This window comes from Aethalodelphis obliquidens, unplaced genomic scaffold (assembly GCF_003676395.1).
Source record: "Aethalodelphis obliquidens isolate GAN/ISIS:26980383/991018 unplaced genomic scaffold, ASM367639v1 scaffold1, whole genome shotgun sequence".
Taxonomy (NCBI): Eukaryota; Metazoa; Chordata; class Mammalia; order Artiodactyla; family Delphinidae; genus Aethalodelphis; species Aethalodelphis obliquidens.
Genome location: NW_020837945.1, coordinates 37,449,687 through 37,521,775, shown reverse-complemented (window position 1 = coordinate 37,521,775; position 72,089 = coordinate 37,449,687).

Below are 72,089 nucleotides of genomic sequence, written 5' to 3'. Positions count from 1 at the left end.
ATTTTCATATCTTTGTTATTGTTACTTGTGCTATTGTTTTTGCTCTTTGCTTGTTTAGGCACTTTCCTGAACAAATTCTGTACACTCCATTCCTTGTTATGTGTGACCACTGAAGTATTTGTTCTCTTATCTTAGTGGTTAGCTAATGACTGGACAGAGATTCTCTTAAATCCTATGAATAAGTGAGTCTCCAAACTTTGCCAATGAGCTCTGTATATATACTGGGGTATATATTCAATCCTTAGGTAGATAGTTTACAACTTTGCCTTAGCCTTTACCTCTTGTTTGTGTAGACCCTCAAAATCAGATAAAGGCCTTTTCAGGCCTTTCCTAGGCACAGTGTAGGCATGGGCACAACCCTACACATGTGCAAGGCATCTAGATTCCCAGGAATATGTCAGATCAATTTAAAGCTTCCAAAGGCCATCCCATTCCTAGCTTTTCCTTTTTTCTTTTTAATTTTTAAATTTTTATTTTATTTTACTTTATTTAATTATTTGTTTGTTTGTTTAAACATTTATTGGCTGTACTGTGTGGCTTGTGGGATCTTAGTTCCCCCACCAGGGATCGAATCTGTGCCCCCTGCAATGGAAGCACAGAGTCTTAACCACTGAACAGCCAGGGAATTCCCCCTAGCTTTTCCTTTTAAGTGTTTTTGGGCTGCTTGTTTGCCCCAATTATTATTGTTGCCTCTGGCATCTGTGATTTAAATAGTTGCTGCTGATTATTTTTGACAAACTCTCCTCAGAAATATTATTATAAAGAATGTTGCTGTGGATGTTTATGTTCATGTCTTTTTTATTGGGGTATAGTTGCTTTACAATGTTGTGCTTCTGCTGTACAATGAAGTATACATATATCCCTTCCCTCTTGGACCTCCACCCTGCCACTCCAGCCATCTAGGTCACCACAGAACACCGAGCTGAGCTCCCTGCGCTATACAGCAGGCTCCCACTGGCTATCTGTTTTACACACGGTAGTGTATACATGTCAATCCCAATCTCCCAATTCACCCCACCCCCCTTTCCCTGCCCCTGTGTCCACACCTCCAATCTCTATGTCTGTGTCTCTATTCCTATCCTGCAAATAGGTTCACCTGTACCATTTTTCTAGACTCCACATATATGCGTTAATATACAATATTTGTTTTTCTCTTTCTGACTTACTTCACTCTGTATGATAGACTATGTACAAACGTCCATGCTTTTCTTAAGGTCACAATGGTAGATTTCTAATGTTCATCAATTTCTATTTTTCTTTTCTTTCAGTCACAAGAGTGTTACAGGAGAATGTTACATTTCCCTGAGTCTTTGAAAATAAGTTGGGCCATATGACACTTCTGGCCAAGGGGCTATAAGCATAATCAATATGACTTTCAGACTGAAGCATATAATCATAGGCAAATGATCTCTTCTCTCCTGTCACTGCTATGGGAAAGCATTCCTGTTTTGAAGTCAGTGTCAAAAGATCATTGCTTCCTGGATTACTTGAGTTACTGAATAAAGAATATGGGCTCAAGAGGTCCTTTGTATTTCCATATAAATTTTAAAATCACTTTGTCAATTTCCTCATACAAGCTTGAAGAAAGGTTGAGTAGGATACATTGAATCATTTTAAAGAGAACTGAGCTCTTGGCAATACTGAATCTTCTAATCCATGAACATTTAATATCTATTGATTTAGTTCTTTAATTTATACTAAAATTATTTTATAGTCTTTAGTATATAGTTGACACATCATTTTAAAATTGATTCCTAAGAATTTTTGTACTATTCTAAATGATACCTTTTACAACTTTATTTTCCAGTTTTTGGTTGTTATTGTATAGAAATATAATTATTTTTTCTATTTTTTTTATCTTACAATATTGCACTTATTAGTTCTAGTAGGTGCTTGAGGACTACTTTGGGTTTTTTTATTCACAATCTTTTCACCTCTTGATAAATTTAGTTTACTTCTTCTACAATATTTATGATTCTTGTTTCCTTTCCTTCCTCGTGCTCCAGCTAGAATCTCCAATACACTGTCAAATACAAATACTTTGATAGGACACCTTTATGATATTCCCTATCTTAGTGGGAAGTGTTCAACATTTTATCATTAATTTTGGTGTTAGCCATGAATTTTTTTTCATAGATGCCCTTTATCAGATTGAGGAAAGAGGAAGTTCCCTTCTATTCATAGTTTGCTGGGAGTTTTTAATCATATATATATGCTAAATGTTGTCAAATGCTTTCTCAGCATCTATTAAGATGATATATTATTTTACTTTTTTATATTGACCTATATCATTGGTAAATTTTTAAGTGCATTCTTGTGATGTACTCAATTGGTCATGATACATTTTTCTTGTCATACATTTCTGACCTCACTTTGCTGATACTCATTAAGGAAGTCCTGCATACTGTATATGAGTGATATTGACTTGTGTGTTTCTTTTGCTGTATGATAGTTGCCAGGTTTTAGTATCAGGTCCATGCAAGCCCTCAAAGCCAAGTTGAGAATTACTCCCTCTTCCTGTATTTTCTGAAAGAGTTTATATAAGACTAGTACTATTGATATTATTCCTTAAGTATTGGATATAATTCACCAGTGAAGTCATCTGCATCTGGGAATTTCTTTGTGGAAAGGCTTGATTTTTTTTTTTTTTTTGGCATGTATGTAAACATTCTGTATATCTAAAATTGTTGTATACCTTAAACTTCTTCAATGCATTAGTTGTGTATATAAACCTATGTCAGTAGTAATTTTCTCTCAGTGTATTGAAAAATAGGCCCACTAACTCTTCACTTTTATTATTTATATTTATAAGTCAAGTATCAGCATAAAAGTTACTAATTTGAGGGTAATAAGAATTTTTTCTGGCTCCTTTAAGCAAAAAATTGTTCTCTACACTTTGGTATTCTGCATATGATAAGATGATAATTTCTATTTATTTACCCTGCTTGAGATTCCTAGAGCTTTTTGTGGATTAGTGGTTTTCATCATTTTGGACAAATTTCAAGCCGTTGTATCCTCACATATGTTTTGTTTTATATTCTTTCTCCTTTTTATGGAATTCTGGTTATGTTGAACTTCTAATTCTATATTTGTTGTATGTTGCAAGAAATAGAATAATGGTCATTCAAATATGTCCATATCTCAATCCTGAGAACCTGTGAATATGTTATCACTCATAACAAAAGAGACTTGGCAAATGTAATTAAGTTAAGGTCTTGAGATGGGAAGACTATCCTGGATTAACAGAATAATTTAATTACAGGGCTTAATTTAATTGCATGAGTCCTTGAAATTGGAAGACAACAAAATAAAATGTCGGAGAAATACAACTTGAGAAGGCTTCCCCATAGTTGCTGGGTTTGAAGATGTAGGGAGGGGCTTACAAACCAAGGAATATGGCAGCATTCAGCAGATGTAAAAAACCCTCAGTTTACAACCAGCAAGAAAACAGGAACCTTAGTCCCATAACAACAAGGAACTGAATTTTACCAAGAAAAACCCAAATGAGCAGAAAATAGATTCTCCTTATCAACTTCCAGAAATAAATGCAGCCTGCCTATACCTTGATTTTAATCCAATAGCATTGGATTAAATAGCATTGGATTAATAACATTGGATTTTTACTTGACTTTCAACCTACAGAACTGAAAGGTAAAACCTGTGTTTTGTAAGCTGCTTAATTGTGGTAATTTGCTATGGCAGCAACAGAAAACCAATATATGTGTTAATAGCTATTTCTTATTTTATAATTATTATTTTTATATGCTGAACTGGGGACACTTTGATTTAGCAGTCAGTTGACCAATTCTCTTTTTAGCTATGTCTATATGCTTGCTAAAGATATTCATAATGCTTTTGTTTCTTATTATTACTTTTTTCCTAGAATTTTGATTTGATTGCATTTGAATCTGACTTTGGTATTCTAATAAAGGTTTACAATTATTTATATATTTTGTTCCTTGTAACACAGGAAGCAAACTTATTTCTAATCTCTTCTGGAAATTCTAATATTGAAAATTATACAGGTCTATTTCTGTTCTCTGTTCTTTCTTCTGATTCTATCTCATGATTCCATGTTTACATGTTTTATTTTTCAATTTGATTTGATTATTTTTCTTGGGAAACTTTTTTTCTTGGTTGAAGGTATTTGTGTTTGCTTCTGCTAGCCACTTGGTGGCAATGCAAAGCAGGAATAATTTTAAGTTAAATTTGCACCTTGAATTTTCTTTTGTTTTGTTTTATTTTTGACCATGATGATGATGTGATTTTGCAAATCTGCAAATATAATGACAGATTATTCTAGATTTATTTAAATTATGTAATTCATATAAATTTTTGTCCCATTTTATATTTAGTGTCAAAGAAATTCTTTTATGTTACTGTGCCATGTAAGTAGGGCATATTTATTTCTGATTCACAATTAAACTGATGGTGCTGACTTTGGGTTCTGCATTTTATCACAGGAGTGTTTGATATATTACTCTAAAACTTGCATAAGCCTTGGCATTTTCTCTTTCTCTATAAGACCTAAACATTGTCTGAAAACCATAGTTCAAATTTTCAGTCTGGCAGATGCCCTTTGGGCAAAAGGGCCTTCAGTGATCAACTTATATCCCTGGATTCCAGCCTTCAGTCAGAATTTGGCCTGATATTTCTTTACTATCTTTCAATTCTTCAGTTAATTTAACAAGAAAGTTTTTTTTTTCAGCTTTTTGGTTATTTTCAGCTGGAAAATATGTCTGAATACTTAACTTGTCACATTCCTGGACATAATTAATTTATTAAACAAATATTTATTGAGGATTTATCATATTTCTGATAGTTCAGTATGAATAAGACAATGTTTTGACAACTTGGAACTTATATTTCTATAACAAAAACACATAAACAAGAAAAATTATAAGCTAGATAAATGTTATGCAATAAAGAATGGAAAGGAACGTTAGATCATCTAGATCAATATCCTCACTCAGGAAACTGTAAAGTGTTGTTGATTATGCAGGTCATAAACTGCAAACTCAAAACTCAATCCCAGATCAAGGTTCCTTTCACTCCACCATATTGATTTACTTCCATTTATTGTTTGTCATTGTTTCTAATGGAAGTATTCTGTTTCACCTTGATTGTAGGTTTAAATTCTTTAAGACTTCCTTACAAATTCTTTAAGGAAAATTTTTGCTTGAGCTTTAAAAATACAAACTGCTAAAGATGTATGTATTATAATGTTCATTTGAGTACTACAAAGGTAGTAGGCCCACTTAAGTCTGCTTTATGTATTCTATTAAACTACAGTAAGATAAGAAAAGTTATGTAATTGTACATAAAAATTCAAAGGAGAAAACTGGAATATTAGATCAGAGATCTAGTCAGTACTACAGGCATAAACTATAACAGGGAAGAGAAAGCACACAAGGAATTAAAATACCATGTCTACAAATTATTAATTAACAGGTATTCAAAAAAGTGTGAGGACAGATGCAAATTGAAAATTGAATTTTTTTTTTTTTCCCCCTCAGTGAGTCACCTACTGATTCCCTAATGAACACCTTTACCTAATGGTGAACTTTTGCCATTTGGGTCAGAATCTCTTATTAGACAATTTTGTGGGATTATCTGTTTTTTTCTATAAGCATTTTTCTACCTTTCTGGCATTTTTCTACCTTTCTAGATTTTTACAACTGCTGTCCCCAGCCAAACACTTGACATTTTACCACAGAACATTAAATTACCACGCTTCCCACCTACATAAACATTCTCCTTTCATATTCCTTTTAAGAATCTTTGTTTCCACAAAACTCATTACTTTGGGGAAGCCTTTCCATATTAGCACTGACCAGAGGCAAGAATTCTGTATTTTTCTAATTATTGCCTAAAAATAGTCAAATTTTATATGGTCACTATTATCTGCTTTTTTGACTGCTTGCCTGTCTGGCTGTGAAAAAAAATGTTTCTTTTACTTATGATTGAGTAGATATACAGTAAAAAATTAGATATTACTTATGTATTAATAATAATTTCTATCATATATTGAGTGATTTCTATATGCTAACCATGATTCCAAGTAATTTTCCTGTGAAGCTCCTTTATTTCTCACATAAATGCTCTAAAATATGTACTACTATTTCCCCTATTTTACAGATAAGAAGGCTGAGATTCACAAAAGTGAAGTTAGTGCTCAAGGGAATACAGATATTAAATGGCAGAGTAGAGATTTGAACCAATACAGTCTGGCTCTCTATGTGCTTCAGTGTTTGCTATTTGGCCTTCCATTTACTATATTTACTTGGGTCAAACAAGGTCTTCATATAGATAGGTTTATATTATTTTATTTTTTTATGTGAGCCATAATTATCTTATGTTCTTATTTTCTGATTTTAGAAATTTAAATTTTGTACTTTAAAATGTAGGCTTTCATAAACTAGATTTGTGTGTGTTATATCTATTACATATCGTACATTCTAATAGGTATAATGCACACATGAACATAATACACAGTCACATACATACACATGTATGTTATACTTTGGACATTTGGAGACTGTACTGTTTATAACATTTTTCTTTTTAACTTTCTCTTATTTCATAAAATTAAATAAGCATCCCATATCATTAAATATTATTAAAAGCAGAAACATGATTTAACAGACTGCCTAGCAATTCCTCACATGAATTTTTTATATAACCATCAATTCACTGTTATTCACTTACATTTCTACATTTCACTATCATTTAAAAAACACTTCAATGTTTATATTCAGTCATTGTTTACATTCCACCTAGAGATCCCTTCAGGTATCACTTATTATTTTTGCATGCCCATAACCCCATTCCAAAACTTATTTTCTTTGGCTTCTAATGACCTACTGTTATAAAATCTCTTGAAAGATTTTCATAAGGTATAGGAGATATTTGTCTGCAAGCAGAAAGGAGAATGGGTCTAGTAGATTATGCCCTCATATAGTACAGGGTGCTAAAGTATAACAGTCCAGTTCTCTTCCATCAAATTGAGACAACCTTTATCCGTACTGTAGATTCTAGTCTAGAACAGTCTTGTGGGATTAATTTAAAGCTTGTGTGTTGCCTGAAATCTTGTTTTGCTTGATTTATTTCCCTTTCCCTGTCCTATGAATCCACTTCCTTACTGGTTTCTCCTGGGAGCACTTTCTCAATTAACCATTTGCAGATAAATTCTCAGATTTAGGGTTGGCTTTGAAAAAACCTTATGTAAGACAGAATATCTTTACATGTAAATCTTTGCACATATCTCTCATAATATTCTTAATATATCTTCTTAGATTTGGAATGACTGTGTCAAAAAGTGTGAACATTTTTATGGCTTTGACATTTGTACTAATATTCATTCTTCCCAGTTATGAAAGTGCCAATATAGCAGCACTCTCTACAGTTATTTACTGCAATATGGACTGTATAATTTTAGCTCATTTCTAACATCAATGGAGAATTTCCTCTATTTTTTATTGGTCATTTTCATGGGGTTACAAGAAAGAGCAGATAGACACCAGTGCTCATGTTATTATTTTATCTGTAATTCCAAATGCTCATGATCAACACTAAATCTAATTTAGATGGGTTCTACATGTATTTTAATTGAAACTGAACATTTTAGTTTAAATCATACACACATATCTCTATGTGAGTCTATGATAATTAATGTTTTCCTTCTGTTTTGCTAATAACCTTGGGAATTTGATAGTACTATTTTGTCTTCATAGATACCTTTTGTGTTCTACAAATGTTTATTGATTACCTTCTACTTGCTAGAATTGGTTCTAATAAATGGTAAATGTGACAGATATGCATCCTACCAAAATTCTAATAATGGATACAGACAATCACACAGGCAAATAAAAGACAACGTAAGAAGTGCTTTAGTGAGGAAAGTAAAGTTTGCTCCAGAGAGCACTTTGGAAAAGATTTTAAAAATCAGAGAACTCATCCTTTAAAAAGATGTCTAAATTGAATGAAGAATTGGAATTAGTCAGCTGGAAATAAGCCATGGACCAAGAAGATTTATGAGGAGTATTTCAGGAAAATTGTACATTTAGAGTCAAGTAGAATATGTACTTTTGTGGAAGTGAAAGTTTGCTACTGTTAGAGATAGTCTCAGAAGCCAGTTGATGAAGAATCTTGCAGAACAAATTAAGAAGTTTAAAATTACACAAAAAGGCATGAGAATTCACTGCTAAATTTTGGACTTAAAGAAAAATATTATTTCCATGTTAGAAATATAATTCAGAGAGACATTGCTTTGGGAAAGCAAGTGTTCTCCTTACTTGCTGCAAATAATAAATCCTTCTGTCTCTGGAAAAAAAAAAAAAGAAGTAAAATTCATCCTGGAACATGGAGAATTGATTAGAGGAGGGTTAAGTTAGGAGAAGGAAGTAAGGAGTAAGGAAGTAGATGTAATTATCCAGGTGAGAAATAATTTGGTGTGAATTACTATTAGTTTCAGTGTAAATAGAGAGAAGTGATTAGAAATAAAATGTATATGGATGTAAAATCCAGGGAATTTGTGATTGAATGGATATGGGGAATATGGGAGAGAAAGAGTAAGGGATGATATGAAGATTTTTGTCTTTGGTAATTTGGTGGAAATTTGTGTCATTTTTCAAGACAGGGAACAGAATGAAGAATAGGTTTGAAACTGAATGAAGCCTTCATTTTTAGAAATTCTGAGATGCCAGTAGCAGAGTCAAAGATATTTCAAAATATAACTGAAATACGGATCATGTTCCAACATCAAGCAGTTCTAGGATGGAGATCCAGGTTTGGGAGACATCAACAACATACAGGTGGCACTTGAAAAAATGGAGGAGGGTGAGAAAGCCTAGAAAGCATGACTAGCATGAGAAAAAGAAAAAGAGGTTAAGGCAGAAACTTGGAAAAGGTAGATTAAAAAATGCTGTGGAGGAGTGACCAGAGAGGAAGAAAATGTTCTAAGAAAAGGAAGCAATTATTGGGGAGATCAGATAAAATAAAGACTGATGACTGTCCCTGTGTTACCAGCAAGGATTGGTCATAATGGAGAGAGTTGTTTAGTAAAGTTATGGGGACTGTAGATAGATTGAAGTGAGCTGAGGTATAAATGGGCAGTGGAGAGGTGGAGACAGTGAGTATACACAGCCTTTTTCAGAAAGATGACATTGTACAAGAGGAGAGAGGTATAATCTGAAGCATAAGTAGAGGGATGAATATTAGAAAGGAGGAAGAACACCTTTATCCATTATAACCAAAGAGAAAGAGGAAAGGGTAGGTAGAAATGCAAAGAAACTCATAAATTAGTGACACAAACTGGAAGGTCAATTTTATGGATTACCTTTATTAAATGAATTGCATATTGAGGTATTTACTGAGAGGGATTGGAAGGAGGAAAGGGAATAAGATTTGAAAAAGTCACTGAGGATAACTAGAGCAAGAACTATACATATTGCTGTTGCAAACCCATTTAAGTTTTATTTTGGATTCTATTCAATAGTCATTTAAAGGACTATAATATGCTTTGAATTTTTAAGACATTACTTTTTTAGAGCAGTACAGGTTTACAACAAAATTGAGAAGGAGGTACACAGATTTCCATACATCTCTTGCCCAAGCACATACATAGTTTCCCCATTATCAACATCACTCATGAGAATGGTACAATTTTTTTTTACCAAAGATGGACCCACCTTTACACATTGTAATCACCTAAAGTCCATAGCTTACCTTAGGGTTCACTCTTTACATTGCACATTCAGTGGATTTGGACAAATGTATGTGATATATGGCCATAATTATAACATTTTTTTGCCATAAAAATACCGTGTGCTCCCTCTATTCATCTGTCCCACCCCTAGCAACCATTAATATTTGATTGTATAGTTTTGCCTTTTCCAGAATGTCATACAGTTGTAATCATATAGCCTTTTCAGGTTAGTTTCTTTCACTTACTAATATTCATTTAAATCTCCTCCATGTGGGACTTCTCTGGTGGTCCAGTGGGTAAGACTCCATGCTCCCAATGCAGGGGGCTCAGGTTTGATCCCTGCTTGGGGAACTAGATCCCACATGCATGCCACAACTAACAGTTCGCATGCCGCAACTAAGAGTCCTCATGCAGAAACTAAGAAGTCCGCATGCCACACCTAAGGTCTCACATGCTGCAATGGAGATCCTGCATGTGCGGCAACTAAAACCTGGTGCAGCTAAATAAATAATAAATAAATAAAGTTCCTCCATGTCTTTTCATGGCTTGATGGCTCATTTCATTTTAGTGCTGAATAATATGCCATTGTTTGGATATATCACAGTTTATCCATTCAACTACTAAAGGACATCTTGGTTGCTGCCAAGTTTTGGCAATTATGAATAAATTATGAATAAAGTTGCTATAAACATCTGTGTGCAGGTTTTTATGTGGACATTACTTTTCCACTCCTTTGGGAAAATATCAAGGAGCATAATTGCTGGATCAGATAGTAAGAGTATACTTAGTTTTGTAAGAAGCCACTGAACTGTCTTCCAAAGTGGCTGTGTCATTTTGCGTTCCCACCAGCAATGTATGCTAATTCCTCTTGCTCTACATCCTCACCAGCATTTGGTGTTATCAGTGTTCCAGATTTTGGCCATTCTAACAGGTGTGTAGTGGTATCTCATTGTTGTTTAATTTGCATTTCCCTGATGATGTATGATGTGGAACACATTTTCATATGCTTATTTGCCATCTGTATATCTTCTTTGGTGAAGTGTCTGTTAAGGTCTTTGGTCAATTTTTTAAATCAGGTTGTTTCTTTTCTTATTGTGAATTTGTTTTTATATAATAAAAGATGACAGTTTGTTGAGTTAAGGCAAACAAAAAAAAAGTGAAGGTGCCTAAATTGTATGGCTGCCAAGTCCCAGTATATCATTTCTCATAAATTTTTTACAATTCTATAACTGGATTCACAGTTTACAAAGTATTTTCACAGCTATTTAATTTAACTCTTAGAAGAGCTTTGGGACACCTACAAGGAAAATATTTTGCTTTGATTGTATAGGTAAGATAAAAAAAATTTAGTACCTGTATGTCTGACCTTTTCATTGTCACTTGGCAGAGCCAAGACTCTAATTCAGGTTTTCTTTCAATTTATTACTCTGTCTTTCCTGTGGTCAATTTCTGTTCATGTATTTTTATTTTATTAGAAGTTGAGAAGTGAGAGAGCTCAGAAATCATAGAAAATGTGCCTTTAATTAGAATTTACATATTGTAATCTACACAGGTTACTTGTTTTGAAGTGAAGACCTCAGTTCTAATCCTAATTTTGCTTCTCTCTGACTGTAAGACCTTTATTCAGTCACTAAACCTCTCTAGACCTCTAGTTTCCTCAACTAGGCAATGCATGAGTTGGTTTTGACAATCTCTAAGACAACACCCAGCTCTGAAATTCTATATGCTCTTATTAATTTGACCAATTAATGATTCCTTTGGTTCACTGATTACATAGAATGCAATTGTATAAGAAATTCTTAATATAATCACAAATATTTAAATAAGAAAAGTCAGTTTACATTTCTTATTTATCTGATAAGACAACTAATACCATTGCTATTCACACATATAATTGAATGGTTCACTTTTTCCCCCTTTCTCTAATTTTGTTCCATAGTTTCTTTTATGGACCCAGAAGACACTTTACTCAAAACAAAGATCTTGTATTTCAACACTATCCTGACTTAGGGTCAAAGTGAGAGGTCTCTAGCTGGTTCTTTCTTGCATAGATAGGGCTACCTTCTCACCACCATCACTGTTCTTTGGTTCCATTGCTCCCATTTTTTACTCATGGATGAAAAGAAATTCTTATGTGTGTCCTAGATCCTTAATTGGCGTTCCATGTTGTGGTAGGAACTGGGCACAATCTGGGTGAAGAGATGGCCATCACTCTGGCACAGAGGTGATTTTACCATAAAGCTAATGGACATATTAACATTCAGGGAGGCTCACTAGCATAAGTCCCTAAAAGCTGCTGAGAGAGGCCCTAGTAACATGTTCACATATTATTTTTCTTTAAGAAAAATTGGGGGTGAAGGTGGACAACAATGCAGTATAAACATAAGGATCCACAAAAACTGATTAATCCCTGCTCTTGCTTTACACTTAACTGAACATATGCTGATTGCATTTAACTGATAGTCCCAATGGATGATAAATGAGCACTGACTTATATTCTCTATGGTTTCCTACTAGTGACAATGAATGGTGGTTATTAAGATAAAGGTTTTTCATCTCTTAATCTCTTGCTGCTCCTTCTCCCTTGATCAGTAACCCCTTGTAACCAGTTCTTGATGACTTTTATTTTGGCTTTTCTCCAGGGACAATAAAACTAATAATGGTTGTTTTTATCTAAAACTTTCCCTTTTTTAAACCTAAGTCATACTTATTATGTATCTTCCACCTTTTGGTTCTTATGCCATACTTATCCTCTCCTTCATAAAGCAGAGGGTAATATACCTAGTAGTCTAAGGTAGGGAAGAAAAGGTTCTTTTAGAACAGGTAGGAAATTTTAAATATTATCTCAGATATTTAATGATTCTCAGAGTTCTTGGAGGGAATTGTCTAATAGTATTGAATCACATGTAATAGGTTCCCTTGAATAAACTACCTAGTTGCCCTGGAAATATTAATTCTTAAAATCATATGGCTGATTTGAACTACCTTTTTTTTTTAAGGAACTCTCTTTCTTTCCTTTCTTTCTTTCTCTTTCTTTCTTTCTTTCTTTTCTTTCTCTTCTTTCTTTCATTATTTTATTTATTTATTTTGGCCATGCCAGGTCTTAGTTGCACACGTGGGATCTTTAGTTGTGGCATGCAGACTTCTTAGTTGCAGCCCACATGCGGGATCTAGTTCCCCGACCAGGGATCAAACCCAGGCCCCCTGCATTGGGAGCATGGAGTCTTACCCACTGGACAACCAGGGAAGTCCCCTGAACATCTAGTTCTTTATTTAAAAGTTCTCAGTATTACGGAGATATTTTCATTCGATGTAGAAATAGGTAGAATTTGTTTTGACTTAATCTTATTAAAATTTAGAATTTTTCATTTAGCTGCATAACAGAGATTGTGAGAAAATAAACTCTTCATTTTATCTGTTCATTTGGGCCAATATACACTTTTATGTTCTTGGAGATATTTAGCATCTTGAGGATTTCATTAAACTTAATTTGCACAGGTATGGTTTTGATAAATGCTCATAAAAATATCCCAGATGCTTGGGGCACAAAAGACATATTCTACGTAGTTTATTTTCTAATGGCTATTTTCAGAGGTATGATATGGCATTAAATGCACAATTAGAAAGATAAAGAGAAGAGAGAATAAACAATAAAAAATAGATGAAGAGATCAACATGTTTCAGGCAGATTTGTATTTTCAACATAAAAAGGTAAATTATTTGGATAAATTGTGTTAAATACACAATTTAATTGTAATATTTAACTACAGTGTGTGATATTATGCCATTTAAATTATGTTAAATAACACTGGACTTCTCTTTTATTATAGTCAACTATGCTAAGTGAGATTATTACTGACTTACATAAAATGCATTATGAAGAAATATATCAGTGAAAACAACTGTTACAAGTGAGCCAAATTAAACCCAAACAAAAGTAAATCAGTTATCTTAGGTTCTCTTTACTGATTACTAGTATTATCATTTGTCATTTAAAATATTTCCTTCATGGATATTGTCTCTCAGTCTAAATTTAATATGTAAATCTTAGCAGTTACTTTGGTTCTTAAATAAACCTGGGGTGTGCTGGCACAATATATGCACATTGTGCTTCTACACTGATGATAATTCTGCCATACAATAGGCTACTTCCCAGAAGAATAATGATTCATGAAGAACAAGGTATGAAGAATGTCTGTTTCACTTATTCTACAGCCTATGTTCCCCTCTTGGTTAAAAAGGGTTGGCAGAGAGTGTTTACTATTTACCTTTGAGTTGGAGAAAGCAATTAACTTAGATTAGATTCATAAGAATAACCTATAGATATGGACTAGTAAACAGGGATCAGAATGGTAGCCAACAGAAAATATGCCACGGATATGCAGAAAAATAAAAATGAATAAATAACTGGTCTAAAGCATAACATAGAAAGTGAGAGTTTAAATAGACCCCAGGATAAGTATTAGATGAGATAGAACCTAATTAGGGCCAGACTTTGTCCTCTTGAACAACGGAAGCAGCTGAAAGGTAAGCAGCTATGTATTATCAACCTATATATCTTAGATTGATAATACTAGTAGGTGAAAAAAATATTTTGTGCAATCTAGAAGGCAGGATAAGCAGAACTGGCACTTAGATTAAAAAAAAAAAAGATTTACACAGAGAAAAAGCATTATGCAAAAGTAGGTATAGTAAGCATATTTTGTGTGTAAGGATAATCATTCAAAATATAAATTAGGGCTTCCCTGGTGGCGCAGTGGTTGGGAGTCCACCTGCCGATGCGGGGGACGCGGGTTTGTGCCGCGGTCCGGGAGGATCACACATGCCGCCGAGCGGCTGGGCCCGTGGGCCATGGCTGCTGAGCCTGTGCGTCCGGAGGCTGTGCTCCGCGACGGGAGGGGCCACGGCAGTGAGAGACCCACGTACCACAAAAAACAAAACAAAAACAAACAAACTATATATATATATATAAATTAAAGTATAAATGTAGTTATAGTTTACTGTATAAAGCAACTATAGTAGCTGCAGCTGATGTCCTGTCTGTACCCACTTTACCAGCTGGTATACCCATCAACCCAGCTGTGAGGGGCTGTGTTAACAGCTTACGCTTGGGACAGATGCAGTCAGTGACGCACTGATATGGGGCACTACGGTCTATTTGCCCTGCCACAAGAGGATGACTCTTCAACATGATTTATGCTGCAAAGCATGCTCACAAGTTGGATCAAGGCTAGAATTTGTGTGGGACTATTCTCTTGCTCAGTTCCTTCCCTTTCCCTATTTTGCTTGCCTCATTCATAGGTTTTCCTGATACGAGTTGCCTTAATTAATCTCATGCACCTGAATCCCTGACTCTGGCTCTCCTTCTGTGGTTCCTAATCTTGAAGAGTTGGTACCAGCAGTGGTCCTGGGAAGAACACTAAGGAGTTGATTCTAAAGATGGCTCATCAGCCAGCTACCTAACAATGAGCAAACTGTCATTGAAGGTAGGTGGAATATTAATTGTTCTTAGCATTCTGTAGCAGTTGGTCATTAAGAATTTACCCCAGTGAACTGGGAAAGGATGGAGATGGAAGAAGATGCACTGGTTCATGCAACAGCAATAACTCTGGCACTGGAAAAGAGCAGGAGACATACTAATGATAAGGACAGCAAAACTGCATGGTATTGCTGAGCACCAATGATGCTTTCAAGAGAGTTGATCATTAGTCACCAGTTTAATACAAACTGTGAAAATCAGAAGCCTCAATGACCACATTTAAAGAAATATTGATCTCCTGTAGCTGGAGGCTAATCATACTGAGGAACAGTCTTAGGAGCTACACTTAAGAATTGTAAAACTCCAGAAAGAGTTGAATTTTCAGCTCCAGCAAGTCTCCTATGCCTGATAGGGAAGAAGTAGGACTGAGACTGAAAATGGGGATATCTGAATAAATGCCCTCGAGAACACTGAACACCCAGATTCCCTTGACACTCTGGGCTTCTAGATGTGGCCCACTCCCTCATGTCAGAGGGTAGCAGCTCCCTCCCCACCTTCCTTTTCCTTCACCAGTAGTTCTTTCAGAAGGCTCGAAGCAGTGAGGTGCCTTACAAAATAATGCTTTCCTAGTCAGAATGTTCCAGCTTCTTGCATAGGCAACCAAAAAATAACTAGGGACAAATTTCAGCATGGACTAACTGGTGAAAAGCTTAGAGAGAAGAGAAGAGAAGGATTATAGGATGAGGATTATAAACTATGGAACATTACTGTTTTATTGATGAGAACTGGGAGAGTACGCCTGGGAGAACATGTTGGTGGTATTTCATCAACAGGGGTAGAACATAAATCTGGATATGGTAGTGTTTGTGATACGGGGACACTTTCCCCAAACAAGACTTAACTCTCTGGCCAGTGCAGCAAAGAGGGAAAGACTAGTTCTAATTCAGTACTGTAATGTGTCTTAGAAACTGCAGGGCAAGGGGTTGGGGGGGTGGACAACAGCCAGAATTATATGAAGTAGAAATGCCAGAACTGCCTGAAAGACCATAGAGAAAGGGGTAAAACTACTCAGGAAGGTAGTCATATTAGAGTGAATTAATTATGTAAGACCAGAAGACCTACCAGCTGGATATGTTTCTTGGAAAGACCCTCCATTTGTCAAGGCAGTAAGGGATATATAAGTCAAGGGGGGACAACAGTGACACTAAGAGGCTCTGTAGGCTGGGGCTTATGTTAGGAGATTCTGGCCAATAACTGTGATCACTGACTCCCAAAACGGGAAAGGCCGGGTAACAACATTTAACATTCGGAAGTAAGATAGGCATAATCATCCTAATGGCCATCAATTTCTAAATGTCAGGCAGGGTGATATGACTGGTGGGGATCTAAAACAATTGCTAACAAACTATGGTTTTCCTAGAGAATTGCCAGATAAAATACAAAAAACGCAGTTAAATTTAAATTTCAGATGAAAAATGCTTGATATTGTAGTATAAGTATGTCCCAAATATTACATGGAATATGTTTATACTAAAAGCATTTTCATTATTTATCTGAAATTCAAATTGAACTGGTGTCCTGTGTTTTTATTCGCTGTATCTGCCACACTTATCTTAACGAAAAGATGGCCAGCCCACAAGGGTACTGCCTAATTAAAGGTTTTCAAGAATGGATGAACAGAAGGCTTAGGTCAGCCAGCCCCTATGGAAGGATCATTATCCCTTTCCCAGGTTCCAGCATTAAGCAAGTTTTCACCCCTGGAATTCATTAGTTAATGGAGTGATTGGGATCCCCTTGAGGAAGGAGCAGTATGTATAGTAGGAATCTCCCGGTTGTTCTCCAAAGGGACCTATGTCCATTTATTCAGGTAACCATTCTCTGAGGAAAATAAAAAGACTGGACCTTTCAAAGGCTTTCAAATACAGACTCTGAATTTACATCAAAGACAGAAGCATACCGTTATCATGGCAGGACTTCCCTGGTGGCGCAGTGGTTAAGAATCCTCTTGCCAATGCATGGGACACGGGTTTGATCCCTGGTCCGGGAAGATCCCACATGCCACGGAGCAACTAAGATGGTGAGCCACAGCTACTGAGCCTGTGCTCTAGAGCCCGCAAGCCACAACTACGGAGCCCACATGCCACAACTACTGAAGCCCGTGCACCTAGAGCCTGTGCTCCACAACAAGAGAAGCCACTGCAATGAGAAGCTCTCGCACCACAACAAAGAGCAGCCCCCGCTCGCCGCAACTAGAGAAAGCCGGCGCGCAGCAATGAAGACCCACCGCAGCCAAATAAATAAATTAATTAAAAAGCTGAATACTCTATAAAAAAATAACATTATCTTGGCACACCTCTTAGATTATTGATGCATGAGAATGGGGTAATGAATGGAGTCCTGGCCCAGGTCTGTGTTAAAGCAGGTCCACCGAGTCTACAGGTCCATCTCTAGTCAATTTTGAGTTCCCTCTAAGTGCCACTTTTACAGCAACCTACAAAGTGTTTATATGATATTTAACTTCTTGTTCTGATGACTCAAAGTAGAGGTATGGGTCAATCCAGTCTACTACTTAGAAAAGAAATGCTACCTGAAAGGGAGGGCAATCAAAAATGAGAGATGGAGAGGAAGATGATGAGTATCAGTTAAAGCCTCTAAGCGAACTGCAGCATCAAGAGGTGTAGTTTGCCTCACCATTTGTTCTCTGATAAATTTTTCCAGAAATTGTGATCAACCATCATCCTTGAGATTCTGTCTTCTTGAAGTGAACTTAATTTGTGAAGCAAGTAGATTCATCTGTGTAGGGCAAGGAGCTGACTGGAGTAGATGCTGTTGCCATTTAGCAATTGCCATACCTCTTCTCCTTAGCTGCTGTGAGTGCTGAGGCATGCTGCAGTTGATGGTGTATACCTAGAACTTTTTATAGAAAACTGGCTTCAGCCATATAATTTGCACAGTCCAGTGAAACAGGTAAATGTGGAACCCTTTGTTCAAAAAGCAAGAAAAAGTGTCATGAAAGGAAATAACCTATAAAGCTTTCTCATGAAAGCTTTTTCATGTTTTCTTTTAACTTGTTCTCAAGTTTTTAATTTGTTATTTAAAATTAAAATTTTAAACTATTTTCATGAATTTTATCATTCATCTTTATACTGTACATTGCCAGTTTTGAATGCAAATATTACAGCATTTAAATCATTGATAGACTCACCAAAATTACCCAATTCAAATTTCATAACTCATACATGCATGATGTGGGTTTGTAGATGTAGAATGGGGCATGGAAAATAGAAATAGCTTTAGCCAACTTTGTTGCTCTACTTGACACCCCTCCCCAAGTTAAATGTAAATGGGTCAAAACCCTCATAGTCTGACAATAGCTCCTCCACTTAACATGACCTCTTATCAGAATATTTCAGGATGCTGATGATTCCAATTACTACTCAAAGGTCACTTCTCTCCAACCCTGTTGGGTGGCAACGTGATTGGGAGGCATGATTATCTCTTTTGCTTCAGCTTCCTTCATTTTCCAGAATGCAACATTATAAAAACATCTGTGCTCAGCTTCACTTTCCTTTTTCTTTTCTCATCCTGAGCTCCTGAATTCTAATTATCCTTACAAAATATATCAACTGGTTTCATTTTTCCTCCAGTACATGAGGGCATGCTGATGCACTACAGTTTGGAAGCCATCCATTAGTTCAATTTTCCTTTGTTAATAAGCCTTCTTCAATCAACCCATTTTCAGAACTCCCACTGAATATACACAGTTTTCACACTGTGGTTCTTAATACATTTTTCTTTCATTTCATCTTTCTAGCCTTTCCTTCCAGCAAACATTTTATGCTACTAATAGTATTTAAGTGTTTCCCTTGCTTTATACCCTTGCCAACAAATAATATCAGATTTTAAAGTCTGAACCATATACTATGTGTAAAATGGTACAATCACTGTGATTTGGATTAGCATTTTATTAATTGCTAAATGAATTAGACATATTTTCATATGTATATTGGTCATTTGTGTTTTCTGTGAAATGTCTTTTACTCACATTTCAAAAAGGTGTTTTAAACATAATCTAGATATTTTTTCCTTTTTATTTATATGACTTTCAAACATTTTCTCCTAGTTTTTGTTTTACATTTTACTCTACATTTACTTTTTTGTTTTACATTCTACTCTTTTGTTGTTGTTTGTTTTAATGAACTGAAGTTCTTTTTTTAAAATTCAATTTAATTAATTTATTTTTTATACAGCATGAAGTTCTTAATTTTAATGTAAATTCATCAATCTTTTCTCTTATGGTTAATACTTGTGTTTTCTTTAAAAAAAACACTGCCATTTGAGGACATAAAGGATCTATCCTATGTTTCTTTCTAACGCTTATACAATATTTGCCTTTCACACTTAATTTCTTCATCTCTATGGAATTTGTTTAGTATATCGTGAGGTAGGAATCCAACTGCATATGGTCACATTTACAAAATTGTATAGATCATGATTTCTTTGTCAGCATAATATGTTAAGAAAAAAGAGGTGTAATACAATGAATTATGTGCATCCAAAACTCCTGGGTGGGTTGGAGGAAAAGGCTCTAGGCTGGGCTTCCAGGATGATTCTCAACAAACCAATGCATAAATGGCTAACTGAGGAAATAGCTACCTCTGTTACAATCAGGAAGTAATAGAATAAGAAAATTCTGTGACAAATGTTGGCTCCAGGGCAGTACCATCTTAGCCACACTCTAGGAATAAGGTGGCTGCCCATGAGCTGTTTGGTCCACAGACATACCAGCATATTCAATGCCATGAATGCAAATATTTCCTCTGTACCTCATTTGGTTCTGAATTTAAATCTCATGTAAACCAACTGTTTGGTAAAAATGAATCACATTAAGACCTTAGCTGCAAGAGTTTATGAAGTTTGGTATTTTAGCTTTCTAGATGCTGTGGTACAGAAGGTACACTAGGAGGCAATAAGGACAGCTATTGAGTTAGTCTACTATGTTCATGTCAGTAATAAAATAGCTTAATTCCATTTATTGAATTGTCCAGTAATTTCCCAGTGAATTGTAATGCTACTTTTGTCATACTTCAAATTTCCATATTTGCATGAATTTATATCTGGACTCTCTATTCATTTCATGAGTAAATTTATTCCTGCATTAAACCACAGTGTTTTAATCACTATAGCTCTATAATATATATAGTTTTGATATCAGGTAGATCAACCCTCTCTTATCCCAACACATATACTTGATGTATTCTCTTCAAGAGTGAATTAGCAGGCTTCCCTGGTGGCACAGTTGAGAGTCCACCTGCCAATGCAGGGGACATGGGTTCATGCCTCAGTCCAGGAGGATCCCACATGCCGCAGGGCGGCTGGGCCCGTGAGCCATGGCCACTGAGCCTGCGTATCCGGAGCCTCTGCTCCACAACGGGAGAGGCCCCAACAGTGAGAGGCCCGTGCACCACAAAAAAAAAAAAAAAAAGTGACTTAGCTATTCTTGAGTTTTCCACTTCTAGGTAAAATGTAGAATCAACTTTTCAAGGTCCTGAAAAAACTGGACTTGCATTGATCCGAATGGGTATTACCTAATATCACACATTTTATTGTATCTTTTGAGATGATCATATGGTTTCCTCCTTTAGCTGATTAATCTGATGAGATACATCAATAGATTTTCTAATATAAACTACTATTATATTCACAAATATTTTCATAAGATTGAAATGATTTGTTCCTTGAAATTTTTGTAAAATTCTCCTATAAATCATATACTATATAGCAAGGTGAGATTATTTTGAAGATGTAATCAAGGTCCCTAATCAGTTGACTTTGAGTTAAACAAAAGGAAGATTTTTCTGGGTAGGCTTGACCTAATCAGTTAAGCCCTTTAACAGAGGGTCTAGAGGTGGGACTTGAAACAACAGACTCTCTCTCTTCATTGCTGTATTTGCGGAAGCTAGCTGCAATAAATTCTATAGCTACAAGGAAATTGTACCAAGAACTACATGAGCTCGGAAGAATCCCGCAAGACTCAGGTGAGACCACTGTCCCAGAGGACACCCAGCTTGCAGCCTTATTAGACCTGAAACAGAACCCAGATAAGCAGGGCCCAAACTCCTTATACTAAAAAGCTGGGAGATAATAAATGAGTGTTATTTAACCAACTAAGTTTATGGTAATTTGTTACACAGTATAGAAAACTAATACAATATCTTTAATTTGAAGCTATTTCTTTTCAGCACATCCTGGTGATTTAACATTTTGTCTTTATTCAAGGTTTTCAATGCTTTAACATTTATTATTATATCCTTAAATTTTAGTGAGTCTCTTTTAAAAATTATTTGATTTTCCTTTTTTATTGTATTCTTACATTATCTGTCAACTGATAAGTTCAGTACGTTTACATTTATTTTGATGTCAATCATTTAGATATTTTAATATAATACAACCTTTATCTTTCTCTGTTATGCTTTTTCTGTGCTCTCTTTCTCCCTTTTCTGCTATTTATTTTTTAATAGACTATTTTTACAGAAGTTTTATGTTCAAAGAAATTTAAGTGGAAAATACAGAGAGTTTCCATATATTCCCTGTCCCCTCACCCCAGGCTCCCCTACCATCTCCCCCACTATCAACCTCCAGACTGTTACATTTGTTATAATTGATGAATCAACATTGAAATTTCATTGTCACCCATAATCCATTGCTTACATTAGGGTTCACTCTTGACATTACAATTCTATGAGTTTGGATAAATGTAGAATGGCATGTACCTACTATTATAATATCATATAGAATAGCTTCACTAACATAAAAATCCTCTTTGCTCATCCCTCGCTCCTCCATAACCACTGATCTTTTACTATCTCCATAGATTCATTTTTCCAGAATGTTATATAGTTGGAATCATACAGTATGTAGCCTTTTCAGAGTGGCTTCTTTTATTAATAATGTGCATTTAACTTTCTTCCATGTCTTTTCATGACTTAATAACTCCTTTCTTTTTAGCACTGAATAATATTCCATTGACTGGATGTACCACAGTTTGTTTACCTGTTCACTGACTGAGGGCATATTGATTGCTTCCAAGTATTGGCAACGTTGAATAAAGCTGCTATGAACATCAGTTTGCAGGTTTTTGTGTGGACATGTTTTCAACTCCTTTGGGTAAATACCAAGAAGTGAAATTATTGGGTTTTACAGTAAAAGCATGTTTAGTTTTGCAGGAAACTGCCAATCTGTCTTTCAAAGTGGCTATACCATTTTGCATTCCTACCACTTATGAATGAGCATTCCTGTTGCTGACATTTGGTGTTGTCAGTTCTGGATTTTGGCTATTATAACAGGTATGTAAGGGGTATCTTTTTTTCAAAAACATATGTTTCCCTGGTGACATGTGATGTATAACATCTTTTCATATGCTTATTTTTATCTTTATACCTTCTTTGGTGAGGTGTCTGTTCGAGTCCTTTGCCTGGTTTTTAATCATGTTCATTTTCTTACTGAGTTTTAAGAGTTCTTTGTATATTTTAGATAACATTCCATATCAGATGTGTCTTTTGCAAATATTTTCTCTCAGTCTGTGACTTCTTATTTTCATTCCCAGTCAGTGTCTTTCATAGAGCAGAAGTTTTTAATTTTAGTGAAGTACAACTTATCAATTCTTTCTTTCATGGATCCTGCCTTTGGTGTTGTAACTAAAAAGTCACCCCCGTACACAAGGTCAAATAGAATTTATGTTATCTTCCAGGAGTTTTGTAGTTTTACATTTACATCTAGCATGTATTTTGAGTTGATTTTTGTGAAAGGTATAAGGTTTGTGTCTAGATTCTTTTTTTTTTTTTTTTTTGCATGAGAATTTTCAGGTTTTCAAGCATCGTTTTTGAAGAGATATTTTTTTCTCCATTTTATTGCTGTTGCTCCTTTGTCAAAGATCAGTGGACTAGATTTTTGCTGGTCTATTCTGGGCTCTCTGTTTCATTGATATATTTATCTTTTCTTTCACCAATACCACATTGTTTTGATGAATATAGCTTTATAGTAAGTTTTGAAATTGGGTTGTGTCAGTCTCCAACTATATTCTCCTTTAATATTGTTTTGGCTATTCTGTGTCTTTTGCTTACTGTTTATTTTTAATAATTTTTTAGTTTTTCATCTGTTATCTAAATTTTGGTTTGAAAATAATATACTACTACTCTAAATCCTGCTTGTTTAATTTCCTTTTATTTATTAGTTACACTTGAATTTTAAACATACTTGAAACTTTGTACATATTAATAACTCAAACATCTTAAGTTACTTAGTTTTTATTTCATCAACCTCCTTAATTACATGCTACTTATGTCCAGCATTTTAGTTTCTGGAACACTTTTGTCTAGTTTTATATCTTATTAATTTACTATTTGCTACTCTTAATGTCTAGCTTTTCAAACCTTCCCTCTGGGGTTATTTTTATTCTCATTGGAGTACATACTTTAGAAATTTCTTTAGTGAAATTCCGTTGGTAGTAAACTTTAACTTTTATCTATTTTAAATATGTTTATGTTTTGCCCTCATTCTTAAAAGAATATTTGGGGTATACAATTCTGTAAGATAAGTCTACACGCTAAGAATTCATAAATATAAATGCCATTTGGGGATGATGCATCAGAAAGATAGTGACTCTTGTGTAATTTTACATGGTGTTCCAAGATGTTGAATCTAAAAGGATTCTCTTAAAACCAGATGGAGAGGAAAGACCCTGAAAACTATACACCCAACTCATGTTCTATCAATGGCATACTCTTAAAAAAGGTGGACTTAAATACCTTCTAGAAAATGTATGATTACACCCTCTTTGCCTGGACCCTAGACATATTCCTTAAACGATATTTCCTCAGGGAAATTACTTCTGATAGTACTGAATATAACTAGTATAGAAAGTTGACATTTTTAAAGTCAGATAAAGGGGATTTTGAAACATAATTGATTATATATCCAAGAAGTTGCTTGAGTTCTAAATATCATAGTCTGAAAAAAGACATAGATTGATAGAATCAAAGGAGTGGCAGGATTTCTAAGCATATGAGCATGTATTTGAGTATACTGGGAATAATGGATAAGTCTAGTTAATATAATAAAAGCTTGTGACAATTAGAAAAATGTTTTCTATTTATAATAATTGGTTACATCATTTTGTGTGTGTGAGATCCATCCCTTATTGAATTTATAACCATAAATGATACAGTTATTAGTTATATTAAGAAAAATAAAATGGATGGCAAACTGAGACAGGACATCTAATACCTGAGAAGGAAACAGGGCAAAAAGAGGAGGCTCTAGGAGAGGGAGTTATGACTGGGAAGGGACTTCTGTTGATGGAAACTAAATTTCTGTGTACTGGTTCTAAGGCACACTCTTTACTAGAGGCCTTCCAGAAAATGATGTAGGTGTTTTAAAAGAAGAATGCTTTTCAGTTAAAAGATGTTTATACTAGTGTTCATGAAAAAGATGCCTGAACTTATGTGGGCTGTGCATCTGTTTGGATTTGATTTGAGACCTGGTGACAATATAGATTCAAGAGTATTCTTCAGGGTTCAAGTCAAAGAATCAGATCAATGGCAGGCAGTGGAGCATTTGGAATTGTAAGTGAGACCTGATCTCTGAGGAAAGTGCAGATGGAGATTGTTGAATATAAAGCAATTCCAAGTAGAAAATGAATCAGTGTAGGAAAAGAAATCATGGTATAGGAAGAATAATTACGTGCTTTGGAGGCAAACAAACCTGGACACCAAAGCTTGAACTACTTTTTTATTAGCTTGTGAAATAGGACATTATGTTTTATTGTGTCTTATTTCTTATATAAAACTAAACACACAAACCAACAATTATGAAATCTACTTCACAGAGTTATGGTCATAGAAGAACAATATGCTTGGCACATAATGACTCGAAAAATTGCAGTTTTTTTTCTTATCCATAGTCCATGTTGATATTAGAAAGCTGTGATGATGAACAGATGTAGCCTAAGAAACATCTCTGTCTCTCTGCCTTTCTGTCTCTCTTTTTCTATCTGTCATATCTATCTACAGCTTTAACTATATATTAATATTCGTATTTTTATTGTGGCAACTTTCTCAAGTCCTCTACATTAAATGGATTTTTTTTAGGAGGAATGTGAATCTCTTCTAAATAGTATCTAACATGGTTTTAAAACTTTGTCTATAATATATAGTGTTATTTTTATGGCTGGGAACTGGCCATAAACTTGTGATCCTAATATATATATATATATATATATATATATATATATATATATATATAATGCATTTATTTATATAAAGCAAAATATGAAGTACCCAGTATATTTAGGTTTGTGAATCAAATATATTCTTGAACATTACCCTAGGGAAAGAACAAATGACCAAATATCTACGGTTATTAGTTGGTTTTCAGTTACAAATTTTACTGACAATGCTCAGACTTGTTGGTTACGTTTCTGATTCACCTCATGAAGTAAAATAGAGTAAGAAGTCTTTGCCACTTCAATTTGTTAGATAATTTTTCAAATTCAAATTCCCCTTTCAAAGGGAAATTAGATTGTAATTGAACACTATCTTTACTTATTATATAAAAGCATGCTGTGGTGTCATTCCAAAACTTGCTTTTGATTTCCACACAGTTGGGAATTTATAGAATTATTGAGAAAAGGAGACAAAGGAGAGGTAAGAAGAACAGAGAAGCTAGATTTTGTGAGTAATAATTAATCATTAAAGTAGTACTCAGAAGTCAAAATTACTTGTAGAAAAATTATAAAGATTATTTTCTTCTCTATTTAATAATATCAATAAAAGAAAAATCATGAATGCAAGTGTCCCAGCAAGATAATTTTTAGAATCAATATCATGTCAAGTAGAAATAAGTATTATTAGTACATTTTAGGTGTATAATGCATAAATTACATAAATTACAAAATGGCCTCTCATTTTAAGATTTTTTGTTATCAGTAACTATTCAATATTATTTTAATATAATGATATTAATGTTATATATGTAATGCTATTTACTCTATGTATTAAAAACTCTTATTTATAATTTAAAAATGTAAAATAATGATGTCAATTGTCTTGCTCATGTATTTATTCTTTAAACACTTATGTGCCAAGAAGCTCTCAATTTAGTATAATATATATATCTACATCTACAAACCTAAACCTACAAACCAAGCCTTATTTATCATTTGGCTAGGTAGTAGATGTTGTAGATTGAATTGTTGGTTCCATGTCTTTACTTCACATTCTTGTCATAAATGCATGATAGGCAGAATGACTTCCCTGCCCTTTACCTTTGCCTTAGTTATATGCCTTGATTTTTGACGACTAGAGATTAGAAGACTAAATATAAGTGGAGGCTTGAAATGTGCATATATGTCTGGACAGTCTTGTTGAGTTCCTGACATCAGCATGAGAAGAACACACCCCATGTCTGTCCCTGATATAAGAGACATGGAGCATACTGGAACTTGAGCTATAGTCTGGAGCCAAGCTGACCAGGTCCAGTCAAGTCCTGCTAAGATCAGCCAAATCCCATCTGACACCTATATCTCTGAGTGAGAAAAACAGATATTTGTTATTGTAAGCCACTAAATACTTGAGAGTGTTTGTTATACATCATTATTGTGAAAAGGAATTATATACAGTTTAAACGTTAAAATTTTTTAAAAATAGGAAAATCTTAGAATATAGCAAAGATTCTCAACTGGGGAATACTTTGCCCCCTAGACAACATTTGACAATGTCTAAAGACATTTTTGTTTGCCACAAATTGAGAGGTTAGCTATTGGCATCCAGCCCAGAATGTCAATAGCAACCAGGATGATGATTCTTGGTTTATAATTTAGATTAAGTATTGAAATAAATCAAATATACAAGAAAAATGTATAGTTTTTAAGTGCACAAATATGAATTATTGACCAAACGTTCACCTAAAACTCCAGGAATGTAGCCACTAAATGGTCATACATCACTTAGAATATCATGTCTTGGGATGTTTTCCAGATTCCAATATTGCTTGTCATTCCAGTCTACCTTGTACATTGTTACCAGTCTAATCTTTTATAAAATTCCATTTGGATCATATTGCATAGACAACTTGTACAGGTAATTATTTATTTATTTATTTATTTTGTTTATTTATTTTGGCTGTGTTTGGTCTTTGTTGCTGTGCATGGGCTTTCTCTAGTTGTGGCGAGTGGAGGCTACTCTTTGTTGTGGTATGCGGGCTTCTGATTGCAATGGTTTCTTTTGTTGCGGAGCACAGGCTCTAGGCACATGGGCTTCAGTAGTTGTGGCATGTGGGCTCAGTAGTTGTGGTGCACAAGCTTAGTTGCTCCGTGGCATGTGGGATCTTCCCGGACTAGGGCTCGAACCCGTGTCCCCTGCATTGGCAGGTGGACTCTTAACCACTGCACCACCAGGGAAGCCTCTGCACAGATAATTTTTATAAATTTTAAAATCTTTTATATTTTAACTAAGTTGACTAGATTCTAGAATCTGCTCCAAGAAACTCAGACCCACTGTGTCATACACATACTATCATTGCATATAGTATTTCTTTTCATTGACTATTTAGTCATTAATTCTCACATTGAATCTGTTTTTTAGTGCTTATTCAGGTAGCACCATCTATGCAAAGCAATCTATTTCCTTCAAAGGGAAGGCTTAAAGCATGTGTATGTGTGTGTGTGTGTGTGTGTGTGTGTGTGTGTGTATGTGTGTGTTATGCAGGTATATAAGAACTAGTGTATAATATATGAATATAAATGCATGTGAGTATATTTGGGTGTTGGACTTGCTTTTAGGACTGCACCAAAGTGTTCTCCCTTTTTATTCTGACTTATCTAATTTGTCATCTGCTTCTCTCTGAATTTGGTACACATAATAAAGAAAAACCAGGTACTTAAATGTTTTAAAATCACAAACCTTGAGTAATGGAAGGAATCTATGGACACAGTATAATGATGTATATATAAATATTAAATGCAATAATTACAGAGTCAAATTTTGAAAAAATAATTAGAATGATCTAAGCCTGTAATTAGTTTACTTTCACACATGCACATAAACAAAGTATTGATAAAATTACAGTGTTGATGGGGAGGGAGGTTTTAAAGTTGCATTTTGAGTCAAATTTTCCTCTACCATAGCACTTATTTTAAGTACATTATTTTTGTCTATTTACTTTTCTCTTTCCTGCTTATGTTTGATAACCTTTAGAACTACTGTGTATATTTGTGTTTATTCCAAATATTTATATCCATAATATATCACAAAGCCTGGACAATTGCAAGTGCACAAGTATGTTGTTGAATAAATGAATGAATGCAGGTTATAGCTATACTCTTATATTCCATGTTTGTTTTTTATTTTAATCTTTACAAAAAGGTGTTTAGGAGTGTTTAAATAATTCATATGATTTATCAATATAATAATTTCATTAAGCATTGACTTGAAAATCCTCAGAGCAGATTCACATTTAGTTATTCATTGCAGTGTCTGATAGAATGTCTCACGTGATTGCATGTGTATGTCTGCTTAGGTATTTACTGCTTGGAACCATTGGAATTCCTTGTAGGTTACAATTTTTAACCAGTTCTAATTATTTTCAGGTAAGTACCATAATGAGAAAATATTATTCATCATGGGTTTCTCTTTGTTGTAAAATGCAGATCAAGGTATATTATTTTTCAGTTTTGTTGAAAAATTGACATACATCACTGTATAAGTTTAAGGTATACAGCACAATGGTTTGGTTTACATATATTGTGAAATGATTTCCACAATAGGTTCAGCTAACATCCATCTTTTCATATAGATACAAGAAAAAGAAAAGAAAGAAAAAAAGGGGAAAAAATCTCCTTTTTTTTTTTCTTTCTTATATATCATACAACTGTTAGCTATAGTCATCATGTTGTATATTACATTCCTAGTACTTTATGTACGTTTTAACCACCTTCCCCTCATTCCCCCATTCCCCCTCCTGGGACACTTTGCCTCTGGTAACCACAAGTCTGATCTCTTTCTCTATGTTTTTTTTTTTATTTTGTTTTTTTTTGTTTTTTTTTTTTTTTTAGATTCCAAATACAAGAGATCATACAGTATTTGTCTTTATCTGATTTATTTCACTTAGGATAATGCCCTCAATGTCCGTTCATGTTGTTGCAAATGGTAGGATTTCCTCATTTTTATGGCTGATTAATATTCCATTGTGTGTGTGTGTGTTGTAATTTCTTGAGAACCCTCAATACTGTTTTCCATTTACAATACCACCAACAATCTACAATACCACCAACAGTGTACATTGTCAGCATTTTTGCTGACATTCATGTCAGCATTTGTTGTCTTTACATTCATGTCAGCGTTTGTTGTCTCTTATCTTTTTCTTTACATTCATGTCAGCATTTGTTGTCTCTTTACATTACATTCATGTCAGCATGTCAGCATTTGTTGTCTCTTATCTTTTTGATGATGGCCATTCTAACAGGTGTGAGGTGATATCTCATTTTGGTTTTAATTTGCGTTTCCCTAATGACTAGTGATGTTGAGCATCTTTTCACGTACCTGTTGGCCTTTTATATATGCTTTTTTGAGAAATGTTTATTCAGGTAGTTTGCCCATTTTTAAGTAGGTTATTTGGTTTTTTGCTATAGAGTTGAATGAGTTATTTATATGTTTTGGATATTAATCTTGTATCAGATGTATGGTTTGCAAATACCCTTTCTAATTCTTTAGGTTAACTTTTAAATTTGTTGATGGTTTCTTTTGCTGTGCAGGAGCATTTTAGTTTGAGGTAGTCCCACTTGTTTATTTTTTATTTTGTTACTTATGCTTTTAGGTGTTATATCCAAAATATTATTAAGAAGACATACGTCAAGGAGCTTTATTCCTATGTTTTCTTCTAGGAGTTTCATGGTTTCAAGTCTTAGACTTAAGTCTTTCATCCACTTTTGAGTTATTTTTTGTGAGTGATGTAAGACACAGGTCGAGTTGCATTTTTTTACATGTGAATATCCAATTATTGCAGTACCATATACGTAAAAGACTGTCTTTTCTCCATTGAGTTTTCTTGGCTCCCTTGTCAAATATTAGTTGACTGTATATACTTTATTTTTAGACTCTCAATTCTGTTCCATTGTTCTCTTTGTCTGTTTTTATGCCAGTACTGTACTGTTTTGATGACTATAGCTTTTTAGTATAGCTTATAATCAGGAACTGTGATGCTCCACCTTTGGTCTTCTTTCCCAGGATTGCTTTGGCAATTCATGGTCTTCTGTAGGTCCATAACACTTAGGAGTATTTTTTCTACTTCTGTAAAAATGCCATTGGAGTCTAGATAAAGATTGCATCGAATTTATAAGTGACATTTGGTAGTATTGATATCTTAACAATATATATTATTCTAATAAATGAACACAGGATAGTTTTCCACTTATTTGTGTCTTGTTTGATTTCTTTCATCATTTGTCTTATGGTTTTCAGAGTAGAGATCGTTCACCTCCTTAATTAAATTTATACCTAAACATCCTATTGCTTTTGATGCAATTATAAGTGTATACATTTCTTTCTTTACTTTTCAGAAAACTCTTTGTTAGTGTATAGAAATGATACTGATTTTTGTATGTTAATTCTGTATCCTGCAACTTTACTGTATTCATTGATTAGATCTAACAGTTTTTGGTTGAATATTTAGGATTTTCTATATATAAAATCATGTTATCTGCAAATAGAGACAATTTTACTTCTTTCTTTCCAATTTTGTTACCTTTTGTTTTGTTTTTTTTCCTTTTCCTTGCCTGATTACTCTAGGTAGGTATTCTAGTATTAGGCTGAATAGGAGTGCTGAGAGTAGGCACTCTTGTCTTGTTCCTGATTGTAGAGGAAAAGCTGTCCTACTTTCTCCACTGAGTATGATACGAGCTGTCAGCTTATTATATATGGCCTTTATTATGTTGAGATATGTTCCTTCTATGCCTAATTTGCTAATAATAATATCTACAATCAAATCTACAATTCAAGAAGTTTGAAATCATACCAGGTATCTTCTCTGATCACAATGGCATGAAACTAGAAATCAATAACAAAAGGAAAACTGGAAAATTCATGAACACATGGAAATAAAATAACATTCTCTTGGTCAACAAATGGACCAAAGAAGAAATTAAAAGGGAAATTAAAACTTTCTTGAGACAAACAAAAATGAATCACAACATACCAGAATTTGTGGGAAGCAGTAAAAGCAGTTCTACGAGGAAACTTCATAGCAAGAAAAGTCTCAGAAAAACAATCTAAATTTACTCCTGAAGGAACTAAATAAAGAAGAACAAACTGAGCTGAAAGTTAGGGAAAAAAACGAAATAATAAGGATTAATGAAGAAATAAATAAAATACAGAATAAAAAAAAATAGTAGAAAAGTTTAAGCAAACTAAGAGTTGGTTCTTTGAAAAAGATAAAACAGAACTGACAAACCCCTAGCTAGACTAACCAAGGAAAAAAGAGAAAGGGCACAAATCAACAAAATTGTAAATGAGAAAGGAGATATTATAATGCATATCACAGAAATTCAAAGGATCATAAGAGGCTGCTGTGAACAACTATACACCAACAAACTGGACAACCTAAAAGAAATGGAAAAATTCTTAGACACATACAACTTACAAAAACTGGATCAGGAATAAACAGGAAATCTGAATAGACCAATAAGTTACCAGTAGGGATATTAAATCTGTAATCAGATACTCCCAACAGAGAAAGTCACAGAAACAGGTGGTTTCACTGATGAATTTTTTAAATATTAAAATAAAAATTAACAACTACCTTTCTCAAACACTTTCAAAAAGTTAAAGAGGAGGGAATACTCCCAAAATTATTTTACAAGGTCAGCATTTTATTGATACCCAAATCAGAAAAAGACACTACTAGAAAAGAAAAGTACAGGTCAATATCATTGATGAATATAGACATAAAACAATCTCAATAAAATACTAGCAAACTGAATTCAGTAGCATATTAAAAGGATCATTAGATAGCCTCATCCACCAGAGGGCAGACAACAGAAGCAAGAAGAACTACAATCCTGCAGCCTGGGGAACAATAACCACATTCAAAGAAAGATAGACAATAAGAAAAGCCAGAGGACTATGTACCAGATAAGGGAACAAGATAAAACCCCAGAAAAACAACTAAATGAAGTGGAGATAGGCAACCTTCCAGAAAAAGAATTCAGAATAATGATAGTGAAGATGATCCAGGACCTCAGAAAAAGAAAGGAGGCAAAGATCGAAAAGATGCAAGAAATGTTTAACAAAGACCTAGAAGAATTAAAGAACAAACAAACAGAGATGAACAATACAATAACTGAAATGAAAACTACACTAAAAGGAATCAATAGCAGAATAACTGAGGGAGAAGAATGGATAAGTGACCTGGAAGACAGAATGGTGGAATTCACTGCTGCAGAACAGTATAAAGAAAAAAGAATGAAAAGAAATGAAGACAGCCTAAGAGACCTCTGGGACAACATTAAATGCAACAATATTCGCATTATAGGGGTCCCAGAAGAAGAAGAGAGAGGGAAGGACCAGAAAAAATATTTGAAGAGATGATAGACGAAAATTTCCATAACATGGGAAAGGAAATAGCCATCCAAGTCCAGGAAGCGCAGCAAGTCCCATACAGATTAAACCCAAGGAGAAACATGCTGAGACACATAGTAATCAAATTGGCAAAAATTAAAGACAAAGAAAAATTATTGAAAGCAGCAAGGGAAAAACGACAAATAACATACAAGGGAACTCCTATAAGGTTAACAGCTGAATTCTCAGCAGAAACTCTACAAGCCAGAAGGGAGTGGCATGATATACTTAAAGTGATGAAAGGGAAGAACCTACAACAAAGATTACTCTACCTGGCAAGGATCTCATTCAGATTTGATGGAGAAATCAAAAGCTTTACACACAAGCAAAAGCTAAGAGAATTCAGCACCACCAAACCAGCTCTACAACAAATGCTAAAGGAACTTCTCTAAGTGAGAAACACAAGAGAAGAAAAGGACCTACAAAAACAAACCCAAAACAATTAAGAAAATGGTCATAGGAACATACATATCAATAATTACCTTAAACGTGAATGGATTAAATGTTCCAACCAAAAGACACAGGCTTGTCGAATGGATACAAAAACAAGACCCATATATACGCTACAAGAGACCCACTTCAGACCTAGGGACACATACAGACTGAAAGTGAGGGGATGCAAAAAGATATTCCATGAAAATGGAAATCAAAAGAAAGCTGGAGTAGCTATACTTATATCAGATAGAAAAGACTTTAAAATAAATAATGTTACAAGAGACAAGGAAGGACACTACATAATGATCAAGGGATCAATCCAAGAAGTATAACAATTATAAATATATATGCACCCAACATAGGAGCATCTCAATACATAAGGCAACTGCTAACGTCTATAAAACAGCAAATCGACAGTAACACAATATTAGTGGGGAACTTTAACACCTCACTTACATCAATGGACAGATCATCCAAAATGAAAATAAATAAGGAAACACAAGCTTTAAATGACACAATAGACCAGATAGATTTAATTGATATTTATAAGACATTCCATCCAAAAACAGAAGATTACACTTTTTTCTCAGGTGTGCATGGAACATTCTCCAGGATAGATAACATCTTGGGTCACAAATCAAGCCTCAGTAAATTTAAGAAAATTGAAATAATATCAAGCATCTTTTCTGACAACAACACTATGAGATTAGAAATCAATTACAGGGAAAAAAATGTAAAAAACACAAACACATGGAGGCTAAACAATACATTACTAAATAAACAAGAGACTGAAGAAACCAAAGAGGAAATCAAAAATACCTAGAGACAAATGCCAATGAAAACACAATGATCCAAAACCTATGGGATGCAGCAAAAACAGTTCTAAGAGGGAAGTTTATAGCTATACAAGCCTACCTCAAGAAACAAGAAGTATCTCAAATAAAAAATCTAACCTTACACCTAAAGGAACTAGAGTGAGAAGAACAGACAAAACCCAAAGTTAGCAGAAGGAAAGAAATCATAAAGATCAGAGCAGAAATAAATGAAATAGAAACAAAGAAAACAATAGCAAAGATCAATAAAACTAAAAGCTGATTCTTTGAGAAGATAAACAAAATTGATAAACCATTAGCCAGACTCATCAAGAAAAAGAGGGAGAGGACTCAAATCAATAAAATTAGAAATGAAAAAGGTGAAGTTACAACAGACAGCACAGAAATACAAAGCATCCTAAGAGACTACTACAAGCAACTCTATGCCAATAAAATGGACAACCTGGAAGAAATGGACAAATTCTTAGAATGTTATAACCTTCCAAGACTGAACCATGAAGAAATAGAAAATGAGAACAGACCAATCAGAAGTAATGAAATTGAAACTGTGATTAAAAATTCCCAACAAACAAAAGTATAGGACCAGATGGCTTCACAGGTGAATTCTATCAAACATTTAGAGAAGAGCTAACACCCATCCTTCTCAAACTCTTCCCAAAAAATTGCAGAGAAAGGAACACTCCCAAACTCATTCTATGAGGCCACCATCACCCTGATACCAAAACCAGACAAAGATACTACAAAAAAAGAAAATTACAGCCCAATATCACTGATGAATATAGATGCAAAAATCCTCAACAAAATACTAGCAAACAGAATCCAACAACAAATTAAAAGGATCATGCACCATGATCAAGTGGGATTTATCCCAGGGATGCAAGGATTCTTCAACATATGCAAATCAATCGATGTGATTCACCATATTAAACAATTTAAAGAATTAAAACCATATAATCATCTCAACAGATGCAGGAAATCTTTTGACAAAATTCAACACTCATTTATGATAAAAACTCTCCAGAAAGTGGGCATAGGGGGAACCTACCTCAACATAATGAAGGCCATATATGACAAACCCATAGAAAAATCATTCTCAATGGGGAAAAAACTGAAATCACTTCCTCTAAGATCAGGAACAAGACAAGGATGTCCACTTTCACCACTATTATTCAACATAGTCTTGGAAGTTCTAGCCATGGCAATCAGAGAAGAAAAAGAAATAAAAGGAATACAAATTGGAAAAGAAGAAGTAAAACTGTCACAGTTTGCAGAAGACATGATACTATACATAGGGAATCCTAAAAATGCCACCAGAAAACTACTAGAGCTAACCCATGAATTTGGTAAAGTTGCAGGATACAAAATTAATGCACAGAAATCTATTGCATTCCTATACCCTAACGAAGAAAAATCTGAAAGAGAAATGAAGGAAGCACTCCCATTTACCATTGCAACAAAAGAATAAAATACCTAGGAATAAACCTACCTAGGGAGACAAAAGACCTGTATGCAGAAAACTATAAGACACTGATGAAACAAATTAAAGATGATACAAGTAGATGGAGAGATATACCATGTTCTTAGATTGGAAGAATCAACATTGTGAAAATGACTATGCTACCCAAAGAAATCTACAGATTCAATGCAATCCCTATCAAATTACCAATGGAATTTTTACAGAAGTAGAACAAAAAATCTTAAAATTTGTATGGTGGCACAAAAGATCCAGAATAGCCAGCCAAAACTGTCTTGAGGGAAATAAACAGAGCTGGAGGAATCACACTCCCTGACTTCAGACTATACTACGAAGCTACAGTAATCAAGACAATATGGTACTGGCACAAAAACAGAAACATAGATCAATAGAACATGGTAGAAAGCCCAGTGATAAACCCACACACCTATGGTCAACTAATCTATGACAAAGGAGGCAAAGATATACAATGGAGAAAAGATAGTCTCTTCAATAAGTGGTGCTGAGAAAACTGAACAGCTACATGTAAAATAATGAAATTATAACACTCCCTAACACCATACACAGAAATAAACTCAAAATGGATTAGATACCTAAATGTAAGACCAGACTCTATAATACTCTTAGTGGAAAACATAGGAAGAACACTCTGTGACATAAATCACAGCAAGATTTTTTTTGATCCACCTCCTAGAGTACTGGAAATAAAAACAAAAATAAACAAATGGGACCTAATGAAACTTCAAAGCTTTTGCACAACAAAGGAAACCATAAACAAGATGAAAAGACAACCCTCGAATGGGAGAAAATATTTGCAAACGAATCAATGGACAAAGGATTAATCTCCAAAATATATAAACAGCTCATGCAGCTCAATATTAAAGAAACAAACAACCCAATCCAAAAATGGGCAGAAGACCTAAATAGACATTTCTCCAAAGAATACATACAGATGGCCAAGAAGCACATGAAAAACTGCTCAGCATCACTAATAATTAGAAAAATGCAAATAAAACTTACAATGAGGTATCACCTCACACCAGTTAGAATGGGCATCATCAGAAAATCTACAAACAATAAATGCTGGAAAGGGTGTGGAGAAAAGGGAACCTTCTTGCACTGTTGGTGGGAATGTAAATTGATACAGCCACTAGGGAGAACAGTATGGAGGTTCTTTTAAAAACTAAAAGTAGAATTACCATATGATCCTGCAATCCCACTACTGGGCACATACCCAGAGAAAACCATAATTCAAAAAGACACATGCACTGCAATGTTCATTACAGCACTATTTACAATAGCCAGGTCATGGAAGCAGCCTAACTGCCCATCAACAGACGAATGGATAAAGAAGATGTGGTACACATATACAATGGAATATTACTCAGCCATAAAAAGGAACGAAATTGAGTCATTTGTTGAGATGTGGATGGATCTAGAGACTGTCATACAGAGTGAAGTAAGTCAGAAAGAGAAAAACAAATGTCGTATATTAACACATGTATGCGGAACCTAGAAAAATGGTACAGATGAACTGTTTTGCAGGGCAGAAGTTGAGACACAGATGTAGAGAACAAATGTATGGACACCAAGGGGGGAAACCGTGGTGGGGGGGGGATGGTGGTGTGCTAAATTGGGCGATTGGGATTGACATGTATACACTGATTTGTATAAAATTGATGACTAATAAGAACCTGCTGTATTAAAAAAAGGATCATTTACCATGATCAGGTGGTATTATCCCTGGGATGCAAGGATGGTTCAACATACACAAACCAATCAATGTGTTATATCACGTTAATAGAATGAAAGAAATAATCATGGAATCATTTCAATAGATGAAGAAAAAGCATCTCACAAAATTCAACATTCATTCATGATAATAAAAAAAGAACAACTCAACAAATGAAGGCATCCTTTTAATTTGAAAATTTTACAAATACATATCAATAAAGTTCTTTTGGAGAGAAACTTCTGCTAAATATCTGAATTAAAGCTCTTATGATTGGAATTTCTCAATCTTTAAGATATATTAGAATCAAAAAGTATCAATAAATATCAAGTTAACTGTGAAATATTTCAAAATTAGTATCTGTGGAAAACAGTATGTGAACTCATCATATATCTGATGGTGCTTCAAAGTTAAGTGCATTACTCAGATTATCTTTACATAATAAAAGCAGAATTTCTTTAATTTGAATAGTTTGGTTGAAAGAAATGAGTCAACAGAAAATGCTCTTAAACAAACAGTAGAATGTAATTACAACAAAGTTAGAATTTGAACACAAGATCAAAGGGAATATGTGAATGCTTAAACTTATATATTTTACTCTTTATTTGATTCCAATAATTACCACTCTCTTTGTAAGATTTTGGTTTTAAATTTAGAATTAAATGAAATTCTAAATCTCTAATACATGTATCATACCACCTTAATTCTTATTGAATACTGTAGAGATTGATCAAGAGGGTTGAGCAGGAGGACATGGAACTCACCTCCCCCCAATGAACACATCAAAAATACATCTACATGGAAAAATTCTCACTGAAAACAAACTGGAAACTGTTAGAAAGACTCCTATACAACCAAGGTTGTAAGAAAGATCCACAGGGTATCAGGTAGGAGCAAAGAAAATCAATAAGATCAGGACCTGTGTCCTTGGGAGGAAACTCAGAGGAAAAGGGAGATTACATGATCAAAGGCCCGCCCTGTGGAGTGAGTGGTTCAAGCCCCAGATTGCACACTTTAGTCCCGGGGTCTTAAATAGGGGAGAAAAACCCCCTTGGCTGGTTGGAAGACTGCTGGACTAATAGGAGGGCTGTGGGAAGCCTAGATTCCACTTCTGAGGAGCATGTATTCACTGGTTTGCCCCCAGGCAGAGCAGAAAGTGGATAGAGGACTGCTCCAATAGCTGCTGGGTTTCACACAACTGCCTTGGTGCATGCCTCAGCCTGAGCTAAGTGAACACCACAGCCCTGTTTACTCCACATTGCAGTGCAGCATTGGATCTAGGACAGCCACAACTGGGAAGAAAGCTTGGCCATTGGACACAGAGGCAACTTGGTTCAGAGCCAGTACCTGGACAGTGGTGGCCATTGTCGACACTTCTCAAGCAGCCCATCAGAAGCAGCCCAGAACTCTGATGGCAGCTGGTCCATCACATCTAATGGACCAATATACACTGAGAGTCCATGCAGACTCTACCTGTCCTGCAGTGCAGCTCCACAGCAGGGTGAAGGTGATGGGGGCTGGGAAGTGTGATCAGCTATGAGGAACAAAGGGGACTTTGATCCAAGGCTGCATCTGAGCAGAGTGAAGGGAAACTATGCTGGCATCTGCACAGGCAGCACATGGGAGACAGCTTGGATTTCTGTCTGTAGCCAAAACAATCTGAGAGCCTGCACAGGCCCCCATAATTCAGCAGTCTCTGCTTCTGGGGCAAGGATCATGGTAATAGAAGTGGAGAAAGCACACACTTAAAGGGAACAATGTCAGCCTGGGCTCAACCCTCCGAGCTTCTGCTCCAGTAACTTGGGATCAGATCCCACCCCTGATAGGGTGGGGATGGCAGTGAGCAGAGGGAAAGTCCTGCCTCACACCAGGCTCCAGCTCTAACCTCTTAATCTCTAGCCCCACCCATACCAAGATGATAGCTGCCAGCACAGCATAAGGAAAGACACGACTTGTGTCCGTGTAAAATCCAGCTCTCCCACCAAAGGCATTGGATACATAAAGTCTGTATAGGGAAGCTACCACATAAGGACACCATTTCAAGACCACAATAGGAAACTGATTGACTTAAATTCACAGAGGCAGAGAAAGTTAAATAAAATGAAAAGGCAGAGGTACTATTCTCAATTGAAAGAGCAAGAGAAAACCTCTGAAAAAATAATGGAACAGAAATAAACAAATTACAAATAAATAATTCAAAGCACTTGTAATAAGAATGTTAACTGAATTAGGGAAAAGAATAGATGAATGCTGTGAGATTTTTAACAAGGAACTAGAAAATATAGAAAAGACCTAATCAGAAATGAAGAATTCAATAACTGAAAGAAAAAACACACTAGAAGGAATGAATCACAGGAATAATTGAAACAGAAGAACACACAAGTTATCTGGAAGATAGAATAATGGAAATCAACCAATCAGAACAGCAAAATTAAAAACAAAATAAAAAAAAGAGAACAATTTAAAATGTCTGTTGTAGGGCTTCCCTGGTGGCGCAGTGGTTGAGAGTCCGCCTGCCGATGCAGGGGACACGGGTTCATGCCCCGGTCCGGGAAGATCCCACATGCCGCGGAGCGGCTGGGCCCGTGAGCCATGGCCGCTAAGCCTGCGCGTCCGGAGCCTGTGCTCCGCAATGGGAGAGGCCACAGGAGTGAGAGGCCCGTGTACTAAAAAAAAAAAAAAAATGTCTGTTGTATAACACTGAGCATTCCAAAATTCACGTTATAGGAGTCTCAGAAAAAGAAGAGAGAGAGAGAAGTGGACTGAAAGCATATTTGATGAAATTATGGCTGAAATCCTCCCAAACATAAAGAAGGAAACAGATATCCATGTATAGGAAGTAGAGAGGGTCCCAAACAAGATGAACTCAAACAGAACCATAGCAAGACATATTATAATTAAAATGGCACAAGTTAAAGATAAGAGGGAATGTTAAAGGAAGCAAGAGAAAAACAAAGAATCATACACAAGGGAATCTCCATAAGGCTATCAGCTTCTTTTTCTGCAGAAACTTTGCAAGCCAGAAGGGAGTGGCATTATATATTCCAAGTGCTGAAAGGGAAAACACTGCAACCTAGAATACTCTACCCAGCAAGATTATCAGCTAGAATTGAAGGATGGATAAAGAACTTCTCAGACAAGCAAAAATTAGAAGAGTTTATCAATACTAATTTGACACTAAAAGAAATGTTAAAGGGTCTTCTCTAATTGGTAAATAGGTAATTTTTGGAAAGGGAAATTCCTACCAGGAAATATAAACATATAGTAAGGGCTGAAAATCAACCACTTAAATAAGCTAGTACAAAAAATAAAATACAAAAAAAATTTAAAAGCAACTGTAACTACAGTAAACAGTTCAGAAATAAATGTGAAGATGTAAAATATAACCTCAAAAACATAAAATGTGGAGGAGGGCAATAAAATATGTGGATCTTTTAGGATATATCTGAACTTAAATGACTACCAGTTTAAGACAAGTAGATATAGTTATAGGTCAACATATATGTACTCATGGTAACCACAAATCCAAAACCTACAATAGGTACAGAAAAGCTATAAAGAAAGGAACATAAGCATACTACTAAAGAAAATCTAACCACAGAGAACAAACAAGAAGAAGAAGAAATAAACAGAGAAGAACTATAAAAACAACCAGAAAAAAGTAATCAAATTGCAATAATTACATACATATCAATAATTACTTAAAACATCAATGGACTAAATGCTCCAATCAAAAGACATAGGGTGGCTGATTGGATAAAAGAACAAAACCTATCTATATGCTGTGTGCAAGAGACAAACTTCAGAGCTAAAGACACACACAGACTGAAAGTGAAAAGATAGAAAAAGATAATTCATGCAAACGGAAATGACAAGAAAGTGGGGTAGCAATACCAATATCAGACAAAATAGATTTTAAAACAGAGGCTATAACAAAACACAAAAAATATATTATATAATGATAAAGGAATCAATTCAAAAACAGAATATTATACTTGTTAACATATAGGCATCCAATACAGGAGCACCTAAATAGATAAAGAAAATATTAACAAATTTAAAAGTAGAAGACAATAATACATTAACAGTAGGGGGCATTAACATGCCACATACATAAATGGACAGATCATCCAGACAGAAAATCAATAAAGCCAACAGTGGTCTTAAGTGACCCTACAGAGTAGCTGGATTTAATTGATATCTATAGGACATTAACATACAAAAATAGCACAACACACAGTCTTTTCAAATGCACATGTAACATTCTCTAGAATAGATCACATGCTAGGCTACAAAACAGGTCTTACAAATTTTTTTAGGGTAGAAATTATACCAAAATTTTTTTCCGACCACAGCAGTAAGAAACTAGAAGTCAATTACAGAAAGAAAAATGGGAAAAGAACAACCATGTGGAGACTAACCAAAAGGCTACTAAATAACCAATGGGTCAAAGAGGAAACCAAAAAAGAAATCAGAAAATACCCTGAGACAAATGAAAGTGGAAACACAACTTTCCAAAATGTATGGGATGCAACAAAAGCAATTCTAAGAGATAAGTTTATACTGATACAGGCCTTCCTCAGGAAATAAGAAAAATCTCAAATAAACAACCTAAAAACCATCTAAAGGAACTAGAAAAGGAAGAACAAACAGACACCACAGTTTTCAAATGGAAGCAAATAATAAACATTAGAGAAGAAATAAATAAAATAGAGACCAAAAGATAATAGAAAAATAAATGAAACCAAGAGGTGGATTTTTGAAAAGAAAAAAAAAATTGATAAACCTTTTGCAATGCTCACCAAGAAGAAAAGAGAAAGGACCCAAATGAAATCAGAAATGAGAGAAAAAAATCACAATTGATACCACAGAGATACAAAAAAATCATAAGAGAACACTATGAACAATTATATGCCAAAAATTTGGATACTCTAGAGGAAATGGACAAATTTCTAGAAACATACAACCTGCCAAGACTGAATCAAGAAGAAACAATTTGGGGACTTCCCTGGTGGTCCAGTGGTAAAGAATCCACTTTCCAATGCAGGGGACACAGGTTTGATCCCCTGTTGGGGACCTAAGATCCCACATGCCGCAGGGTAAATGAACCCATGCACCACAACAATTGAGCTCGCCCACCTCAATGAGAAAGCCCATGTGCTGCAAACTACACAGTCCATGCACCCTGGAACCCTAAGTGTCACAACTAGAGAGAGAAAACCTGCACACCACAATTGGAGAGAAGGCCGAGTGCCACAACTAGAGAGAAATCCAAGCAGACCATGAGCTCTAACGAAAAAGATCCCACATGCTTCAACAAGGGTGCCATGTGCTGTAACTAAGACCCAATGCAGCCAAAAAAAAAAAAAAAAAAAGAAAATAAATAAATAAAATAATAAAAACAGAAACAATTTGAACAGATAGATCACTAGTAGTGAAATTTAATTTGTAATTAAAAAAAACTCCCAGCAAATAAAGTCCAGGACTGAATAGCTTTATAGGGGAATTCTACCAAGCATATAAAGAAGCATTAATACATCTTTGAGAAGCTAATCCTTCTCAAACTATTCCAAAAATTGAAGAGGAAGGAACACTCTCAAATTCATTCTACAAGGCCATCACTACCCTGATAGCAAAACCAGACAAGAGATACAACAAAAAGGAAAATTACAGGCCAATGTCTTTGAATTATATATTTGCAAAAATCCTCAAAAAATATTAGCAAACAAATTCAACAATATATAAAAAGATCATATACCATGAGCAAGTGGGATTTACTCCAGGGATGCAAAGGTGGTTCAATATTTGCAAATCAGTCAATGGGATATACCACATTAACAAAGAAAGGACAGAAGTCACATGATCATCTCAATAGATGTGGCATTTGACAAAGTTCAACATCCATTCATGATAAAAAAAACTCTCATCAAAGTAGGTATAGAGGGAACATATCTCAAAATAAAAATGCGTTATTTATGCTAAGCTCACAGCTAACATAATTTCAATGGTGAAATGTTGAAGCCTTTCCTCTAATTTCAGGAGAAAAACTAGGATGCCCACAATCACCACTGCTATTTAAAATAGTATTGGAAGTCCTAGTTACAGCAATTGGACAAAAAACAAGAAATAAAAGACAACCACATTTGAAGGAAATAAGTAAACTCACTATTTGCAGATTATACAACACTGTATATAGAAAACTTTAAATTCACCACCAAAAAACTATTAGAAGTAATAAATGAATTCAGTTAAGTTGCAGGATACAAGATTAATATACACACATATGTGGCTTTTCTAAAGTAATAATGAACTAACCAAAAGAGAGAAAGGAAATAAACAATTCTGTTTAAAATCACATCAAAAACAATAAAACACCTAGGAATAAGCTTAACCGAGGAGATGTAAGACATACACTCTGAAAACTATAAAACACTGATAAAGGAAATTGAATAGACTACAAAGAAATGAAAATATGTCCTGTGCTCTTGTATTGGAAGAATTAATATTGTTAAAATGGCCATACTACCCAAAGCAATATACAAATTTAATGCAATCTTTATCAAAACACTCATGACATTTTTCATGCAACTAGAACGAATACTCCAAAAATTTATATGGAACCAGGAAAGAGCCCAAATAGTCAAAGCAACTTAAGGAAAAAGAATAAAGCTAGAGATATCACACTCCCTGACTTCAGACTATACTACAAAGCTACAGTCATCAAAACATCATGGTACTGGAACAAAAACAGACACATAGATCAACACAATAGAATAGAGAGTTCAGAAATAAACCCACACACCTATGATCAACTAATCTATGACAAAGGAGGCAAGAATATATAATGGAGGATAGAAAGTCTCTTCAATAAGTAGTACTGGGAAAACTGTAAAGCTACATGTAAAAGAATGTGATTAGAACATTTCCTCACAAAATACAAAAAATAAACTGAAAATGGATTAAAGGCCTAAATATAAGATCTGAAACCATAAAATTCCTAGAACAGAATATAAGCAAAACACTCTTTGACATAAATCATAGCAATATTTTTTGGTCTGTATTCTAAGGCAAGAAAAAAAAATAAAAGCAAACATAAACAAATGAGATCTAAATAAACTTAAAAGCTTTTGCACAGCAAAGGAAACCATCATCAAAACAGAAAGACAGGGCTTCCCTGGTGGCACAGTGGTTGAGAGTCCGCCTGCCAATGCAGGGGACGCAGGTTTGTGCCCCAGTCCGGGAGGATCCCACATGCCGCGGAGCGGCTGGGCCCGTGAGCCATGGCCGCTAAGCCTGCACGTCCGAAGCCTGTGCTCCACAACGGGAGAGGCCACAGCAGTGAGAAGCCTGTGTACCACAAAAAAACAAACAAAAAAAGCCCAGAAAGACAACCTACTAAGTGAGAGAAAATAATTGCAAATGATATGCCCTACAAGGGTTTAAGATCTAAAAATATATAAACAGCTCATATAATTCAATATCAAAAAACAAATGACCCAATTAAAAAATGGGCAGAAGACTTGAATAGACATTTTTCCAAAGAAGAATACAGATGGCTAACAGGCACATGAAAAGATGCTCAACATCTCTAATTAGAGAAATGTAAATCAAAGCAACAATGAAATGTCTTCTCACACATTTCAGAATGGTTATCATCAAAAATACTATGAGTGGGGCTTCCCTGGTGGCACAGTGGTTGGGAGTCCTCCTGCTGATGCAGGGGACACAGATTCGTGCCCCGGTCCAGGAGGATCCCGCGTGCCACAGAGCGGCTGGGCCCGTGGGCCATGGCTGCTGGGCCTGTGTGTCCGGAGCCTGTGCTCCGCAACGGGAGAGGCCACGGCGGTGAGAGGCCCGCATACCGGAAAAAAAAAAAAATACTATGAATGACAAATGTTGGTGAAGATGGGGAGAAAAGGGAACCATTATATAATGGTAGTGAGAATTTAAATTGGCGCAGCCACTATGGAAGACATTATGGAGTTTCTTTAAAAAACTAAAAATAGAACTACCATGTGATCCAGAAATTCCGCTCCCTGGAATATAACTAAATAAAATAAAAACAATAATTTTAAAAGACAAATGCACCTCAATGTTCATAGCAGCACTATTTATAATAGCCAAGATATGGAAGCAACTCAAGCACTGTAGGTAGGTGTGTGTGTGTGTGTGTATAAAGGAGAATTATTAATACTTAGTCATAAAGAAAAGAATAAAATTCTGCCATTTGCAGCAATGTGGATGGACCTAAAGAATATTATGTTTAGTGAAATTAGTCAGACAGACAAACACTCTGTGATATCACTTACGTGTGGAATCTAAGAAATAACACAGAGGAATGTATGTAGCAAAACAAAAACAGACTCACAGATACAGATAACAAATTAGTGGTTACCACTTGGGAGAGGGCGCAGCAAGATAAGGGAATGAGATTAAGAGATACAAAATACATGTATGAAATAGATAAGCAAGAACGATATACTGTACAACACAGGGAAATATAGCCATTATTTTATAAATTTTAATGAAGTATAACTATAAAAATACTGAATTACTAAGCTGTACACCTGAAACTAATATAATATTTTAAATACACTATAGTTCAATAAAAATAAAATAAAATAAAATAAAATACTGTAGGAATTCTTTAAATTTTAGCATAAAGAATTCATCCCGAGAAGTATGGATTTTTATTTGGTGGTATCCAGGTCTTCTAGCCAACATAAATTTTTCCAAGTCCCTATATTATTAAATTTAATGGATTTATAAAAAAAAATATTTTGACATAAAATCAATTTGCTTTACTACAGGTAATTTAAATAATTAATCTGAATATATATTCTTGGCTGTGTACTTTTTCTTTCTTTTTTTAAACAGAATTATTTTCTGGGCTAATAAACTTTTAGACCAAATAACAATAAACTTTTTAATGATAAGGTTTATATATTGGCTTATCTTCTCCAAGCTCTTAGATAACCCAAGCAAAAAGTGAATGAGGATATCTGAGCTTATAATGATTAATAGAAGAATGAAGAGTTCTTCAAACCTGAGAAAATTCCATAGTTTAGAGGGAAATTGGCATATCCAATAGAATACAGGCACAAACCAGAATTGAACTACTAAAAATGTCGTGAATTAAACTTAAGCTACTAAATTGGGTTTCAAATTCCTTGTTAGTGTAAACTGTAATATATCTTAATATATCTTATCATTCAGTATATCATAATAATCCTTTTGAATTCAAATCAGCTGGCTGAAACATCTCTTCAATTTTACTCTAGAAGTCAATGGCAAACAGAATGTGAAATAAAATCAACTTGTTTACAATGTATGCATTCAATATATGTTTACCTCTGTGATTTTCCTACATATATTCAAGAAAATGGAGTTTAAAGAAATGTTTTTACAATGAGTATCTACCCTACTGCTCCCCAACAAAACTGGCCTAAGCCTTCAGAAGATTCTAAGAATTACAGAACTAAATGTCCTACTTTCAGGAAGGGACCCTTAATACAAAAGATACATTTACAAAACTGCTTTCATTACCTATGAATACCACAAAGAAAAGTGACAGTGTTGCATAAGCACAGAACTGCATCATCAGAAGTTAGATGAAGAATACATTTCTTTATCCAACTTTAACTGATGAGAATAAATAACTGGAGAAAATTTACAGAGAATAAAATACCAACAGAAGCCTCCAAAAGTGACACGAGGAAAATAAGGGGCTCATTTTCTAAATTCTGTGAGAGAGCACTAGAATAAATCAGGGGAATCACGCATTATGTGGTAACTTTTACAATTTTATGCTTCTTTACACGTTTTATTAGTTGAATGACAATTTCTATTTACGGTGGAGCACAGGGAAATTCTGACAGTGAAGAATTCTGCTTCTCAGAGTGAAAAGTATTTCCCTTAAAAATAAGTAGAGATAAGAATAACTTTATTGCTAGGCTGTTAAATCCAGAAACAATTTTTTTAATTATTATTTTGAATATTTTTTTTTAATTTAGAATCATTAAAAATTGGTAAGTAGATTACAACTTCTGATCCAAGGAAGTGGCTGCTAGACATACACTCTTGACAATCTGACCTAAATGGCAGCATGACAACATGAGCCAGTGCATACAGTCAGAAAGGGTTTAAATAACTAACATATAATCTGGTGAACAAATATACCTGTGGCGACATTTGTAAGTATAATATCTTCAACCTAAGCCATGTGCAGCTAGGATAATAATATATCTGGCTACAACTGAACAATAATATACAACTTATACTTTATGTTTAATTCCTAAACACTTTAATAATTATGTACTTCTTCACTTCCTATAATCATGGTTTTACAAAATATTATGGATTTTGAGTTTTGGGCTATAATCTGTGTTTTAAATAAGAAAAAGTGAAACAAATCATTAGACATAATGAATTTAAAATGTTTCAGTGTGATACTTATATCTACAATGTTACTATCAGAGGAAAGACAACATATGATGTAGAGGATAAACTTGCCTTTTGTAAATTTGATTCCAAAATTATAGTTAAAGTATTATTTTACTTTCAGGTTTTCTTAAACCATTTGTGGGCAAACTAAAGCCAATGGGCCAAACCTGGTGACCACTTGTTTTTATTTAAAAAAAAAAGTCATTGAAAAACAGTCATGTCATCTATCACTACTTTTGCACACAATAACTTTACATATCAGTATCTTAGTCTGTTTGGGCTGCTATAACAGACTGGGTTGCATCCACAGACTCCATAGCATATAAACAAAAGAAATTTTTTCTCACAATTCAAGAGGCTTAGAAACTGGATCTGAGCACCAACATGGTCAGATGAGGGCCCTCTTCCTGGTCACTAACTTTTCCTTTATCCTCACCTGGTGCAAAGGGCTAGGGCACTCTCTGCGATCTCTCTCTATTTTCCTTTTTTAATGTCTTTATTGGAGTATAATTGCTTTACAATGTTCTGTTAGTTACTGCTGTATAACAAAGTGAATCACCAATATGTATACTTAAATCCCTATATTCCCTCCCTCTTGCATCTCCCTCCCACCCTCCATATTCCACCCCTCTAAGTAGTCACAAAACACTGAGTTGATCTCCCTGAGCTATGCGGCTGCTTCCCACTAGCTATTTTACATTTGGTAGTGTATATATGTCAGTGCCACTCTCCCACTTCGTCCTACCTTGCCCTTACCCTCCTGAGTCCTTAAGTCCACTCTCCACATGTGCATCTTTATTCCTGTCATGCCCCTAGGTTCTTCAGAACCTTTTTCTTTTTTTAGATTCCATATATATATATATATGTGTTAGCACATGGTATTTATTTTTCTCTTTCTAACTTAATTCACTCTGTAGGACAGATTCTATGTCCATCCACCTCACTACAAATAACTCAATTTCATTTCTTTTTATGGCTGAGTAATATTCCAATGTATATATGTGCCACATCTTTATCCATTCATCTGTCATTGGACACTTAGGTTGCTTCCATGTCCTGACTATTGTAAATAGAGTTGCAATGAACATTGTGGTACATGACTCTTTTTGAATTATGTTTTTCTCAGGGTATAAGCCCAGTAGTGGGATTGCTGGGTCATATGGTAGTTCTATTTTTAGGTTTTTAAGGAACCTCCATACTGTACTCCATAGTGGCTGTATCAATGAACATTCCCAGCAACAGTGTAGGAGGGTTTGCTTTTCTCCACACCCTCTCCAGGATTTATTGTTTCTAGATTTTATGATGATGGCCATTCTGACTGGCGGGAGGTGATACATTATTGTAGTTTTGATTTGCATTTCTCTAATGATTAGTGATATAGAGCATCCTTTCATGTGTTTGTTGGCAATCTGTATATCTTCTTTGGAGAAATGTCTGTTTAGGTCTTCTGCCCATTTTTGGATTGGGTTGTTTGCTTTTAGATATTGAACTGTATGAGCTGCTTGCATATTTTGGAGATTAATAGTTTGTCAGTTGCTTTGTTCATAAATATTTTCTCCCATTCTAAGGGTTGTCTTCTTGTCTTGTTTATGGTTTCCTTTACTGTGCAAAAGCTTTTAAGTTTCATTAGGTCACATTTGTTTATTTTTGTTTTATTTCCATTTCTCTAGGAGGTGAGTCAAGAAGGATTTTGCTGTGATTTATGTTATAGAGTGCTCTGCCTATGTTTTCCTAAAAGAGTTTTATAGTGTCTGGCCTTACATTTAGGTTTTTAATCCATTTTGAGTTTATTTTTATGTATGGTGTTAGGGAGTGTTGTAATTTCATTCTTTACATGTAACTGTCCAGTTTTCCCAGCACCACTTATTGAAGAGGCTGTCTTTTCTCTATTGTATATTCTTGCCACCTTTATCAAAGATAAGGTGATGATATGTGCACGGCTTTATCTCTGGGATATCTATCCTGTTCCATTCATCTATATTTCTGTTTTTGTGACAGTACCATGCTGTCTTGATTACTGTAGCTTTGTAGTATAATCTGAAGTCAGGGAGTCTGATTCCTCCAGCTCCGTTTTTCTTTCTCAAGATTGCTTTGGCTATTCAGGGTCTTTTGTGTTTCCATACAAATTGTGAATTTTTTTATTCTAATTCTGTGAAAAATACCATTGGTAGTTTGATAGGGATTGCATTAAATCTGTAGATTGTTTTGGATAGTATAGTCATTTTCACAATGTTGATTCTTCCAATCCAAGAACATGGTATATCTCTCCATCAGTTTGTATCATCTTTAATTTCTTTCATCAGTGTCATAGTTTTCTGCATACAGGTCCTTTGTCTCCTTAGGTAGGTTTACTCCTCGATATTTTATTCTTTTTGTTGCATTGGTAAATGGGAGTGTTTCCTTAATTTCTCTTTGAGATTTTTCATCATTAGTATATAGGAATGCAAGAGATTTTTGTGCATTGATTTTGTATCCTGCTACTTTACCAAATTCATTGATTAACTCTAGTAGTTTTCTGGTAGTATTGTTAGGATTCTCTACGTATAGTATCATGTTATCTGCAAACCGTGACAGTTTTACTTCTTATTTTCCAATTTGGGTTTCTTTTATTTCTTTTTCTTCTCTGATTGCTGTCGCTAAAAATTCCAAAGCTATGTTGAAGAACAGTGGTGAGAGTGGGCAACCTTGTCTTGTTCCTGATCTTGGTGGAAATGCTTTCAGTTTTTCACCATTGAGAATGATGTTGGCTGTGGGTTTGTCATCTATGGCCTTTATTATGTTGAGGTACGTTCCCTCTATGCCTACTTTCTGGAGAATTTTTATCATAAGTCAGTGTTGAATTTTGTCAAAAATTTTTCTGCATCTATTGAGATGATCATATAGTTTTTCTCCTTCAGTTTGTTAATATGGTGTATCACATTGATTGATTTGTGTATATTGAAGAATCCTTGCATTCCTGGGGTAAACACCAGTTGATCATGGTGTATCATCCTTTTAATGTGCTGTTGGATTCTGTTTGCTAGTATTCTGTTGAGGATTTTTGCATCTATGTTCATCAGTGATATTGGACTGTAGGTTTTTTGTGACATCTTTATCTGGTTTTGGTATCAGGATGATTGAGGCCTCATACAATGAGTTTGGGAGTATTCATCCCTCTGCTATATTTTGGAAGAGTTTGAGAAGGATAGATCTTACCTATTCTGTAAATGTTTGATAGAAGTTGTCTGTGAAACCACCATCTGGTCCTGGGCTTTTGTTTGTTGCAAAATTTTTAAGCACAGTTTCAATTCCAGTGCTTGTGATTGGTCTGTTTATAGTTTCTATTTCTTCCTGGTTCAGTCTCAGAAGGCTGTGCTTTTCTAAGAATGTGTCCATTTCTTCCAAGTTGTCCATTTTTTTGGCATATAGTTGTTGTAGTAATCTCTCATGATCTTTTGTATTTCTGCAGTGTCAGTTGTCACTTCTCCTCTTTCATTTCTAATTCTGCTGATTTGAGTCTTCTCCCTTTTTTTTCTTCATGAGCCTGGCTAATGGTTTATCAATTTTGTTTATCTTCTCAAAGAACCAGCTTTTAGTTTTATTGATCTTTGCTGTAGTTTCCTTCATTGTTTTTTCATTTATTTCTGATCTGTTCTTTATGATTACTTTTCTTCACTAACTTTGGGTTTTTTTTTTTTTTTTTGTTCTTCTTTCTCTAATTGCTTTAGTTGTAAGGTTAGGTTGTTTACTTGAGATTTTTCTTGTTTCTTGAGGTAGAAATGTATTGCTATAGACTTTCCTCTTAGAACTGCTTTTGCTGCATCCCATTGGCTTTGGGTCACTTTCATTGTCACCTTTTTCTAGGTATTTTTTGATTTTCTCTTTGATTTCTTCAGTGGTCTCTTGGTTATTTAATAGCGTATTGTTTAGCCTCCAAGTGTTTGTATATTTTACAGTTTTTTTCCTGTAATTGATATCTAGTCTCATAGCATTTTAGTCGGAAAAGATACTTGATATGATTTCAATTTTCTTAAATTTACCAAGGCTTGATTTGTGACACAAGATATGATCTATCCTGGAGCATGTTCCATGAGCACTTGAGAAGAAAGTGTATTCTGTTGTTTTTTGGATGGAATGTCCTATAAATATCAATTAAGTCCATCTTATTTAGTGTGTCATTTAAATCTTGTGTGTCCTTATTAATTTCCTTTTTGTTGATCTGTGCATTGGTGAAAATGGGGTGTTAAATTCTCCTATTATGATTGTGTTACTGTGGATTTCCCTTTATGGCTGTTAGTATCTGCCTTATGTGTTGAGGTGCTCCTATGTTGGGTCCATAAATATTTTACAATTGTTATATTCTCTTCTTGGACTGATCCTTTCATCATTATGTAGTGTCCTTCTTTGTCTCTTGTAATAGTCTTTATTTTAAAGTCTATTTTGTCTGATATGAGAATTACTACTGCAGCTTCTTTTGATTTCATTTGCATGGAATATCTTTCTCCATTCCCTCAATTTCAGTCTTTATATGTCCCAAGGTCTGAAGTAGGTCTCTTATAGACAGCATATATACAGGTCCTGTTTTTGTGTACATTCAGCCAGTCTATGTCTTTTGGTTGAAGCATTTATCCATTTACATTTAAGGTAATTATCAATATGTATGTCCTATTACCATTTTCTTAATTGTTTTGGGTTTGTTTTTGTAGGTCTTTTCTTTCTCTTGTGCTTCCTGCCTAGAGAAGTTCCTTGAGCATTTGTCGTAAAGCTGGTTTGGTCATGCTGAATTTTCTTAGCTTTCGCTTGTCTGTAAAATTTTTAATTTCTCCATCAAATCTGAATGAGATCCTTGCTGGGTAGAGTAATCTTGGTCTAGGTTTTTCCCTTTCATCATTTTAAATATGTTCTGCCAGCCCCTCCTGGTTTGCAGAGTTTCTCCTGAAAGATCTGCTGTTAACTTTATAGGGATTCCCCTTTTATGATATTTGTTGCTTTTCATTTGCTGCTTGCAATATTTTTTCTTTGTATTTCATTTTTGATAGTTTGATTAATATATGTCTTGGTGTGTTTCTCTTTGGATTTAACCTGTATGGGACTCTCTGTGCTTCCTGGACTTGATTGACTATTTCCTTTCCCATATTAGGGAAGTTTTCAACTATAATCTCTTCACATATTTTCTCAGTCCCTTTCTTTTTGTCTTCTTCTTCTTCTGGGATCCCTATAATTCGAATGTTGGTGCATTTAATATTGTCCCAGAGGTCTCTGAGACTCTTCTCAAATCTTTTCATTCTTTTTTCTTTATTCTGCTCTGTGGTAGTTATTACCACTATTTTATCTTCCAGGTCCTTTATCCGTTCTTCTGTCTCAGTTATTCTGCTCTTGATCCTTCTAGAGAATTTTAAATTTCATTTATTGTGTTTTTCATCATTGTTTGTTTGGTCTTTAGTTCTTCCAGGTGCTTATTATATGTTTCTTGTATTTTCTCCTTCCTATTTCCAAGATTTTGGATCATCTTTACTAGCATTACTCTGAATTCTTTTTCAGGTAGACTGCCTATTTACTCTTCATTTGTTTGGTCTGGTGGGTTTTTACCTTACTCCTTCATCTGTTGCGCATTTCTCTGTCTTCTCATTTTGCTTAACTTACTGCATTTGGGGTCTCCTTTTCACAGGCTGCAGGTTCTTAGTTCCCATTGTTTTTGTTGTCTTCCCCCAGTGGGTAATATTGGCTCAGTGCATTGTGTAGGCTTCCTGGTGGAGGGGACTGGTGCCTGTCTTCTGGTGGCTGAGGCTGGATCTTGTCTTTCTGGTGTGCAGGACCATGTCCAGTGGTGTGTTTTGGGGTTTCTGTGAACTTATGATTTTAGACAGCCTCTCTGCTAATGGGTGGGGTTGTGTTCCTGTCTTGCTAGTTGTTTGGCACTGGGTGTCCTGCACTGGAGCTTTCTGGTCATTGAGTGGAGCTGGGTCTTAGCGTTGAGATGGGGCTCTCTGGGAGAGCTCTTGCTGATTGATATTATGTGGGCCTGGGAGGTCTCTGGTGGTCCAAAGTCCTGAACTCAGCTCTCCCACCTCAGAGGCTCAGGCCTGACAGCCACCCACAGTCCCAAGACTGACCCTGCCAGCCACATGACTTTTGGGGAGTCTGAAGTCTTCTGCCTGTGTTCAATAGGTGTTCTGTAGGAGTTGTTCCACATGTAGATGTAGTTTTGATGTATTTGTGGGGAGGAAGGTGATCACCACATCTTACTCCTCTTCCATCTTGAAGGTTCTCCCTTTTCACACCTCCTGTTGATAGAGGATCCACATTTCATCTGGAAAGAACATAAATCTGGCAATCTCACTTCAGGCCCAGCCTGTCCACCTTTTTTCCCTCTGTGCTTAGTCTGTTTCACTTGCTCATAGCAGGCCCTGTGCACAGGCCTTGCCCCCGGCCCTTCAGACAAGAGTTCCTCGTGAAACAGCTGAGCCGATGCCTCAGCTCGGGATATGCGCTGAAGCCTGTGATATCTTTTATAAGACTACTAATCAACTCCCAAAGTTCTTACTCCTAATACCAATATATTGGGCATTGGGATTTAAAGATATGAATCTCAGGGGAAAACAATCAGACCATTGCAGACATAGACCATATGGCCCATAAAGCTGAAAATATTTACTATCTGGCCCTTTAAAGAAAACGTTTGCTGACCCCTGCTCTAAACTATCAAGAGGTAAGCATTTACTTCGTTGTTACATATTTTTGACTGTAGGAATTTATAATTTTTTTTTCTTTTTCTTTTTTTCTTGTGGTACGTGGGCCTCTCACTGTTGTGGCCTCTCCCATTGCGGAGCACAGGATCCGGACACACATGCTCATCAGCCATGGCTCACGGGCCTAGCTGCTTCACAGCATGTGGGACTTCCCGGACTGGGGCACAAACCCGTGTCCCCTGCATCGGCAGGTGGACTCTCAACCATTGTGCCACCAGGGAAGCCCCTATAATTATTTTCACATATTACATTTTAGTAAATTAATTGTGGTTTTTGGAATGTTAGAAGGTTATTTGAGTTGCAGATTTTTCTATCTAGTCTACTAGGTCAAGTTTTGCAACCAATATGAACATCTAGAAAATAAACAAGTTCAGTGAGATAGTCAGTAAAATAATGTCTGGAACAGAACTGAAGAGATACATAAGGGTATGGGTACAACCTGTGGTCATGCAATAACATAATTACTCCACAGCTGCTAACAGCTAAGATTTTGATATCATCAGAACTACTTAATACCAGAGCCCACTGATAAGTCCAATTTTGCTGGTAAAGCAAAAAAAAAAGGAAGTGTGAAATCACCTAAATGTATTCAATCTAGGTGGAAATGAACTCTTGTACCTTCTTTGAGTTATTAGGTAAGTAGATACTCTAATGAGAACTTTTTCCAAACAGTGGTCTTATTACTGACTAATATTTAACTTTTTTCCCTCTGATATCTTTCTCAGATGTCCTCTGCATGTATTATATTGTGTTAGGAGCCATGCCACTCTGCCTGCTCTACTGATAGCTGATCCACCCAAGTTACATGTTTTGAGACTACTGCTAGTTGTGTGTTCACAGTTTCTTTTTGTATTTCCTTTAATCTTCTAGGTCAGAGTGATTTATGCATAGTGTTGTTTCTCCTCTTGCTTCTGCTGTCATCTTCTGTCTTAATGGCATGTTTATGAGGATGGATGCCATTATTAGTCTCACTTGCTTACATTGTATGGATCCATTATAATCTCAATAGAAGAAGGAGAACAGAATGATTCAATTATAATGACTTTAGTGGAAGAAGCTCATACATCATGCTGTTTCTTTATCTCTTTTTATTTTTATTTTAACATTTGACTTTTAAAACTTTTTTAAACCAAACCATGAAAAATTAATAAAATTTACTTTTTTGCAATTCTCAATGATTTTTGAAGTGTGTAATTCTTACATAGATTTATTTGCCATACAAAGACTGTTAGCATTTCTACCTTTAGGTCAGGATCCTAACCAGATTACCCAACCTAATATCTATAATTATTTAAATGAATAAACCCAATCTTAAAATCTCAATATTTTTATATAAAGAAGACACTGAAAATATATGTAGCCCTTCATTATGACAAAAAAATTTACAATGAGGCATCCTTAGAATCCTCTTTTGAAAAAGTATTTTTTCAATGTAAAATTTATCCATTTCTTAAAAATTTAGATGTTCATGGCTTTGTCTCTTCATTACCTTGGGGCTATATTGAAATAGTCTGATTAAGCATATATTTCAGAAGGTATTTATAAATTTGAGTTCCTTTCCAATTTTGAAATGGGGCCAGAATTGACTGTAAGTAAAAGGGTTTCTACCCTACATCTTCAGCTTGTCAAGAAATTAACATGTTTTACTGCTATCACACGTGACTCTGGGCCAGAGAGTTTTCTCAATTTTAATCACACTATTACTTTTCCACTTGCAAAGATGTGAGAGCAGTGAAAATATTCTTGCAACAATCAAACTGTCAGTGTGCTTTTCAGCTGATGAGTTTAGATTACCACTGACACTTTCATACTTCTGGATCTGAGTCTTCTTAGTAGCATAAAATTATTTACAGTTGTTCTACTGCCGTGGGAAGGTGTACATTTATTCCATTTGCCACAATGGCCCCATCTCAATAGAAGCTAACTCAGTGTATCTAATTCCAAGGGACTGAGAAAAGGCTCTATGCACTCTTCATGTAATGTGTGGTCTTCCCTGTGATATGGAGAGGTTCTGAAAAGAAAATGCTAAATTGTTTTGCATGAATTAAATTTCTGCTTATAGCAAATCTTTACTCCCAGTACCCTGTAGTAACTCAATACAAATTAGTTACAAAATTAGGACACATTTAACTTTGTAGTGATAGGATTTTTTAAATAGATTTTCATGGTGACTTTCTAAACAAATACATATGTCTAATGAAGTGAGTATCATAAATAGAAATATACTCTCAGGGCACACTATAATTAATAATTCCTTTGATAAATAACTCAGGAATCCAAATTTTCTGAATAATAATTCACAGGTTGAAATCAGGACATTGGGTATTACCTGTTTCACAGGCAATCATTAACCTACGTGTCTTAGAAGTCAATCAAGCTCCTTGTTGACTATACACAAAGTTAAACCAATCAATAGTCCTTAATGGTCCTGGTTCTTCTGCAGATTGCCCTGGAGATATTTTCCAAGGAAATGGCTGAACTAAAGGAAGTTTCTTAAAAAGACTTATTCCTATTTGCAAACTTATATAGTTCTGGCCATTTGATATAGGTGATGTAGTATTATATGCCCTTGGCAAAAGTAAACAATCAATAAATGTTATCAATAATAATTGTTACTAATAGTATATTATTACCAGAAGAAGGCCATCTGAAAGAAGATTTGTATTAAAAATATCAATGTCATATGCTTTGTGTAAATTTTAAATTAGGATGAGAGGACTTCACTTTACATCTTGGCTGACAGATTTCCTTTTAGACGTTTCTGGGTGGGAAAGGAGGTTCATCTAAAGATCTATGCTTTTAAATGCATATATTATGTAAGGCATAATAATGTTAAAATATTCTCATTATTTTAATTTAAATTGTAAGGTAAAATGAAAACCATTAATGTCCGTGAAAATGAGATTTAAAATGTGATCATAATGCAAAGTGAGAAGAAATTTCTGGTGTTCTGCTCAAATCTGTAACTGTCTCTTGACTCAGCATATTCACGCTCAGCAACCAGTCTTGGATCCCATTTCTGTGGGGAAATATCAAGCTCTCAGTGCTGTGTTGGCTTGGGGGTATAAATTTGTGTTATACTTAAGAAAAAGTACCTAATGAAGCAACTCAAAAAGTGGTAGAGACAGGTGAGGACATTCTTTTTTTTTTTTTTTTTTTTTTGCGGTACGCAGGCGTCTCACCGCTGTGGCCTCCCCCACTGTAGAGCACAGGCTCCGGACGTGCAGGCCCAGCGGTCATGGCCCACGGGCCCAGCCGCTCCGCGGCATGCGGGATCCTTCCGGACGGGGGCACGAACCTGTGTTCCCCGCATCGGCAGGCAGACTCCCAACCACTGCGCCACCAGGGAAGCCCAGTGAGGACATTCTGATCAGGGTATTTTCTCTGTGTCCTTAAATCCTATTATGTATCAATAGGTTATTGTCACTGTGTACACTCAGAGGTCCACTCAGGTTAAACTATTTCCAATTTTACTTATGTGCTCATGAGTTTTCAAGCCTCCTTCATATATAATTTTCACAGTATAAGGAGTACAATTAAATGTTTAGCTGTTTGCTCTTCCTGTATATAAACTAGATCTTGAAATTCAATCTTCTAATTTTATACATTTTTAATTCCTACTCTATTGTGAAAATCTGTAGCAAAACAAGATTTATGAGACTTTTCATGGGCTGTTTTAGTACTATAAAATTTTTATTTTCGAAGGAGATTTTATCCCCCATAGGATTGCATGTATCTTGGTAGCTTAAAGGGATATTCACACTGTAAGTACGAGGTTCAATAACTAATGCCTTGGTATAGCCTCACAGTTAGCCCCTGGAGTGGATTTGGGTGAGGCCATAGAAAAAAGTTGAAGAAGTATAGCACTATCTGGAAGGGATATAGAGATTCTGTAGTTCATCCTTCAATTGGGATGTTAAATAATTCAGATCATTATTAAGAGAGCAAAAACTGTAAGTTTACCACAGTCAGATGTTGGTTGTGGTAAACTCAGTTTGTTGACAGGAAAAGCATACAATATTATGCTCTGATGCTAAAGAAAATCAGGTCTAGGATTCTCTTTTCATTTCTTGTTAAATCAATGAAATTATCTATGTGACACAGTAAATGATATATTTCATGTAAGGCTATGATTTTTTCTTCTACCTACATGTTTCTCCTCTGTACTTGAATCTAAATAATAGAAGCAGCAGGAGTGTAAGGAAACTGTAGCCAAGGATGTGCTTCGAGAAATCAATGGGCTTTGACTGGTCAGTTCAATCAAAACAGCTTGTGCATAGTGAAACATCCTAAAATAATTGTAGAGAGACTGGTGGTCTGGGGAGTATGACTGCCAAAATATGTTCAAACTGTTGTTAATTTTATATTTCTTGAAAGGAAAGAGAAGAGAGAATTTGACTACAGCTTTAACCCTCAATCGGGAATTAAGATATGGTGTTTTAGCCAGTAATTGAACTCATGAGTCATTTGACCTTTTACAATCCACTACATTGCTCTTCAATTTTCACTCAGACTATGAAGCTCTTTATGTTTAATTCTGTTCTTCTTCATTTTAATAGTTGTATTTCTTTATATCCCATTTAATTCAATGGAAGTCTTGTCAGTGGGAGATAGAAATTAAATCATTGCTAGTTGATCTTCATTCAATTCCGACTTGATAGTTCAATAGATCTGATACACTTCCATTGTGATAATTAAATATTCAAACAATATGTGAATTGTATCAGATTTTAAACTTATTATAGTTAAATGCTTAGTTCCTTATGGTCCTCTTGATTGCTCTTTCCACAACTGACAACTGTTTGGTTTCTGAGTTAGTAGCCATGTTCTGAAAATTAATTTAATTTCTTTTTTTAAGGGAAGAAGACAGCTTAATTTTTGAGCTCCAACGTTATCTTAGGGGAAGAGTAAGATCAAATCAAATTTGATTATACATTATGCATTTCATTAAAAAATATTTACTTCTAAATATTTCTCTGTAAAACTTGGATGCTCCAGTCATTACTACTAATAATGAGATGATAAAATGGTATGTGGTGTTCATCCCAAACCATGGTAACACGACACAGCTCTTTCAAAGACCCCTTTGCTTGTTGCAATGCTAGCAGTCAATTTAGTAAATGGGGTGGATACCAACCACTGATTTTTCTCATCTCACCATCTTTGAAACCCAGAACCTTCTTGAGCACAGAGCAAGGTATTTTCTATTCTTAAATCAAGAATAGGCAAGTTTGTTGCTTTTTGCACAAGTAGAAAAAATATACACCAAAAGACAATGGATGATTGTTAATAGATTCTCTCTGTTGATTTCCTCCATTCACATTCCTTGAAATAATGTGTATGTTACATCCAGAATGAGCAAAAAAACATGTGGGTCATGAGCTAATTGCCAGTAAACTGTTTAATCAAAGACTTGAACTAAACAGTTTTTATCATTTGAATTTTAGCTGAGAAAGAGACCCAAATTATTGATTAATATAGGGATCTCACAGTATGGTAGATATCATGCTATGCCTTTACCACATCATTACATTTTACTTCTGGAGAAACAGAGAGATCACATTTCCCATGCTTGCATTTAGGTAGAGCCGTAGAACAAATTCTAATCAATGGAATATGGGCAGAAGTGATATCCATTTCATCTTTCATGACTCTTTAAATGTCTGAAGGTAAGCAATGCAGTTAAGGACTCTGAGGTCCATGGATGGTGAACCTCTTGAAGCCTAATCACTGAATCACTTTATGAACACCCAGATTGTTCAATGTATGGTTCTTCAAGACTACTACCAGAACCATAGAATGTGCTCCTTCCAATATGTCATTCCTTATAAGTAGTCTATATTTAATTAAGAGATTTAATTAAACAAAAACAAAGACAACCCCCATATGCACTTAAAACATAAAACTAATGTCATATGCTTATGTACACTTTGAAAATTCTTGAGCAATCAAAATCTTTAGATATCCATTTATTGTACTATAATCATCAATGAAGGGGTATATACTATTCTTCCTTTTGTTATTTACTTATGACTTACTGTTAGAAGTTGTTTCAGGGATAGAACACTCAGACCTCACAACCTCTCACTTCCCCAACTTGCTCATTACTTTATTAAATGTCTGATTTTTGTTCTTCTTTCAGTTCCAAACACAGACTATAATTAGGAAGGGACAATTGGTACTCTGTCCTAGTTCAGCCAAATTTAGAGAGTGTAAACATGAAAATAATAAAGTGTTAGTACCTACTTAGCAAGAATTATTAGCTAAAATAAGAAGTTACCAGATGGCACACATGGTTAATAACATCCATCTGTGAGCCACATCATGAATAACAGAGTTGATTTGAGGGCACATTTAGTGCTGCTTACACCAAATATTAAAATAGATTGTTATACCTCTGTTGGGCCATGCTCTATCTGGAGTGTACTGCACATTTGTTTCTTAAGCCTAACCCTAGCAAAATATATGTTTTTGTTCTTGGAGGAGGGAGGAACAAAACATTCTAAGATTGTGGGGACAGAGAAACTATCTTTTCACAGGCTCTGTTGGCCCTACTTTGTCCCCTTCCTCATGAGACTAGTAAACAGAGACAATTTCCAATATACTACTTTTTACCAGGAATAGGTACAGCTGGATGAATATATAGATTAAAAGATAGATATAGAGAGATAGCATATATGTATATATATATATATATATATATATATATAGAGAGAGAGAGAGAGAGAGAGAGAGAGAGAGAGAGGGAGAATATAATATTGTAGCATAGAGATGAGGCAAACTAGATTCTAAAATAGATAATTGTAAGTATACAATGGGGGTTAAATGCTTGAGATTTAAAGCTAGACTACCTATGTTTAAGTCTCATGTCCATTTCTAGCCATCTGTGTGACTTAGACAAGCAAGTTAACTTCTCTGCAGTTAAATTACTCCCTCTTATCCCACCTAGAAAGTGGGGGTGATGATAATTATATCACGTACCTATGAGGGCAGTTGGTAACTGGAAATATTCAAGTTTTAAGGTATTTAAACAGATTTTTGAACACAATAAGCATCATATTGGTTTGACTGATTTAATATCTGTGATTGGCTTTGTTCTACTTCTGTTTAAATAGAATAGTTGGCTGTATGAAATTTGTAATATTTTCTAACACAGTGTGATGAGTTAAAGCTAACTTTTAAATGCATTCTACAATATAATATAATGTATTAACATGTAACTAATCTGGTGTAAATTGGCAGAGAAATATAATTTGAGCCATTATCCAAGTGAAACAAGCTTGGAGACCACAGAATCTATAAATTCATGTATACTCCATAATAGAGATGCATATTTATTTTTATCCTGCTGATGATTTAAGCAATATTCTCTGTCACTAGAGCCCATTTGATTTTGTTCCTGCCATGAAATACACTAAAAGTGATGAAAAGTGAAGGGTACGTAAGTGAATTGCCAGAGGCCTTCTTCAGGTTTCCAGAATACCTTGCACTTGTGATAAAACCAGAAATGTCAACATTGCCTTGTTTTCAACTACAGTGTCACCACTACTATAAGAAACACAGGTATTGAATGTGCATGCAGGTGGGGGACTTTTAAAAAAGTCTGAAAGGCTCGGACATATACCCTCAGTCAATTTTTTTTTTTTAATTGTAAGAGAGGCTATTAAAATAAGCCATAAAGTACTCATCAGATTTAAATAAAATTAAAAATATTTACTAAGGTATATATATTATCTATATATATATATATAGATTTAGGGTAATATTTATCTTTTAGTTGGAAATCACTTTTGTAACTCCTTTTTGATAACTTATTGCTTTTTGCCTATAAATACATTAAAGTCATTACTTTGATTTTACATGTAAAATCACACATTTTGAACTTTGAAGTTTTCAGTGAAGCTTCAGTTCTATACTACAAGGAATAAAATAGTCTCTCCTTTTTAAAACAAATATGGGTCACTATTGAGTTTGTGATTTCAAGGAGTAATTTATATTTTCTTCCATAAATATGAGGTTTATATTTTAATAACAGCATGAAAGAATGTCCTGGGTTAATCAAGGTTATTATTATGTAGAAAGAAAATATTGGGTATTAGGTAAAATAAATGTAAATATATCTGGGAGTGAGTGAGTACGTATGTGGGTATGTGTTTAAATTCACTATTCTTCCAGTTTGGTGAAAATTATTTCCATAGCTCCCACCACCCTCTTTCATCTTTCTCTTTCTTTACCTAATTTGGCCCTATCTTTGTTGTTCCACCATAAAATGATATATAACTTGGACATATTCATTACAAATATTTGGTGGCATATTGCTGTTGTAACTTTAGCATAGATGGATGGAAATACATCAAAATGTCTTCTCCATACAACCTTGAGAGATATTTAATTGCACCACTTGGTAAGGCTAGAAAATCACAGAGGAGCTGGTATACACTAAGACAGGATTAGATCTGACTGTGTTTATAAGCAGATTGGTTTTATTTCCTAAAACATTAAGAGAGAGGTGAAAGGAAAATAAGAAAGTGAGCCAAAGTGTCCACTTAATCTAAAAGAAGCTCTTTAATATGGGGTGGACATTATAGTCAAATTTAAGGTAGGAGGGAGGATAAAATGTTTCTTTTATTCCATGACTCTGTATAAATTAGGATAGTATAGGTTATAAACAACCCCAACATCTTGGTCACTTAATACAACAAAAGTTTATCTGTCACTTCTGCATGGCCTGCTATTGGTTTTGGTGACTCCGCAGGGCACTGCTTTCGAAACATGCTTTTGTGGTGACTAAGAAAGAAGAAAAGTCTGTGGAGTTAAGCATCAGCTTTGAAACATCCACTTGGAAGTAATACATACCACTTGTTCCTTATATAAGTTGCACTGAGAGATTTTATTAAAGCAAGAGTTTAAAAGGATTTCTTTGTAGAAGTCTTACCCAACCTTTGTGTGTGTGTACACATACATGTACATATACATACATATACATGTGTGTGTATGTATGTGTGTGTATATATATATATATATGTATATATATATGGCTTTGAAACCTCCTTAAGAGCTTCCCTGGCTCAAATCTGAAACTGGTTCCTGTACAGGAGGGCAGGGAAAGAACAAATGAAAAAGGCAAACCACTCCAGAGTGGTAGGTGGCAAGTTTAATAAAAAACGGAACTTAAGGTTTGTCATGAGCAGCAAGAAGACAAGTAGGTTTCTGTGCACACCCCCAAAATCATAAAAGTTTATATAAAGGCCTTAGCTGTGTTCTTTCACATATATAGGAGGCTTTAACTGAGTTCAGTCACATAACAGTCTAGATAGCCTCAACACCACATTTCTATTTCAAGGCTGTGTTCATGGAGCAGTACTGGGAGCAGGAAAGGCAAGCAAACATCATATTCCAATGATAGGGGAGAGGGTGCGAAGCCTCCAATTGCCTGGGTTTAGCTTCCAGGTCAACTGGAGATCATGTCTTTTTGTTGGCCTCCCCAACAGTGTATATACATATGAATGTACATATATATACTATTTATATATATGTATACAATCTGTGTGTATATATAAAAATTATCATATTAGATATAATATAAATTACATACTATATTATTTATATATTGTGTATTACATATAAGTTAACATGTAGATTTATTCATCTTTGAATTGGAATTAAAAATGTATTTTTCTGTTCCTAGACTGACAGAAGCAAGGGTCAATAGAATATACTCTTAAACATGTAAATTTTCAGTATTATGGAAATGTAATATAGTTATTTCCATCTTCCAAATGTCAATGTATGATAGTCTCACTCCTTCCTCCTAGTGCTATAAAACCTAATCCCATGTTTTTTTATTCCTTATTGATTGGACTTCTCTGACAGTTGACGTATTTGACCATGACTTCTTCCCAAATCTTTCTCTTCTCTTGATTTCTTTGACACTGGCATTTTTGTTTCTTTTTCTTCCTCCTCAGTTTCCTTCTCTGACTACTCTTATATTTAGGATTAGATCTACCCCAGAATTACTGTAAATCCCATTCTCTTCTCATTTGTCATATTTTACTTCAATATTATTTGCCCAATACTGTCTTGATTCGTGGGATTTAGGGAAACCAGTGGCCAACTGTGGCTACAATGAGGCCTTCAGGTTTGGAAAGAGTTGGGATGATGATGCTTATCTGCAGAAAAGGGGAAGGAGAATATTATTCCCAGGAAATAACATGAATAAGAAACCAAAGTCTGACAACTAAAGCCAATTGGTCATGCAGAAAAATATTCAGTGGATCATAAGCAACATTCAGGGTCAGATAAGATTGAATTTCTGGTATAAACAGAGGGTTTGCGGAGTCAGATAATGATAATTATACCAGTAGCTAATGTTTAAGAGCTCATTCTATGTTGGACACTTACAAGTAATTTACATATTTAGGTTTACAGTGATTTCTCTGAAACTCTTGGGGCCATTTATGTTTTGTATTTCAGAATATTTCAAATTTTAGAAAGCTAGTACACTATATTATTGGCAATTCCTCCAAATAATACATGAATATTCCCACTATGTGTGATAAAGATTACAAATAGCCTATCTACAGGTCAAGTCAAATTTTGCCATCGAATGATTTTGCAAACAAACAAACACAACAACAACAAAAAAATAAAAACTTTCAGTTTTCAGAACTGTGGGTTTCAGAATTACAGAAAAGGTATTCTTTGCCTAAATAATCTCATTAAATCATGGCAAAATATTAAATCACTATTATTATTCACATTTACAGACTGGAAAACTAGAACGTAAAGGAAATAATCTACAATACGTAAGTGGTATATGACAAAGCTAGTGTTTGAAACCAAGCCTCTTTGACAGTCCATTCCTTCCATTATCCCCTCACTGTAGTGTCTCAGTGAGGACATTCCAAGAAACATGAGTGGTCTTTGAAGCAAATCTCTGTAAACTATATTGAAATAGTCTCTAATTGCACATGTTCCAATAATCTTTATATACCTGTGACTTCCAAATCCATCTCTAGAGCTTGTGTCTCTCTGAATGTCTCTAGACCCATATTGCTAACTACCTAGGTTTATATCCATCTGCATGAGTCCTCAGGCTCCTCTAAGCCCATAAGTTCAAAACTCTACCAGGAGTTTTGCTGCCAGTTGAGGACCTCCTTCTTTAGCCTGTATCTTCATTAGTACATTTTCCACTTTTAAATCTCAGACTTCCTTTTGACTGCTCCTTCTAATAAAGATATTTATTGTTCCTTACTTGGATTATTTCAGTTAAGGATATACCTCTTCAAGTCTTTCTCTCTTCAATTGCTACAAAGATTTTGTTTACAACCATTTCATTTAATTATACTCTTTAGTAATGATATATCAATAGCTTCCAGTATCTACAGGAGAATTTTCAAATTTCTCAGCAAACCATAAAACGTCTTCCTAGATCTGACCCATTTTACCATTCTAATTACACCTCATACCATCCCCACAATCTCCTCTATAATCTAATCATATTGAGCTTCCAAATTAGTTTTTGTTGTCTGTGCTTTTTATTTTTATTTTTAAACATCTTTATTGGAGTATAATTGCTTTACAATGGTGTGTTAGTTTCTGCTGTATAACAAAGTGAATCAGCTATATGTATACATATATCCCCATGTCCCCTCCCTCTTGCGTCTCCCTCCACCCTCCCTATCCCACTTCTCTAGGTGGTCACAAAACACCGAGCTGATCTCCCTGTGCTATGTAGCTGCTTCCCACCAGCTATCTATTTTACATTTGGTAGTGTATATATGTCAATGCTACTCTCTCACTTTGTCCCAGTCTACCCTTCCCCCTCCCCGTGTCCTCGCTCTTTTGTGCCTGGGTATGTTAGCATACAGTCCTTGCTGTCTGGATTTTCTCTCTTCCTCTGTTCTTCCTGATAAACCCATTTCTCACAACCCAGGTCATACATTACTTCCCATGTAGCCTCATATAGTACCGAGGCAGAGATAATATTCTCACTTTTAGGCTCAGATGGCACTTTATTCAATGTTTGAGTCAATAATTATCACCGTGCATTTTATTTATTCACGTGTCTTGATCACTCACTATTTGAGTTTCTAGATGACAGAGATCAGTAAAAAAAAAAAAAAAAAAGATAATATTTACTCACAGATTATTAAATATATAGTACATGTTTGTTAAATAGTTGAATTAGAATTTTAATTTAATTTAGGTTATTGTGAATTATACCACAGCCTACTCTTAATTATCTTTGATCATTAAACAATAAGAATAAAAAAGCAGGAGTTAACCGTAGTAGATTTTGGACCACTGTGACCTAAAAGAAACTTAGAAATTCACAGGAAAATGATCCTCTGTACCTGTATGCTCCTATCCTCTTCTCTACGTTTATCGACATGAAAGCTACCTAGATATGAGGGTAATGGATAGTTCAACATGGAATTATCTAGAGTTGCAGAGTATTACATAACATAAAATATTTTCAGTTAAATTTGTAAAACTGAAAGTGGTAGATTCACTATTAATAATCCAAAGCAAGGTACTTAAATTATTTTGGGGAAAAAAAGAGTGACAGTACTTTAAATTTATGTTAACTAGCTTCACAAGAATTTAAGATGCACAATATGAGACGAGGCAGTCTACTTTTGCTTATCATACCATGAAGAAAGTGATACTTCTTTACCATTTCAGGATCATTTTCATCTTTTATCTGTTAGTAAACCTTCTACCATTATGTTAAAATGAAAGCCATCAGCATAGGCTTAAATAACATAACTACTAAAACATAGAAGGAAATAAAATAAAATGAAGTGGAGCAACATTAAATATTTATTTTTGTTGATTAAAATTTCAATTGGGGAGGGTTACTTATAATTAAAAATTATTCAATACTTGAAGTTTTATCTTAGAAAATGATTATTCTGTATATAAAAAGAACAAAATTAAATTTTAAGGAGACTAATGTATTAGTATATATGACATAAAGTCTATTATTACATAATATATTTTCAGTAAAAATAAAAACTCTTGCAAAAGTAAAAAGTGTGGAATTTAGAACCATAATTTACTATATGTCTTGAAAAAAAATTATATGTGTGTGTGTGTGTGTGTGTGTGTGTGTGTGTGTGTGTGTGTGTGTTAGTCCAGGTCCTATTAGCAGCTGACACCAGGATGGGATTAAATGTGCAATCACTGATTAAATGTGCAAACACCTATGTGAGAAGAAATGGGGAGGGGACTGAAAAGTCTGGGAGAACCATCAGATCATGCTGCAAGTCTATCCCCAAGTGAAGGAGAGAGAGAGAGAGAAAGAAGATTGAATGGAAGCATTCGAGATTGCTGTACAATTTGAGGAAGGCTCAATGGGGCCATACGGAGGCCATGAGCCAACTTCAGCCATGAAAGAATTAGTTCTCCAGTAATGAGCATGCTTTATTCTGTCCACTATACTTAGTCATTGGGTGAGATCAGCCTGTGCTCTCCATATTCGGAGGACTGTGAGGTGCATTCTCATGTCCACTGAAATATCCTCCTCACTTCTGTTTCTTTGAGATATAATACCATGTGTTGGAATAACACGAAAACTTGTAGTTAGATGTTCTGAATTCCACATTCTTAAATTTGTCAACTTGGAGAGATTGGTTTCTTCATAAAAAGTTCAGACGAGAAATTATCTAAGGCATCCACGGATTCTGTAAAATATGTAACTTCTCTGCTCAGTTGACAGGACAATGCCTGGCCACGGGAAAATTAAACTTTGGAAGTTTCATTTAGAATAATTCTTATGTTTATATTTTCTAGTAGATGTTCTAGGATGGCAGTTCATCGTAATCTTTTCCTGATCCCCTACTTCCCCTTCTCTTCTTCTCCTGTAAAGACGATAGAGATTAATACTCTCTATCTCAGGTTCCTTTGCAGGCAGGGGAGCTACATGATATAGTTCTGGAAAATGAAATGTAAAGGGATATCTTTTGAAGAGTTAGGACTGGTTTTCTTTGCCAATAAAAAGAAACAGATGTTCCTAAGTACCGCCCCTTCCTCTTTCTTTCTTCCTTGAATGTGGAAGGTATATCTCAAATTTCAATTGCTAACTTGCAACCATAGTGAAAAGTATGTTAACAAAAGTCACCAAAGGACAGTATGATGAAAGATCACTGAACAGCCTGATACATATCCAAGTATTTAGCATTCGTAGTATCAAATACTTCCTCCTACAAATTCTATCCCTGAAGTGGTCTGACTTGTCTGTTCTCAACATAATCACGTGATATTTTTATAATGCTTTAAAATTGTTATTTACCACATCCAAAATTACCTTTTTGGTGACTCATTCCTTCAATAAATAAATATATGTATTTTGAGTACGTGGCTAGCTAGTGTGATACATTAACACATGTTAGGGTATTAAGGGATTATAAAGAGTTAACACAATATATTTGTACTTTAGAGGGTCTTCTGGAGAATGGGCCTTACCTCTAAGATAGTTTTTAAAACAGGGAGGCATCATTTAAAAAATCCTTCACCTTCCACCAGGATTCAGTTATTTAGTCTGCATTTACTAAGGGCTTATTCTAGAACCAATAAATATTTATCAGATTTCTGAAACTTCTATATTTATAATAGTTTACTTATATGAGTTTTGTTTGGGTTGAGTATGTTGAGTCAGAAATATGGTTTTGAGGGGATCAGAAATGGAAGCAAAAAAGTTCCAGAAGTTGCAGGTATTATGTTGGAAGTGTTTTATTTCTCTTATAAAAAAGACTTCTTTCATTTTTAACTCCAATTCAGGATATTTTTATTTAAGAATTTTAAGACTAACAAAGGACCAATTTATACCATCTGCTTCAGTTTTACTCTGATGTAGATTTTCTCTCCATTTTTTTTTTCTCTTTAAATAGACATTCTGTTTGGCACCTTGTGCTTAAGTACATGTCTTTGAGTAAAAAATGTAGTTTGTCTGACTTCCTGTCAAACCAATATTTATTCACAAATATCTGTTGTGTTGCTTTCTCACATAAAATCATATAGCACTTTTTCCATGTGAAGAGTTGGCTAGTCGGTGGTAGTATGAGCGGCCAGCTGGAGCTTTTACAGTTTTTATTATGCCAGCTGCTTTCATGATGGACAAACTGTTCCCTGCCTTTAGTTTTACTTTTTTTTTTTTTTTTTTAATGGGAGTACATTCCTTTTGCTTTAATTATGAGAGGAGAGAATATTGCTTCTTATATTCTACATGTACACATTTTGATTGCTCAGTAACAATAACATTTCTTTTGAAACTATTATCCTGGTGAACTGTTCTTGAGACAAAGGCCAGCCAAATACCTAACATGCATCTCTGTAAGACATCTTTCAAATATCTTAGAAGAGTTCATTGCAAGTTCCTCTTAAGATGGCACATATAAAGAAGATGGACATGGAATAGTTGCTGGACAGGTAGACTAAGATATTCTACTTGAATAGTTGCTGGAAGGGTAGACCAGGGTATTTTACTCATGAAGGTATATTTTGGGTGGAGTTATTACTGCACAACTCTAACATTTTTGTCTGTCCCTGCTACTGCTCTAGGAATGTGAGGCTTAGACCTGCCTATCTTGACTCAGCTTTGGACTACTTTACAATGAATGAGAATATCACAAAATTATTTTCTGTAAGTTATTTGACTATATTTCTGAAATAAACTTGAAATGTGAATTGTGAGCAAGAAAAACCCCAGTATACTGAAAATGTACTAAGTTTTCTTGGCTATTTATAAGTCTTCTATAAGAATGCTTCTGCTTCTGTCATTCTCCTCATAAATCATTTATTAGCCTAGTGACAATTGGGACAAAAACTAATTTCAGCAGTGATTAAATAGAAAATTCTTAGTCTTCAAACTCACCATATAAACACCCATTACCTTAAAGAGGCTTACAATTGTCTCTACTAACAATAACACTTCTACTTATTTGCAAGTTAAACCAGAAAAAAATTAAAAACTAAATCAGATTATAAAAACAGCCTAGAGTTTGGAAATAAAGATATTACTGAGTAGGAAATTGAAAATTTTAGCCAAAGATGTTTCTAAACTCTTATATGATTTGGAATATAAAAACTTGTATGAATAAGGAAACACACAAATCATGTCCACTTTTGTTAAAATGTGATTATCAAATATTTCTCTCTTTAATACGACCTAAGTGAGCTTAAAGAGAAAAACATTTTTCCCCTTAAGTGCATTTTTTAGCTAAAGAATTCATGAAGGGAAATAGTATTCACGTAATAATTCATTAATTCACTCACTCATTCAAAAACACTGCTATGTAATCAACTATGCACATCAGCTATATACATACCAACAAATGAGTTTTACTCCAAGGTTTTAACTGTTACTTAAATTGTGTTAACCTGAAAATTGGACAAATAGTTGGGGTAGTATTTTGAGGGGGTGATACTGTAGATCTGAGTTTACCTTATGTATACTTCAGATAATGAACTTAAGAGTTGATAGTCTTCTTTATGCTGCTACTTAGAGAATGAGATTAACATGATACTACCTTGAAAATTTCTAAAGATTGTGAGAATTGAGTAAATGGAAATAAAAAGGAAACATACCTAATGATAGTTTATTCTCTCTTTAGAAATTTTAAAGTGTGGGATCATATGTTATGTTTGAAACTGTATTGAATCTAGATGTGTGAGAAAAGATGGTTTCAATTTATTTTGCTAGGAAGGTAAGTATGTTCTGTAAATGATCCATAGATGCAATACAAATTAATGACTATTAAAATTATTTTATTTCTTATATATCCATAGATATACATGTATGTAATATAATTGTACTAGCCTTTCGATTATTTGAAATTTAATAAAGGAGTTTATTTATGGAGTATCTTTCTTGATCTAATTAATGGAGTACAATTGAGTATATTTTAAAAATTGTTATCTAAGTACACATGCGAAAATATATATCTAGACATATGGATTTAGATGAGATATGCATTCACTATTTTCCCTTCATTTTTTGATCCATAGTGTACAAATATCAATGCTGCATTAAAAAATCAAGGCTTTAAGAACTTATCAAATTATTTGAGTTAACATTTAAATTTCTGTTGGCAACTATTGGGTGGGCCAAAAGGTTTGTTCATCGTTTTTCGTAAGCTGACTCTAGTAGCACTTAATTGTCTTTAACTTCATTTGAAACAATTTTGTTAGACTGAATGTGACAGCTGTCATATCAGCATGCATTTAAAAAAAGACTTATCAAAGTTGGTGAATTTTTGTGTAGCCATTTTAATATTGAAGATGGAAGAAATAAAGCAACATTTTCAGCATATCATGCTTTATTATTTCAAGAGAGGTAAAAATGCAACTGAAAAGCACAAAAAGATTTGTGCAGTGTATGGAGAAGGTGCTGTGACTGATCGAATGTGTCAAAAGTGTTTTGTGCTAGAGATTTTTCGCTGGACAATGCTCCACTGTCAGGTAGACCAGATGAAGTTGATAACGATCAAATCGAAACAATAGCTGAGAACAATCAATGTTATATCAAGCAGGAGATAGCCAACATACTCAAAATATACAAATCAAGTGTTGAAAATCATTTGCACCA